This window comes from Dipodomys merriami, unplaced genomic scaffold, assembly GCF_024711535.1.
Source record: "Dipodomys merriami isolate MVZ:Mamm:240054 unplaced genomic scaffold, mDipMer1.0.p SCAF_11, whole genome shotgun sequence".
In the NCBI taxonomy this organism is placed as follows: Eukaryota; Metazoa; Chordata; class Mammalia; order Rodentia; family Heteromyidae; genus Dipodomys; species Dipodomys merriami.
Genome location: NW_027202382.1, coordinates 24,683,820 through 24,755,908, shown reverse-complemented (window position 1 = coordinate 24,755,908; position 72,089 = coordinate 24,683,820). Strand labels below are relative to the sequence as shown.

At 42.1% G+C, this 72,089-nt stretch overlaps 1 protein-coding gene across 1 annotated transcript; it reads right to left on the bottom strand.

Moving 5' to 3' along the window:
• Window positions 1-31,136: 31,136 nt before the first annotated feature.
• Window positions 31,137-67,261, bottom strand: Rad23b (RAD23 homolog B, nucleotide excision repair protein). Its single transcript, XM_070011165.1, has 10 exons — window positions 66,808-67,261; window positions 53,535-53,616; window positions 51,584-51,663; window positions 49,781-50,049; window positions 48,513-48,568; window positions 43,920-44,047; window positions 41,892-42,024; window positions 39,505-39,632; window positions 38,751-38,948; window positions 31,137-32,782 (listed from the first exon to the last, which is right to left on the bottom strand). The coding sequence occupies exons 1-10, from the start codon at window positions 66,871-66,873 to the stop codon at window positions 32,669-32,671; spliced, it is 1,254 nt and encodes a 417-aa protein (XP_069867266.1). The 5' UTR covers window positions 66,874-67,261; the 3' UTR covers window positions 31,137-32,668.
• Between the last annotated feature and the right edge of the window lie 4,828 nt (window positions 67,262-72,089).

Below are 72,089 nucleotides of genomic sequence, written 5' to 3'. Positions count from 1 at the left end.
TAAGGGACAGTGGCTGGGCCCTGAATTCAGGCTCCAGTACCGGTATAAAACAAAACAGAGAAACCTTATTGATGGACAGCCACATTTGAATAATGTATGTTTTCATGAGTCATTAAATTATTTTGATTATTGTTCTAAACATCAAAAAAACCTCTAAAAACCATTCTTGCAGACCATGTAAGCACTGGATGGAATTGGCTCATGGAGATGGGTTTTCCTAGTTCGACTTAGGCTATTGCTATTCATAGCATGAGTTTTTGCACTGACTGTGCAGCCTCATCTCCAAGCTCTGTGCAAATATAGTCTTAGACTCCCCGTGAGCCTACTGAATTACAGTCTGCATTCATTCATTCATTCATTCATTCACTTATTTATTTATTTAGTGCTGCTACTAGGGCTTGAACTCAGGGCCTTGTACTTTTGCTTAGCTTTTACCACTCAAGGCTGGTGCGCTATCACTTGAGCCACTTAGTTAATTGAAGTCTCTCAGATTTGTCTGCCTGGGCAGACTTTGAATTATGATCCTCTGATCTCAGCCTCCTCTGTTGCTAGGGTTACAGGTGTGAGCCAGTAGCCTGGCCTAGAATCTGCAGGTGTAGGTGTGTGTGTGTGTGTGTGTGTGTGTGTGTGTGTGTGTGTGTGTGTGTGTGTGTGTGTGTGTGTGTGTGTGTGTGTGTGTGTGTGTGTGTGTGTGTGTGTGTGTGTGTGTGTGTGTGTGTGTGTGTGTGTGTGTGTGTGTGTGTGTGTGTGTGCGCGCGCCCCTGTCCTGGGGCTTGAACTTAGGGGGCTTTTGCACTCAAGGCTAGTGCTCTACAACTTTGAGCCTCAGCTCCACTTCTGGCTTTTGAGTGGTTAATTGAGGATAAGAATCTCATGTGGACTTTTCTGCCCAGGCTAGCTTCAAACCCCAATCTTCAAATCTCAGCCTTCTGAGTAGCTAGGATTAAAGCACAAGCCACTGACACCTGGCCCATGATTTCTTATTAAACATCAGATTTCCAGCTTCCTCAAGAGAAAGCTTGTTAAAGCTCCCAGGAGGGCCTGAGGCTGCCAGTCCCAGTACTAGATTTTGAGTAGCCAGCCTCTGACATACTGGTTCTCCAACTTGGCTAAACACTGAGATTGTCTAGCCAGCTTTCATTTATACAATACCTTGGAAATTCTGATTTAATCAGTCTTGAGTAAAGGTTAGGCACCATTCTAAAACCTTCCCAGGTAGTTATCACGTGTAGTGAGGTGGTCCAGGGCAGAGGTTTACATATACAGGTAGGTGGCCAAAAGCAATCATCACATCTAGTTAGCCTGGCCCACCCAGTGTTTTAAATGTATCACTGCCAACATTTAAAACATAGAAATTTCATATGCATGCACATACATACCCCAGATTTCCATCTTCTCCTGACAAATCATAAAACTAGCATTTTCAGTGCCAGTTCCTATGTGGGCCACCATGGGCTGGTGCTGTGTAGCTGCTGCCTTTAGTAACTTACCTCACTCCCTTCCTTTGTCTTACCTTTTCTGTCTCACTCTTTGCCAACTCTGATTGGTTTTGGGAAGCACACATTGGACTCTCTCTGTTAGATTCTGCCTTTCTTTGGCTCTGCTGCTTGGCTAGAAGAGAAACTGTTCTTTCCAAAAATCTTCAGATTTTCAAGTTGCAAAACAACCAATATGTTGCAAATCTGGGTATCTTGCCCATACATTCTAATCTTCAATGTGTCACAACCTGCATGGTATTGTTTTACAGGAGTTTTGGGGCACCCCAAGACAAATTACGTATGATCTTTTACTAGAAAACCATATGCAACGGCTTGATGAAACCAACGCCTGGTCATTTTTGGCATTTCATACAAACACTTCAACCCCGTGGTTTACTTCCAGATGCCAATTGTTTGCATTTGCACATCGAATCATGGTGTTTTCTGGATTCAGTGTTCTTTACAGTTTAAACTACATGTTCCCAGGCATTCTTTCATGGGATCTTCACAGTACATTGAAGCCAAACAAATATATTATCTCTAGTTACTGACAAAAACAAAAACAACTATGGCTATTAAAAAAAAAATTGAGGCTCAACGAGGGTGGTGACTTTCTCAAGTCAACTTGACCTGCTCTTCAGGATTCTTATGTTTAATTGATGTGCCTCTTTGAAAAGACTGCTCCTTGGAGAAAATGCTCCTCCAATAAATCCCCCAGGGACTCTGGTCTCACTGTAGGGATGTCAATCTGGAAACCATAAGGCTTTGGAAAGTGCTCATGCCTGCACATCTGCTTTCTGACCTCATGTTGCTCAGATCCGATTGCTCTTGGAAAAGCTTTGGTTTATCAGGGAAATAAAAGTCTCAGAGAGGAAAGAGAATGCATGAATTTGGGAGTCTTATAGACTTGGGTCCCAAGAGTATTCCAATCCACCACCAGCAGCCTAGCAAATGCAACCAATTAGGTGCTCATAAGCCATAGCCTAAAGAAGGAATAGAGACCAAAAAAAGAAACCTCACAAACAAAGGAAACTGTGAGATGAAAGAAAACAGAGAGGAGACAACCTCTCTGGCTAGATTTGGTGAGCTCATAATGGGCAGAGGATTGCTGAGAGGAAAAGTAGAGGAATGGCTTGCAATCATCTGTGGGACTTAGCATGGAGGCACACTAGTTTACTAGAGATTCCTCTGGATCCAGGCTGTACTTTCTTATTCTGCCTTCCAAAAGAAGATTAGTTATAATACTTGTTTAGCCAAACAAGTTTGACGGTTATAACAAGTATAGCAACTCTTCCTTTGCTGGAAGAAATTGAAGCAAGGCCCTTGTACATTTATATCCATTAGCATTTTTGTTCATTATGCCTCTGGGCTTAAGCGAAGAGAGTGGGATTGTGTTTCCATAGTTTCGGCCCTCATTCTTGTCTCATCATCTTGCACCTTAGACCACTATGGCAGCCTTCCTGCCTCTTACTCTTCTCCACATACAGCCATCCTCCATACCATAGCTCTCTGTGCAGTGAGCTCATCTTTCTCTATACACTAGAATCTCTTGTAGAGGTAAAGCAATGGGCGAGGCCATGATCCAACTTGGAATGGCTGAGTATTGCTGGAGGTAGGTACTCATAGTAATTCCTCTAATAGTAAGGTGTACATCGTTATAAAAAAAAGATTTTTTTGGCACAGTAGCCTTTGATTTTACATTTGAACCTCTCTGGTAGCAATCAAGATTTCTACACTCAGATCTATTACATTAGAAACTCTGAGGATAAGAACCCAACATCTGGGCTGAAACTACCCAGATGACAACAATGTCCCACCCAGGATGAGACTCATGCTCTGAGCTCCAGTGTGGACAGTGCTTTGAACAAAGAGATACTACATAAGAAAGAGACAAAGGGCTTGGTGCAGTGGTGCAGGTGAAGATGCTAAGGCAGGAAATTAGGGCAAGATGGGTGGAAATGGGAAGGGAAGGCTGTGAGCTATGTTAAGAAAGGAGCTCCAACAAGATCGATTGGTTGACTGCTGAGTGTGACTCACAGAAAGAGCTGAGAGGTGAGGAACTGCTGGCTCAAATTGGAGGTAGCTATTCCACCTGAAATACTACTCAACTATTTCAAAGTTGACACCCTAGCATGACCCCCTCCATCTGAGTTAGGAATAATATCTAAGATAAGCAAATTTATCTAGTACATTATGCCCTTGCCCCATTGGCCTTAAAAATTCCAGTCAATTACATGGACCTGAAATCAGCAGGGATTCAGTCTCATTCTCCAGATTTAAATACTGAGATTTCAAAGAGGGCAGTGCAGGTCTTTCGGTAGCAGAATGGTGGGAATGGAACAAGGAGTTGAAATTTTGTTTTCCTGGGTTGGGAAGGTGGCTCAGTGGTAGAGCGCTTGCCTTGCATGCCTGAGGCCCTGGGTTCGATTCCCCAGCACCACATAAGCATAAAGAAAAAAAGTCAGAAGTGGCGCTGTGGCTCAAGTGGTAGAGTGCTAACCTTGAGCTGAAGAGCTGAGGGACAGCGCCCAGGCCCAGAGTTCAGGCCCCACGACTGGACCCAAAAATCAAAAAACAAAAAAAAATGAAATTTTGTTTTCCTACTCCACTACATCCTCCAGGGAGTTTCCAACCTTGTGTCTCCTGTGGCAGAGTCTAGCATAGCCCTCAGTATCTACTCAAGTACTCTGCTCATCAAAGGCAGTTCATGAATTTCCAGTTTTTAAAGAGATAAATATTGTTCCAAAAACTTCTGAGAAAAATGGAGATTATCAGGAGGAAGGCAAGAGAGAAACAAAAATCATCACTATTGCAGTGTTCATTGGGGCACAATATTGAACTGAGGGGAGACGAATGCTTGCCCTAAAGAATATTTCTCTGCATAATTAACTTTATTCTCATCTAACAGCTACTAATTGACTGATTAAACAAAATATCAGGGCAGTCTATGGAGACTAGGTCTGTGGGAGAAAGCGCTCAGTAAGGAAGTCAAGGAGTCATGCTCAATTCTGTCTCTCCCTTCCTCCCTCCCTTCCTTTTTCTCCTCCTCCTTCTCCTCCTCCTCCTCCTCCTCCTCCTCCTCCTCCTCCTCCCCCTCCTCCTCCCCCTCCTCCTCCTCCTCCTCCTCCTCCTCCTCTTCCTCCTCCTCTTGCTCCTCCTTGGTTTCTTCTTTTTCCTCTTCTTCTCACCTTCCCTCCTTTGCCTCCCTCTCCTTCTTCATTTCCTTCTTTCTCTTCTTTTTGTATCCCAGACTAGCTTGAAACTCATGATTCTTCTGCTTTAGTCTTCTAAGTGCTAGAATTACAGTCATATGCCACCATGCCTAGCTTCCAACTATGTATCTTGACCTGATAATGCCACTCTTCTGGGTTTCCAATAAAATAATTAACTCAGACTCAGGGATCCTTCAAAACCAGTGATTTGGGCTAGGTGCCAGTGGCTCATAACTGCAATCCTAGCTACTCATAAGACTGAGAACTGAGGATCATAGTATGAAGCCATCTCAGGCAGGAAAATCCATGAGACTCTTAGCTTTAATTAACCAGCAAGAAGACAGATGTGGACCTGTGGATTAAGTAGTAGAGAACTAGCCTTGAGCCCAAAAACTTAGAGACAATGCCTAGGCCCTGAGTTCAAGCCCCACAACCCGCACAAAACATACAAGCAACAATAACAAAAACAACAAATCTCCAACGATTTTATTTTATTTTATTTTTTTGCCATTCCTCAGACCCACATGGGAGAGCTACTGTAAATTCTTTCCCAAACATGGAAGCAGAACCCTTGCTTGCTCAATGTCTGGTTCTTTCTCCAGGTGGAATTAATTAGCTGTCAAGGCCATATGTGGGGGGAAAAAGGATGTCGTTCCCATGTTCTATTGGTTAAAAACACATTGCCATATAAGCACATACATCTGTCTTTGTGCTCGCTCTCAAAGATGTTTCTGTTGATAGTTTTCTGGCAAGTCCAACAAGCAGGAGACTTCCTTCTCCAATACTTCCCTCACCAAAAGGATTGGAGGATTTTGAGACCAGTAGGTCTAGTAGTCTTCTTGGTGTTGGGGTGTGTGCCTCACCCCTTTCAGCCTCTGAGATGCTTTCCCATACATGATGTCACTGGAGCCTCACGGAGATCCTATGAGGGAGGTGCCTTGGGTGCTGGCATTACCACTATGAGTGAGGCATCTGAGGACAGGGCATGGTAAGTGGGTTGGCCAAAATCACCCTGGAAGATCTTCATCAGACAGTCAACCCTCTTACTATTGTCATTCCTCTGACATACACTGACATGTACTAAGAACATCATACAAACGAAAGGCTATCATGGACTATGGCACAATGATCCATAAGATGTCCCTCCCTTGAGTCTGATTATTTGAGAGACACATCTGCAAGGTATTAATGGCAGTATTAAATGGCACACGTTGGCCAGGCTCACATTCACGCCTGTAAGCCTAGCTACTTAGGAGGATGAGATCTGAGGATCATGATTTGAAGCCGGCCAGGGCAGTAAAGTCAGTGAGACTCTTATCTCCAATTAACCACCAGAAAACCAGAAGTGGTTCTGTGGCTCAGCAAAAAGGCTCAAAGACAGCAGCCAGGCCCTGAGTTCAAGCCCCATGACTGACCCCCCCCCCCAAAAAAAAAAGGCTGAAGAGGACAAGACAGAACAAATAGCTCTGACTGGTGTGGGTTGGAGAACACTTCTTAGGAAAGCAGGTATCAGAGTAGAAGTTTCCATAGCAATGAAGGGAGAAATGCACATGGAAGTCCCAGAGGCGGGGGGTACTAGGTACACCCAGGGGATGCTGAAAAGCCTAGTGTGGCTGAAGATGGAGGTACATGGTGGAGGACAGAAAGATGTGGGGCTGAGGATTCTGCCGGACCTGATAGTGAAGCTCTAGTTTGTTGAATGGATGTGGGCTCACTCTGGGGAGTGCTGGACTGCAGCATGTGTGGATGGTCCAGATTTTCCTGTTTGGTTAAGAAAGTACTGGCTGTTGTTTGATACACAATCACCTCCACTGTCCAATTGTCTCTTCTTGACTGCACATGCTTGACCCGACCCAGTTATTCCAGAGCATTGCTCAATATCAGAAACATTTCCATAAGAAAAAAAAAGAGAGAAGGAAGAGAGAGGAGAGAGAGAAGAGAGATGCTGGAGCAATCCAGGAGACCCTGCCAGGCCCTAGCCTTTGAGAGGCCCATGTGGGGGTTTACATTCTCAGGATGATGTTTGCTGTCTTCTCCAGCAGAAAGACAGTAGAGACTCTTTATGTACTATCTGTAGGTGGAGGCCTACATAGGAATTAGACAGCAGTCACAGGGCTGGATTGGAAGGGAGCAAGTAGCCTGCAGAGACATGGCTTGAAGGGTCACAGGATGAGATTCCTCTTCTAGTTTGCAAGATTTTCTGGCCCTTCAGGCTCCCAGAGTCATGAAAAAAAAATCCTTAGGTTTCCGCTCAAGGCAAAGTCTCCAATGGCAAAGTCTGCTCAAGCAGTGGAAGTAAAGAGAAAAACCCTCCTTTCCCTGCCTTAGTTTGTAATGAGCCTCCATCACTTCGGGCCACTACATCAACTGCCAGCCCCTATTTGCACAGCCCTTGAAGTGTTATAAAGTTATACTTTTATCACTTTGATCTCCTGGAATTCTAGGAGATCAATGGAGATTCTTCTGAGAACATTATAATATGTGGCCAAATGCAGAGATTCACAAATCCCTCACAAGAGTCTGGAGTAGACCTTACTACTTCCATTTGCTCTTGAGGAGCTGCATGGGCTTCCGTTTAGCTGGCTCCAGCTGGGTGGTGTATTGCCAGGGGATGGGGGGGGGCCGAGGCTGCATGAGGTCAGCCTCTCTCTCCCAAAGCTTCTCATGGTCAGCACGAATGGCATTATTAGAGGCAAAGAAGAAGAAGAAGTCTGGAAGGCAGCCACCAGACACAACTGCCAGGGACAAGACAGACCTTGTCTGCAGCTTGTACATATGTCCATTGCCTCATTTCATTCTGACAGGAGCCCTATAGGGAGATACTGTTCTGCATATGAAGAAAGCATGGTTCAGGGAGAAGGCATAACCTGCCTAAGCCCACAGAGATCATGAGCAAACTCAGCACTTAACCTTTTCCGGAAGACTATGCTACTGCCACATGGACAGACCCCTGCATCAAGGGCATCATGGAGGCCTGAGTCTGGCCGGTGGGAGCTACTCTAACATTCTTTTTTTTGGTCAGTTGTGGGGCTTGAACTCTGGGTCTGAGCGCTGTCCCTGAGCTCTTCAGCTCGAGGAGAGCTCTCTACCACTGGTTCATTGGAGATAAGAGTCTCTCGGACTTTCCTGCCCGGGGCTGACTTTGAACTGCAATTCCTCAGATCTCAGTCTCCTGAGTAGCTAGGATTATAGGCGTGAGCCACTGGGTACCTGGCCATTCTTCTTTATTTTTATTTAAAAAATTCAATTCTGGGAATCAAGCCCAGGCTCTCTCACATGCTAAGCAAGTGCTATACTATATCCCAATCCTTCCTCTACACTCTTTAGTAATCAATGATAACTTCAGTCTTCAGGCATTTCTTTAAATACTCCTTTGAATCCAGATAGTCTTATCCAGTATGAAATAGATATATGGAAAGAGCCAAGAAACAAATCATCTTGTTTCTTCTCTCTGGCAAGATGTGCACTGCAGGTAACTAACATCCATTACAAGATGTGATATGTGGTTATTGTGCTTCTAAGATGACCTTCATGCTTGGAAATCCTGCAGCTACCACTGTAAAGGGTACAGTGCCTAGATTACTGTCCCCACTTTTTGGATACTACAGTTTCTTCCTTATCCAGTTTGCAAATCCCAGACAATTCCAAGAAGTCTTCCAGGAGCCCACTTGCTGTCTCTCTTCTCATACAACAATGCCCAGTAGCCAGCAGCCTTCCTTGCCCATAAACAATAACTTTCATACAAGGTAATGGGAATTGGGAGGGTGTATTTTCTTCAGTCGACTTAATGTATTTCACCACATGGGTCTGCATAGAGAGTTACCTCATCCCAGATTGCTTGTCCAGGTGGCTGCAGGATCTTGCCAAGTTTTCTCTAGAACACTGGGAGCCCTCTTAGACTCTTGTTTGCCTGAAATTTTTTTCTGCTCCTTCTCCCCAGTGAGTCAAGCCCAATATGATCCATCCCCTTGCTACTCTAGGTGGAAACAACAGTGTCACCTGAAAGCTTGTTGGCAATGCAGTCTCAAGTTCCCTGTGTAGTTTCTTGAGCCTATCCCATCAGATGCTTCATTTCCTAATACCACATGTGCAGTCATGATTGACAAGAACTACTCAGCCAGGAAAATGGTAGCTCACACATATAAATCCTAGCTACTCAGGAGGCTGAGATCTGAGGCTCACAGTTTGAAGCCAGACCAGGCAGGAAAGTCTGTGAGACTCTTACCTACAATTAAAATCACCAAAAAAGCTAGAAGTGGGACTGTGACTCAAGTGGTAGAGTGCTAGCCTTGAGAAAGAAAAGGAGCTCAGGGGCAGTACCCAGGCCCAAAGTTCATGCCTCAGGACTGGCAAACAGACAAACAAACAAACAAAAAACCCCTCTAGATGTCCAGGAAAGTTGAATTCTCAAATCCCATCATTTTCTAAAAGCAAGTTTTCTCTAATGAGGAACTAAAGCCTCACAGATCACTCCTCCACTCATCCTATAAAAAGTTAATTAAATGCCAGAGTTTAGTCAAACTATCCTAAGAGGATTTGCTAAGTCTGTGCTAGAAGCCAAGGCCAAATGTGTGGCTGCATGGAGTTTTTGTGTTGAAATGGGTCCAGGTTGGTGCTAGGATTAGGATTGGAGGTTGAGTTTAGGTTTAGTGGGAAGAAGTTGGGATGAATGAATAGCCTCTCTCATAGACCTGGGGGGCGGGGGACTGAAGAAGCCACAGGGAGGCTTATCCTGCTAGCCCCAGGTGCTTTTTACTTCCTAATACTTCAGCTCACTTGCATCTCTTGGTTTCCCTGTTCAGCCCTTTGCATTCCCCCTCAGCTCTTGAATCCAGACCTGATCCCTAGGATAAGGACTAACTCAACGTCAACTTACTGTTTTCTAGATTGTGGTCTCTTGTTTTGGCCTTCTGTGATTCCATAGTCCCAGCAACATTTGTACAAGAGGAGGGGCTAACTATGGCCCTGAAATGGTCACCCCAGGTGCTTTGGATCCGCCTTGTTCTATGGGAGGGCTGAATGGGAGCGTTGGGGGGGGGGACATAATCTTCTATCACATGGCCTATAACTTCTCATATAACTTCTCCTGGAAATTTGCCTAAGATGCAGGGCTATTACTGTAAATGTCAGTTTTACTCAGGAAACACTGTTGGAGGATTTGGCACAATGTCACACTCATTTTTTTTCTTTTTCTTTTTGGCCAGTCCTGGAGCTTGAACTCAGGGCCTGGGCACTGTCTCTGAGCTTCTTTTGTTCAAGGACAGCACTCTACCACTTGAGCCACAGTACCACTTCTGGCTTTTTCTGTGTATGTGGTACTAAGGAATTGAACCCAGGGCATCATGCATGCTAGGCGAGCACTCTACCACTAAGCCACCTTCCCAGCCCTGTCACACTTATTTTTAATCCATCCTGCTCAGCCCCAAACTAAGGAGCAGTGAATGTAGAGACTGGCTAGTGTAAAACCTTGTACCTAAACTGGCATTAGCAAGGTAGCATGAAGTCAAGCCGGGAGGTAAGAAGAGCTCATGTCTGCCCTCATTTCCCATATGTGTGTTGATTTGTTTCGGGGATTTACTATGTATCCCGGGTTGGGGTCATCCTGCCTCTGCCCCCATTTCTCTCCTTCTCTAAATAAATACCCTAATCTAACTCATGATAGCTCCTGCTTAGATCACTAAGATTACAGGCATATCCTTCTTTCCCATCTGGACAGAGTCTTTGAGCATGATCATCATTCTCCAGCAAATTCTTTCATAATCTGCTGAGGCTGGCACTTCCTTGTCGCAGCAGAAGCGGGAGAAACTTCTATTCTAAGGTAGCTTCACAGTCTGTCTCTCTTTGAATTCAATGCACAATGCTTATTGCTATCTATCTCTTTCTTGTATGTCGTTGGTTTGTGGTACAAGTTCATTATAAATCAGAACCCAGGGTCTTCATTCTCTTGTTCATTATTATCTATCCGGTACCTACAGTCTACCATGTCAGAAACGCCATAAATACCTACTGAACAAAAGATGGATGACCAAGGACACAGAGCAAAGGCATTTGTAATCTAGGGAGTCAGTCACCAGACAATCTTTGGAGAAAGGTCGCATGTGGATTAGCCCTCTGGTCAGGGAAAGGTCCATCATCTGAGTTTATTTCCTTTCCTTTCTCTCTTTTTTTTGTCAATTATAGAATCTCATAAAAACACTTAAGAAGCTACATTCTTCCCATTGCCCTAACAAAGAAATTCTACTCTTGACATTTGTTTTTACACAGATAGGCATAGTTAAAAAAAAAAAAACCTACAGTCATAAATATTGAGTGGACTTTTATATTATGCTTTACATCGAATGTACTTTTTCATTTTGTTATTGTAGTATATACATTTTCTAGAGCTGCATATTTTCTATAGCATTAATAATAGCTCTCAAGGGCAGAAAGGGAGAAAGGAAGGGTGAACAAATGCAACATGCAATTCAGAACATCCTATGTAGAAAATTACCTATGTACCTTGTGGGCAAGGATGCGAGAGGACCCTGGGGGAAAGCGAAGGAAATGTACTCATTACTCAACTTACCTAACCCCTCTGTATAACACCTTAATAATAACAATTATATTTTTAAGATAGCTCTCATGCATCTGCAATGTGTTCGCTACCATTCAATCATTATCACAGATTTTTCTCATTTTATTCTCACAGCAACTTTATAAAATGATAGTATTTGCATTTCCATTTTGCAAACCAGACCATGAATGCACAGAAGGATTAAAAAATATGTGTTAGTCTGGGTGTGGTAGGACATGCCTATAATCCCAGTGCTTACCTGCTCCACTACTGCCTAAGAAAGAACCTAGTTCTCTGTAGATTCCAAAATGTAGAAAGAGGTTATTTCACATTGCAAGGTAGATTCCTACTTTTAAAATAGTAAACATGTCATGAAAAAAGAATATCGAGCCAGGTGCTGGTGGTTCACACCTGTAGCCCTAGCTACTCAGGAAGCTGAGATCTGAGGATCATGGTTCAAAGCCAGCCTGGCAGGAAAGTCTGTGAGACTCTTATCTCCAATAAACCACTCAGAACACTGAGTGGTGCTGTGGTTCAAGGGGTAGAGTACTAGCCTTGAGCTGAAGAGCTGAGGGACAGCACCCAGGCCCAGAGTTCAAGACCTATGACTGCCAAAAAAAAAAAAAAAGAAGAATATTGAGTTTGAACTTGAATTAAAAAGCAAGTGGAGAAATGCGCTACGAAATGCTCTAGAAAGACCATCTTTGCCCTTCTGCTCATTCTGGGTCTTTCTCTGCCCACACTTTCATAGTGTAGAGAAGCTGAGGCATTCTAAGATCTTGCTGACACATAGTCACTAACAGTCGATGGTTGTTGATTGAATGATGGAGAAAAACTGAAAATGCCTGTTATGCCACGCACGCAAGAGGCTGAGGCAGAGGATCTTGATGCTGAAGCCAGTCTGAGTATGTAGTAAGACCATTCTGAGCTTTAGGGCGAGACCTTGTCTCAGAATACCTAGACAGATGATTGATAGATGGATGACAGATAAGTGATTGATAGATTGATAGATAATAGATAAGAAAATGAATTACCTGAGGGCAACTCCTCTCATCACTGCAGATCAGAACTTTCTTCCAAAGGAAATAGTCCACCTTCAGAGGTAATATGTATTTCTTTTATTAAGACAATGCTGAAGCCAGGTGCTGGTGGCTGGCACCTGCAAGCCTAACTATTCAGGAGGCTGAGATCTGAGGATTGCAGTTTGAAGCCAGCCCATTCAGAAATGTCCCCATGAGATTCTTAGCTCCAATTAACCACTCAAACACCAGAAGTGGCCTGTGGCTCAAAGTGATAGAGCACTAGCCTTGAGCAAAAGAGCTCAGGGACAGAGCCTAGGCTCTGAGTTCAATTCCCATAACCAACAAAAAGAAAGAAAGAAAGAAAGAAAGAAAGAAAGAAAGAAAGAAAGAAAGAAAGAAAGAAAGAAAGAAAGAAAGAAAGAAAGAAAGAAAGAAAGAAAGCATTGACTCTCTTCCTTGTAATAACCCTGGCATTATTGTGCTTCAAGATCTTTGGTCTGCTTTTAATCCAAGCATCCTCATATTAGCTCTTTTTCATTTTTCTCCCTAACAGAGGCTTCTGGAACTATTGGAAGAGTGCCTATCTGAGTCCTTAATTTTTTTTTTTGACAGAGGAGGAATTTCAGTTTTGTCATTCCCTACACATTTCTAGGACTACAGGTTTGTGTTTTATTTTGTTGTTTTGTTGTGGCTGCTTAGTGGTGGTACTGGGGTTGGATTTCAGAGCCTTGTACTTAAGAACTATAAACATGCTTCTAGGGACCCTCACTGAGTAATAGGTGAGAGATGCATTTATAATACTCCTTGACTAACCTAACTTTTGATTAATCCCCCTGGGGAATCCCATTACCTCCACCATACCTATCCAAATCCTTTCATGGGTTGAGAAGAGTCAGTAAGCCCTTGACATTATTCCACTATTGTGTGTGTGTGTGTGTGTGTGTGTGTGTGTGTGTGTTTGTGTGAATGTGTATGTGTTCTGGTACTGGGGTTTGAACTCAGGGTCTGGGCACTACCTTTAACTTTTTCATGTAAGGCTGGCACTCTACTACATAAGCCACAGCTCCACTTCTGGCTTTTTGGCAATTAACTGAAAATGAGTGTCACAGATTTTCCTGCCTAGGCTGCCTTCGAACCAGGATCCTTAGATCTCAGTCTCCGATTAGCTAGGATTGCAAGCATGAGCCACTGTCACCTGATTTATTCCATCATTCTTCAAACTAGCCATTGTTCCCCTCCTGCCCCAACTTTTCAAAGATATTTTGCCACCTCCCATACCCCAAGCCATTCTAGAACCCCACCTCCTACTTTGTCCCCTACTGTACCATGTGGTGCACTACCTCAACACCAGTATTTTACCATCATCATTATTTTTTGGGGGGGGTCTGGTCGTGGGGCCTGAACTCTGGGCCTGGGCGCTGTCCCTCAGCTCTTCAGCTCAAGGCTAGCGCTCTAACACTTGAGCCAGAGCCCCACTTCCGGCTTTTTTTCTCTTTGCTTATGTGGTGCTGAGGAATCGAACCCAGGGCCTCAGGCATGCAAGGCAAGCGCTCTACCACTGAGCCACCTTCCCAGCCCCCATCATCATTATTATTAAGACTATGTAACTCAGTTTGAACTCAGGGCCTGGGCACTGTCCCTGAGCCTCTCTGTGCTCAAGGCTAGGCTCTATCACTTGAGCCACAGAGCCATTTCTGGCTTTTTTCTGTGTATGTGGTACTGAGGAATCGAACCTAGGGCTTTATGCATGCTAGGCAAGCACTCTACCACTGAGCCACATTCCCAGCCCTCAACACGAGTATTTTAATACTCGTGTTCTGACTTTTTATTACGCTGGGGCTCTCAGACCTGCTCCTGCTGCAATACAGCTGATTATCCTCCATCCCTCCCTCCCTCCCTCCCTCCCTCCCTCCCTCCCTCCCTCCCTTCCTCCCTCCCTCCCTCCCTGCCTCCCTCCCTCCCTCACTCCCTCTCCCCCTCCCTCCCTCCCCCTTCCCCCCCTCTTCCTCCCATTCTCCCCTCTCTGTATAAACATCCCAAATGTCTCTCATTCTGAAATCCCTCTGGCTTCCCCTGACCTTGGCCTTGTCAATGCCTGTCCTTCCCCCACCTTGCAGCCAAATGAACAAAACAGGTCTTCCTTGCCCTTCGCACTTCCCCATCTCCCACACACTCTCAGCCCACAGAGATCGGATCCAGTCACTGAAACTGCTTTGACAAAGCCGCCTTTTGCCAGGCCCAGAGGGTGCTCTTCAGTCTTATCTCCCTCCACCTGCCCCGGTGAGGAGCATCTTAGTCACTCCATTCTTCATAAAGCCCACTGTCCTGGGTTTCCACACCTTTCTCTCCTGGCACTTCCTTCCACCTTTTTGGCAGCTTACTCTTCTGTGGTTATATTTAAATATGAAGGTAAATCCTCAGCCACAGTGAGAGTAGTAGTCACACTACTCCTTGGACTGGGGATCTGAAGCTTAGAGTCCCAGTGCTACTATGAAAGCAATCCTACTGTTGTTAACCAGCAAATGCAGCAGCTCAGGGTGCTATCTAGCTCTATGGCATTCAACACACAAGGGCTAGTCTAACCTCACTGCTCTAAGAATCAAGAGTGTGGAGTGACTGATCCAAGGTTTCTCTATATCCCCTATTGCCTATAAGAATACTGCTCAAGGGGCCAGCTCAGGGATAAAAAGTTAGAAAGATCTCATCTCAGTTAACAAACAGGGCATGTTAGCACAACTGAGAGTCGCAAGTGCTTGAGAGATCATAGGTAGAGGCAAAGTGTAAAGACCCTACCCAGAAAGCAACTAAAAGCAGGGTTGGAGGGATAGCTCAAGTGGTAGAATGCCTTCCTAGGAAGTACAAGGCCCAGAGTTCAAATTCCTATACCTAAAAAATATATATAAAAAGCCATTTCCCCACTCTCATGATTTGTTTTGTTGTTGTTCTCTGTTGGGTTACTGCCATAGCAAATAAGTATGCTGTTCTTCACATCTTTGAAAAAGAAATCCTCCTGTCCCTCTTCATCTTTGCTCCATTTATAAACAAAGCTTCTTGAAATCGGTGTGAACTGTTCTCAATTCTCTTAAACCAACTCTTACCAGCTTTCTTTCTAGGCCACCCACCCAAATCATTCTTACCACTCCTGTTAATCATTGTATCCGCAGGGTTTGGTGTACTTTATGCTTGGCTTTCAGGTCATTTTCAGGTCAGGTCGTGTTTTATCTCTCATTGGTCGGTCCTTCTTAGACCATGACTTGTCTTTCTCTTTCTCCTTCCTCCTCTTCCCTCTCCTCTATCTCTTTCTCCTCTTCCTATTCTCTCTTTCCTTGTACTTCTCCTGACCTCCTCTTCATCTTCTCCCTCCATCTCCTCCTCCTCTTCTTCTTCCTCTTCCTCCTTCCTTCCTTCCTTTTCTCTTCTTACTTTATCATCTTTCTCTTCAGGAATTATTTTTTCCTCCTTTCCTCTATCTACATTCACTTCCAGGTAATCTTACTTTTCATATTATTTCTAGCCTAAACTCTACCTCCAGCTTTTTGGTGGTTAATTGTAGGTAAGAGTTTTGAGCATATGTCTGCCTAGGCTGACTTTGAACAGAAAGTGTCAGGTCTCAGCCTCTTGAGTAGCTAGGATTATAAACCAGTAGTACCTAGATCCTCTATCTTGAGAGCCTCTATTTTGATACCTCCCTTTAGGCATTTAATCAGCATTTCAAGTTCAGCAAGTTCAGAATAGACTGCTTTTCTCTCAATTTTCTCTAACCATTGATTTCTTCTCTTGATAGGAATGCTGTTCTATTTGCTCTAGCTACAAGCCTCGATGCCCCTTTCCTCTCAAGCTCCACATTCAATTGGTCAGGAAGTGCCACTGGCTCCTTTGCAGAATCTTCCTGGAGGTAACTGGTCCTTCCCTTCTCTGCACTATGACCTTGGTCAAGGCCTCTGTCATCTCTCATTTAACTTGTTCATCAGCCTCTGATTCTACCTTTGCCTTTCCTTCGCCCTGCCTTAACCAATCTAGCCCAGAACAGAATCAGAATGATCCTCTACAAGCCTAAATTCCATAAGGTCACACTTGTCTTCAAAGCCCAGCAATGTCTCCATAATTCAGAGGAAAATTGTGGTCTCTATGACCTGTCTCCACCCATTTTTTTCTCCTTAACTTTTGGACTCATTTCCTACTGTTCCCTTTCACCCATTCTCCTCTGATTTGTCAGATCTACTCGCATTGTAGAAACCACGACTCTCATCAATATCCGCTCAGCTAGCCTGCTCACCTGCTGCCCTCTCCATCTGGAACAGCCTTACTCTAATTGCTTCATTTAATTTGCAACCTGTTCTTCTGTTTCCTTCTTTCACTTTCTTCTCTCTCTCTCTCTCTCTCTCTTTTTTTGCCATGGGCACTTTTTAAAAAGCCACATTTAATGCTTCTTTAAAAACTTTTAAATTGTTATTATAAAGGTGTTGTGCAGAGGTGTTCCAGTTCCCTAAGTCAGGTAACAAGTATACTTCTTTTTGGACATCACCCCTTCCTTCGCTCCCTCTCAGTTTTTCCCCTATTGTCCCACCCACAAGTTGTATAGTTCATTTGCAGCACAGCATCTAGTGAGTGTCACTGCTGCATTTACATTGGATATTTTTTAAGATACAAAATTACTTGTTTTAAAATTCCATTTATTAGTTACATTCTACTAGTTATTGAGAAGGTTGGATTTAAATTTACCATCTCGCAATTTATTTTCTTTATGTTTCATAATGAAAATATTTTCTCTTCTATACCTCCCTTTTTTTCCTGGTTTAACTGTGTTAGGTGAGCCTGAAATCCTAGCTACTCAGGAGGCTGAGATCTGAGGATGGTGGTTTGAAGCCAGGCAGAGCAGAAATAAAAGCCAATCAAAAGTCCTACATCAGGGTCAGCCATCTACCAACCTTCAATATCATTAGTTTAGCAAGCCTGGATTGTCTCTCCTCAAGTATCAAACTCAGGATTTTCCCTGCCTCCACCTCTTGAGTAGCTGGAATTACAGGTTGGTGTCACCAGGCTCAGCTTTTTACTTCATTACTGCAGAGCACACACACCTATCTTCTTCAGCTGTTGGATGTGTCCAAACCAAGCCTGTTCACTTTTTCTGACCTCCTTCCCTGCCCTTACCTCCCTGGTCATGTTCTTGCAGCATCTTGGAGTTGCTTCCTGAGAAAACCAGTACAGATATAGCTGGATTCCTTTTGTACTCCCTGCCCAGTATCTACCCCCAGAGCAGTCTGGTCCTACATCTATTTTGTACCTCTATTGAGAAGCCTACCCCAAAGACTTTGATGAGAACCCCCAGGTTTCATTGAGCAGGCCCAACTGGCTTTTATGGCCTTCATCCCCATGGAACCTCAGAAGCAGCTCAAGGGACAGCCGTGGGAAAGCTGAGGTTCAGGAGGCCAATTTCATGCTCAAGACTCCATAGCAAGCCACCTCCAGTAGCTCACACCTGTAATCCTAGCTATTCAGGAAGCTGAGGTCTGAGGATTAAGGCTCAAAGCCAGTCTGGGAAGAAGAGTCTGTGGGACTCCTATCTCTACTTAACCGCCAGAAAACTGGAAGTAGAGGTATGGAACCTGTGGTAGAGCACTAACCCTGAGTGGAAAAAGTCAAGTTGGGAGCATGAGGCCCTGAGTTCAAGTCCCAGTATTGGCTCTCACATACATGTACACATGTACAAACAAAGATTCCATGGCATTTACTGGAACTAAACTAAGACTTCTGATGCCAGCTCTGTTGCTTGGCCTATTGTACCAGGCCACTTGTATAGAAAACCCACACCCTTTGTTTCTGCAGGTGGTACATAGTGAGGTAACAGTCACGGACTTGGGGATCTGCAGGTTTCAAGATCTGGTTGGCACTTACTAGCTCCAAAATCGGAGACACTTTCCTAATCACTCTATTGCTTGGACAGCTGAGAAGTGCAGGCAATGATAGTATGGACTTCTGTGGTCCTCGTGAGACCACACACACCAAGAGAAAAGGAGACAGTGTTCTTGGCCCATTCATCAGGACTAGGCTGGAAGGGAGCATAAATGATAGATGATTGTCTTTCATACTAGCTGGCCTTATATGTTTAAACACCACTCAGTAAGTCTACTTCTCCCTTGCTTCTGGCACATAGACATCTAGAATCGCCCATCTCTGAGTATGGAGTAGTGCTTTGAACTGGACAGTTAACTTCTGAACCAAATTCTGAAAAATGGGCAGACAAACAAGGCAGAGACAGAGCAGCATGAGCAAAAGGCCCGTAGGTGTGTGGCTACATGGGCTTTTCCCAAAATGATGGTTTGTTTTTTTTTTTCCTTATGTGACTGGATTTTGCAGGTGGCTGAGCAGGTGTGGAACGAGATAAGCCAAGAGAGGTAATGAGGAATTGGATTCTTCCTTCCAGAGGCCAAATTGATAACAAGGTTGGCTTGTGGCTTGAAGCACAGAGTTCAGAGTTCCAAGATGGGGATCAAGCTAGACCTCCAAGCCTGAGGCAGAGTGGAAAGAAATAAAAGCTTCTCCGTCCCTCTAGCTCCAGCTCCCTCCTTCCCTTCTTGTCAGCAAGAACAGCATCATTGCTGTTACATGAACTCATCTGTTTCTCTTCCCTGTTGCAAATTTTGATTAAGGAAAATTCTGGCTTCTGTGGATTTATCCCACAGCTAGGATAATTTAAGATAAAGATGATCTTAGGGACATGGACATGGAAGCACTTAGGGATATTGGATTGTACAACCAGGAAAGGTTGGATAATTGGCATGGACTAAGGGGTCGGACAAGAGTAAGGCCCTAAGTTCAAACCTCATTACTAGCACCACCATCAACAACAACAAAGGATCAGTAACAAAACAACAATAAAACACCAGGAAGAAGCCAGACACTGTGGCTCATCCCTATAATTCTAGCTATGCAGGAGGCTGACACATAGGGATCTGGGTTCAAAGCCAGAACAGCAAATAAATCCATGAGATTCTTATCTCTAATTAGCCAGCAAAAATACAGAAGTGGAAGTATGGCTCAAATGGTAGATTGCCAGCTTTGAGTGAATAGGCCAAGAACGAGCAGGAGGCTCAACACCAGCATGCATGCAGGTATGAACAAACAAGAGTTATAAATTTCTTACAAAACTGTAGGGTACACACACATACGCGCTTGTACGTGCGCATACACACACACACACACACACACACAGATTTATGTTTCTTACTAAAACTGTGGTGTTCAAAGCTTATAAATAAGAGATGAGACTGAGAAAGTAACAATTTCTAAGTTCACACATAGGACATGTCACTGGCATTTGTTCATTGTTAGTTTCCTCACTTCTTGTCAACCAATGGAAAGCCTTGAAGTTATGTCAAACAACCTTAACTCAGTTTTCTTAGTCTATGCTTGTATGGACAGACAAATTAGTTCTAATGATTTTCACATTATAATCTCTGGAATTTATGAATGCGTTAGTTTACATGAGGGAGGGGACTTCAGGTGCTAATCAGCTGACTTTAAAATAGAGAGGTTGGGCTGGGAAGGTGGCTCAGTTGGTAGCGTGCTTGTCTCGCATGCATGAGGCCCTGGGTTCGATTCCTAGCACCACATAAACAAAAAAAGCTGGAAGTGGCACTGTGGCTCAAGTGGTAGAGTGCTAGTCTTGAGCTGAAGAGCACAAGGAGAGTGCCCAAGCCCAGAGTTCAAGCCCCATGACTGACAATAAAATACAATAAAGAGGTTATCCTGGTTTTCTAAGTAATCAACAATAACAGTTAAAAAAAGGGAACCAGGAGTGTTTGAGTTGGAGAAGTCAATCTGATGGTGAACACTGAGTGATGTAGCCACCAACCAAGGAATGTAGGAAGCTTCTGGAAACTGGAAGAAGTGGATTCCTTTCCAGATCTAGACAGGAACACAGCCCTGGTGGCACCTTTATTTTAGCCTAGTGAGACTCATGGAGGATCTCAGACCTTGACATCTGAGAGATGATAAATTTAAATGGGTTCAAGCCACTAAATTTGTGGTCATTTGTTACAGAATAAATAGGAAACTACAGGTTAGCATGGTGGTGCACACCTATAATCCTAGAATAGGGGAAGGCTGAGGCAGGGAGAGCATGAGGTTAAGGGCAGCTTGAGCACGAATGGGATGGTGGGGAGAGGGGAACAGATGGAGAGGTGAAGGGAGGGGAGAAAAGAAACTAATACAGTGCCTTAACTGGCTGGGCAGCGTGCTCCTTTCCACCACCTTCTCCGATATCTTCCCATTCCAGCCTCTTTGGTGATGGGTGAAGCCATGGTCACCGGCCTGCTGTGCCACTGCTGCCTGTGAGCACCCAGGCCCACCCCCAGGGACCTTCCTGCAGGATACACAGAGCGGCTAAGTTACCAAAGCAGCCCTTTGTCTGTGCTGCCTTCCAAAAACCTCATCATTATCCATGAAGGAGTGGAAAATGAGCCTTGGGCACCCCCCTTCGTGTCTCACCGGGGCATCTGGGTCTCAGGGGAGTGATGCTTGCATCGCTGCTCAGTGTCTTCAGTGTTGCCCTGCAGACTTGTCCCTCAGGGTGCAGAATCTGGGAAGAGTTAGAATCGTGATACTGGGCTGTCCACTGACAGCAATCATTTGTACCACATACACGTGTGCACGCACACACACACACAGAGGGCAAGCTGCCTGCACTTAGCCAAATATTCTGCTATAAATAAACACTGGAAAATGTGCTGCCCTTTTACCAGGAGTACCTTTGTTGAGCCTTTAATACGTGTGTGTGTGTGTGTGTGTGTGTGTGTGTGTGTGTGTGTGTACAGTTAAGTGGTTATACAAAGAGGTTACAATCTCTTAAGTCAGATTATGTGTTCAAGGCATGTTGATCAATGTCACTCCTTCTATTGTTTCCCCCACTATTCATCCTAAGTAGTTCAATTTTTCCATACTATAATTGATTATAATGATTGCATTTTCTCACCCTGGTTGATTTTTTATCCCTGGTATGGTTTCATGGATCACCTTCTACTACCACTAAAGAGCTTCCGAAGCTGGGCACCAGTAATCCTCCTAGCTATTTAGAAGGCTGAGATTGAGGATTGCAATTGAATCCAGCCTCTGCAGGAAGGCTGAGATTGAGGATTGCAATTGAATCCAGCCTCTGCAGGAAAATCCATGATATTATTATCTTCAATTAACAACACACACACATACACACATACACACAGAGAAGTGGAGCTATGGCTCAAGTGGTAGAGCACCAGCTTTGAAAGACAAAGCTGAGACACTGCCCAGGCATTGAGTTCAAGCCCCATTGCAGGCATAGGGGGGAAAAACACAAAAAGAAAAGAACTGCACTCTCCCCTACCCTCTTCCGTTCCTCTGAACCATAGGAGTTTTCCAGAGGGAAGAGCCTTGGAAATGCCTTTGGTTGGGGGGGTGGGGGGAAGGGAAGGTAGGAGGGAAAGTCCATCATCTCAGTTCACCTGGTAGGGCCACCCTCTGGGCAGTTATCAAAGAGATGCCATCAGCTTGGCCAAATTTATGCCATCAAAGCCTGGGTGCCAAGGCCACCTCTTTCTGAGGAAGATGAGGCTGTAGGAGGAACTGAATACCCAAAAGCAATTCACTCTTTCGTCCCAACAACAAGCTAGGGGGACCCATCCTCACTGTCCCCGGGTTGGCTGTGCTTCTTAGTCATCCCAGATGTCTGGCTTTGGGCTGACAAAGCTGGCAGGGGCGGGGTCTTCCTGCAAGCTGGGCCAGGGCCCACCAATCACACTGGGTCTCTGCAGCTGAGTCTCTTTTGTGAAGTCATTTGCATAATTTGGTTCAATATTTACTGAGCCAACCTCATTTTCTGGGTTGTCTCCGTGGCCGACAGCTGGGAAAGCTGCAATTATGGCATTACATGCTCGCAGGGAAGCCACTGGGAGTGCACACTAAGAGGCAGCTTCTAAACAAACCCAGCCCTGGGGAGCCCAGCCATGGTCTGCCCCAAATCTCTGCAGCTGGAAGTCTGCCTAAGCCACAACTGTAAGCCAGGCTGCTTCAGAAACAGCCAACAACAAAGATGGCAACCATAGCAATAATGGTTACTTCTGATTAAGTTAATGTGGGAACAGCTGACTTTTGTCCTGTGAAAGTACTAGGGTTAAATGCATGGAATTTCTCACTGAATCCCCACAGTAGGCCTTGGAAGAATCACTTAAGACTTGTTCGTGCAATTATTTTATGCAAAAGACAGAGAGAGAGAAAGAGAGAGAGAGATTGATTGAGGGAGAGAGAGACTCTGTTAGCCAAGAAAAAGGTAGGAGAGACCCTTAGATTGCTTTACTCACAGCGAGGATCAGGATGCAAATGATATCATCGTGACTTGTTTTCCTCCAGCTAACTTCTGCCTTTACCGCTCAGCTCTGGTCAATGGTCCTGGGGGCACCAACCCAGGCTCTGTACTGTCTGGTTCTAGAAAACGGGAAGTCTGAAGTTCCTGTTAAGTGCCGAGATTTGTTCTGATTGGACAGGTTTGAGTCATGTGATCACCCCAAACCCACCCAACCTTTAAGAGAAGGGGAACCATGCTCCTTCAAATAAAAATCAGGAATTGACTTGGATGAAACACAGGCAATTAAATGTGGTCAACAGATGAGGAGTTTTAATGTCCACATTATTCTGGTGAGAAAATAGACCTAGAGTTTTAGTTTTTTTCTTTCCTTTGACATTTTTTGTTTTGAATTTTTTCTCTATTCTTTACTATTATTTTTCATTAAGTTCGTTGTATGTTGTTTAATTTTTTTAAACTCTGCAGATGCTCAAAACTAAAAAGACAGGAAGAAAGAAATAAACAGCTTGTTTTCCAAACACACTGCCGTCAGATACCATCTGTCTTCTTTCCTTCTTTTCTTCCTTCCTTTCCTTCTTTCTTTCATTTTTGTAAACAAAGTAAGTTTATTTAAAAGTAAGCCATGGAAAGAAAATAGCAAGATTCTTCATCTTAAGAAGGGGCCCAATATACTGTCCTGTGGGTATCTTTGTTGCAACGGGTCATCCTGTGTCCTTGTTTTAGTGTTTTGTTATTCCCCTTCCCCTCCCCAGAGTAGAAAAATGTATATTCAAGATGCAGGGTACCAAAATCAAGTACAGTGACAACAGGGGATATTCCATAGGGGGAAGAACATACAAAGGAAACAACAACACAAAAAGCACATAGCACAATATATTGGAAACAAACTTTACAACTTCGGTGGGTTGGGAAGGAGTGAGGGGGAGGGAAGGGATAATGGGACGACAAGGGAAGGGGTAACAATGATCAAGAAGTAATGTCCTCATTGTCTGACTCATATAACTGCCTCCCCTCTGTACAGCATCTTTACAAGAAAATAAAATTAAAAAATAAAAGAAGGGACCCAAAGAGAAGTCAGAAAGTGGTGGGGTTTTTTTTCCCCTCATCTTTTCTGAATAAGCATTTCCATGTTCATTCAGATAGAAAGTGCAGGAGCTGTGAACTCAGATGTGCAAAGACTCCCGAGAGCCCTGTATCTGGCAAGGGTGTAATTCTTCTTAAGAGTGAAAAGATGGCCAGGTGCCGGTGGCTCATGCCTGTAATCCTAACTACTCAGGAGGCTGAGATCCGAGAATTGTGGTTCAAAGCCAGCTGGGGCAGAAAAGTCCATGAGACTCTTATCTCCAATAAACCACCAGAAAACCAGAAGTGGCACTGTGGTTCAAGTGGTAGAGCATTCTCCTTGAGCTGAAGAACTTAGGCACAGTGCCCCGGCCCAGAGTTCAAGCCCCACGACTGGCAAAAAAAAAAAAAAAAAAGAATTAAGAAACACTAGGGCTGGGTACCAGGGGCTCATGCCTGTAATCCTAGTTAATTGGGAGGCTGAGATATGAGGATTGCGGTTCAAAGCCACTCCATGCAGACAGAAAGAAAGAGAAGGAAGGAAGGAAGGAAGGAAGGAAAGAAAGAAAGAAAAAAGAAAGGAAAAAGGAAGGAAAAAAGAAAAGAGAAAGGAAGGAAAAAAGAGAAAGTAAGGAAAGAAAGAATGAAAGGAAAAAGAATGAAAGAAAGAAAAAGGAAGGAAGGAAGACACTAGGTCCAAGTGGAAGGAATAGGTTTTGAGCATGATTTACTAACAATTTATTGTCCTTCCAAGTCCTCTGGTCTCACACTTGGTGCTTTGACTTTAATTATTGTTCCTGACATATGTTAAAATCATATCACCCGGTACCTATGAAAGTAATCTTAGTTGGAAATAAACTAGTTGCAGATGATCAAGACAAAGTCATTGACCTGACTTGTGTAATTGTAACCTCTCTGTATAACACCTTTATAATAGCAATAATTTTTTTTAAAAAAGATAAAGTCATGAGCCAGCCATGTGGTTCACACCTATGATATAACCTGGGAAGGCTGAAGCAGGAGGATGGTCAGTTCCTAGGTTTACACAGAAAGAATTTGTCCCACACAAACAAAAGTCACTCAGGTAAGGCTGACTCAATATGCTTGTGACCTTATAAAAGAGGAAACACGGGGGAACCCACATGACAACGATGAAGGTGATCTTCCACAAGCCAAGGAACCCCAAGAGGGGCCAGCAAGCTGTCAGGAGCTGAGGTGAGGCATAGAATAGATTCTCCCCGCCCCCACCCCCGGCCCCCAGCCTTCAGCCTGTCCATACCTGCTTCTCAACCATCTTGCTTCCAGAACCGTGAGAATACAGTTCTATTACTTCTACCACCCACTTTGATAACAACTCTAGGAAATAATATGACTACTTCAGAGAGAGAAATGTGTGCAGCAAACATTTAAAAACTGTGTGCCAGCCACCTGCGTGACAGCTCAGTATGTATTACCTCTGAGAATGCCTTCCACATAGATACCCTGCCTTGGCATTAGCAAGAATGTCTTGGAAAAAGACACCAATAGGCATTGGCACTGTCCGGGATGTCAGCAGCCAGCTGAGTCTTGCTGTTCTGTCAACAAAAGGAGAATTCATTCATGCTAGAGAGCCAAGTGGCAGGTGCTGTCCTTTCTGATTACAGAAAGGAGAAGCCTGGGCTCTTAAAGCCTGAACCACTTGCTCACAAAGTTGCCCTGTGCACCTGGCTCTTCTCAGACTGGCCAGACCTGCCTCTCTAGACTTGTCTCCTACTCTGACTCACATCTTCCCCCCTCAGATATGCTCACCCCTGCTTCTCCTTGCACCTGCCTCTTCTCTCACCTCTTGAGGTGTGCCTTTGGACTTTTTGTGGCATTGGGTTCTCTATCCTGCTAAATGACTTTTTTCTTTTGCTGGTTGTGGGCCTGGCCACTGTCCCTGAGCTTTTTCACTCAAGTTGCTCTACCACTGTGAGCCACAGTTCCACTTCTGTTTTCTGGTGGTTAATTGGAGATAGGAGTCTTAGAAACTTTCCTGCCTGGGCTGGTTTCAAACCACAATTCTCAGATCTCAGTCTCTTGAGACATGCCTGTGCCACTGGCTTTAAATGCTTTTTTTTTTTTTTTCAATAGTATTAAAGAATTTTGGTATGAGAATTGTTTAGGTATGCATTTTCTTGGCTAGTTGGCAGTGTTGGGGATACAATCCAGGACCTGCGGCATGTGTTATACAACCTTACTCTTACCTTCCCATATCGCACTCCTTTTTTCGGGGGGGGGGTCTGGTTGTGGGCCTGAACTCTGGGCCTGGGCGCTGTCCCTCAGCTCTTCAGCTCAAGGCTAGCGCTCTACCACTTGACCCACAGCGTCACTTCCGGCTTTTTTCTTTTTGCTTATGTGGTGCTGAGGAATCGAACCCAGGGCCTCATGCATGCAAGACAAGCGCTCTACCACTGAGCCACCTTCCCAGCCCTCACTCCTAATACAGTTTTAGTGCTGGTCCTGGAGCTTGGACTCAAGGCCTGTGTGCTTTTGCTGAGCTTTTGTGCTCAAGGCTAGAACTCTACCACTTGAGCTGCAGCTCAACGTCTGGCTTTTTTGGTGGCTAACTGGAGATGAGTTTCATGGACCTTCTGGCCCTGGCTGGCTTTGAACCTCAGTCCTCAGATCTCAGCCTCCTGAGTAGCTAGGATTATAGGCGTAAACCACTGGCAACCACTACATGGCTTTTTGTTTTTATTTTTGGCAATACTGGGGCTTGAACCCAGGGCCCAAGATTTGTCCCTTAGCTTTTGTTTTTTGCTCAAGGCTGGCACACTACCACTTGAGTCACATCTCCATCTCTGACTTTTTGGTTAATTGGAGGTAAGTGTCTTATGGGCTGGGTATCAGTGGTTCATGCTTGTAATCTTCACTACTTAGGAGGCTGAGATCTGAAGATTGTTGTTCAAAGCCAGCCAGGGCAGGAAAGTCCATAAGACTCTCATCTCCAGTAAACTACTGAAAAAAAAAGCTGGAATTGGCACTATAGCTCAAGTGGTAAGCTTTGGGCAAAAGAGCTCAGGGACAGCCCCAGGATCAGCATACATATGAGTCTCATGAACTTTCCTACTGTCTGGCTTTGAACCATAATCCTCAGATTTCAGCCTACTGAATACCTAGGATTATAGAATCAACTATCAGGGCCTGGCTTCATCTAACGTATTGTAAGCCAAAATCTGCTTTCCAGAAAAGAAACCCTTTTCTGTTAATCCTAATTAAAGAAGTCCCATTCATTCATTGTGTGATCTTCAAAGAGCTTGTCATCACTTAAGGTTATCTGATCCATTGTGGTCTCACTTGGACCCAGCAGGACAATAAAGCCCAACCCAGGTAATTCAATAGGAAGAATTTGATATAGATGATCACTGGACCTGGAACTATGTAAGGTACAAGTGGAGTCTGTGTCCTGACAAAGAAATTGTGGTCTCTGCCTTCTAAAGCATACAGCAGTGTGCTTTGGTAAATCCTCAGAATATCAAAGTTTAGAAAGCAGCACCCAAAGCCGGGTGCTGGTGGCTCACATCTATAACTCTCGCTAAGTAGACTGAGATCTAGATTGAGATTTGAAGTTAATTTGGGCAGAAAAGTCTGTGAAACTCTTATCTCCAATTCACCACCAAAAAGCTAGAAATGAAGGCATGGATCAAGTGGTAGTGCAACAGCACTAAGTGAAAAAGTTAAGGAATTTGAGTGTGAATTCAAGTCCCAGTACTGACATGCATGTGTGCGTGCACACACACACACACACACACACAGCAGCAGCAGCAGCAGTAGCAGCATGCACACACACACACACACACACACACACACACACACACACACAGCAGCAGCAGCAGCAGCAGCAGCAGTAGCAGCATGAACAGCCAGGACTCAGATCTGAGTGGAGGCTGGGGTGTGTGGGATAATGGGGACCCCTACTTCACTTTCTTTTTGCTTCAAGTTGAAACAGGGCTGTGAGTGAAGATGGATAGGTAGAAGAGGCTGTTGGCTGGCAAGCTCCTGGAGAGCTCAGGCGGCGAAGATCTGTCCCACTGTCCCCAGGTACACAGTAGAAGCCCCACAGGGCACACAAACACAAGTACACTCCTGGCTCAGGCTGGAGTCCTCTCAGTCACTCTCAGCTTCAACAGTGACCTAGTCAGCAGGCTGCCCACACACACCTGGGACAGTGGATGGGCAAGCCCTTGTGAGAACAGTGGAACCAAAGAAGAGAGGTCAACAGTTTGCACCCAAGAGTCAAAAACTCCGGATGCCAAATGGGAACCTGGATCTCACATTTGGCTTTCAAAGAGTAAAAGATGGTTTAATGAAGTGATGTATCATATGGTGAATAATGGTAAGGGTGATATTGACCAAGGTTCACTGTACTTTTAAACTAATTTGTTGAATTGAGTCCCTTTTGTGTAACTTAAAGATAAAAAAAATAGTAACGTACCAATGTTAGCTTCGTAGTTGTGATAAATGGTCAAGGTTATCGAAGGTGTTGCCTTTAGGAGAAACTGAGTGAGTGCACAAGAAGTCTATATTATTCTCTGTGCAACTTTCTGAAAATCTCTAATGGTCCTAAAAATGTTAAATTGATTGTTGGGCACTAGTGGCTCACACCTGCAGGAGGCTGGAATCTGAAGATCAAGATTCCAAGCCAGGCCAAGTTCAAGAGACTCATCTCCAATTAACTATCAAAACCTAGAAATAGAGGTATGGCTCAAGTGGTAGGCACTAGCTATGGTGTAAGCTCAAGGCCCCAAGTTCAAGCCTCAGTACCAAAAAAACAGAAAAAAAATGATTGCATCCGATTGAAAAGTTTCTGCCCAGCATAAGAAGCAATCTGAAGGAGAAAAGCAACTCAACTGACCACAAATCCTATCAGCCCTTTGGGGGAACTCTCTCCCTTCCAGACTTGTCTTAGGACAAAGGTCCAAGAATACCCCTGGGACCTGAAGAGAATTGTACTCCTTAACAACTTAAAGAGATCCTGGGGGGGGGGGGGGGGGCCAGGAGCCAGGCGTGAGCTTCCATCCTCTCCCAGCCGTGGTCAGTTATGAGAAGTGAGGCTCACAGCTCATCTGTTTCTTGCTCTGCCAATCAGCTCTTAGGGTTTAAACGTGAAATTCGATGTAGGCAAAGTGATCTGCAGCTCTCAAGGACCAGTGCCTTCTTTTCTTCTTCTCCTCTGTGGAGTCAGGATCAAAAGGCTGCTTTGGGCTGGGTCTGTAGACCACCAACTCTCCTTCCCCTCAGTAAGCTAGTACCTCAGTTCAGTGTCCTAAGAACCTTCCCCAATTTCCTGCACTGGAAGCTCGGCTTGGCTTCCTACTTGCCACAAGGGGGCGTTATCAAGGTACACAGCTCCTTCCACCCCGTGGTTTTCTCTCACTTTACTTAGGTTTGTAATTTTTTTTTTTTTTTTACTTTTAGATGTGCCCTCCCTCTTCCCAAGCCTTGTGGCCAGGACCAGGCTGAAGATGTGCATTGGAGCCAGTTTATAAGGAATGAAAGCTTAAGTGTTTTCTGCCGATAAGCAGGAAGATTCTCACAATTGTCTTCCAACTAGGTCTCCAACATGACCCTCCCAAGCAGTTTTCCAGGTAAATGATCAAGTCCAAAAGGGAACATATAACCACTACCACAGCAACTCTTCAACTTTCCCCCCTCTAGGACCTTCTTTTAAAAGTTGTTGGGCACCAGTGGCTCAAACCCTGTAATCCTAGCTACTCAGGAGGCTGAGATCTGAGGATCACAGTTCAAAGCTAACCTGGGCAGGTAAGTCTGTTACTCTTATCTTCAATTGACCACCAGAAAACCAGAAGTGGATCTGTGATAGAGCTTTAGTGGCAAAAACTCACGGTCGCAACCCAGGCTGAGCTCCACTGACAAGAGGGGGAGAACGCGTGGGGGGGGGGGAAGGGGAGGAAAGAAACAGAAAATTGGGCACTAATGGCTCATGTTGTAATCCTAGCACCTCAGAAGGATGAGATCTGAGGACTGTGGTTTGAAGCCAGTGGGGGCATAAGTCTGTTCAACCAACCAGTAAAAAGCTGCAAGTTTTTGAATTGACTGCTTCTTAACTTGTGCTCCTGAAAGCAATTGCCCATGGATCATACTATTAAAGGACCCATTACTATTAAAATGGCCTCAGTTACAGCATTTCACTGCTCTATAGCAGTCCTCACAAGGAGCAAATGTCTTCTCAGCCCCTTCTCCCTGGCAAATCCTACTTAAGACCACTGCTATGCAAATTTTGCTACACCTTGATAGGCAAGGCTCTTTCCAATCACTTGTCATACACTCACTCCTCAGTTGCCCAAGTATAGAATGAAATGAACAAAGGACAGGGGAGGACACTGAAAGGACATGTACTCAAACCTCAAGTAAGGACAGCCATCACTGTAGATGTGGCCAAGTACTCTTTGAAATGTTTTCTAGCAGTGGGCTAGGTGCTGCAAGACAAATACAAGAAAATAAGGATTCTACTTCAATCTAACAACCTTCATGATCCATGACTCACATCCCACCAAGAATCCAACTCATCTTTGTGTTGACTGAAAACACAGGAGACCCAATAGAATCAATTTAATGCCTGGCCTTTGAAATGTTATATTCACCAATTACTGAAGAAGTATCAGTGAGAGGCATTGCCATCTTTTAATCTAAGAGTCTACGTGAGAGAATATAAAAAATGAGAAATGCAATGTTGGATGTATTGAAAATATTTTATAATCAATTCTCTAGAATCCTAACCATCTAGTACATGAAAAAAGTATATGGTGGAACACGTCAATTATTTTTAAACAATGAAAGGAAATATTTAACTAGAGGTGGTAAAGAATTATACAAATATAAATTCAGGCTTCCTCATTTTCTAGAGCAGCTAAACAAAAATATTCAAGATATAGACGACAGTATAGCTCAAATGCAAAATTTCAAAGTCAAATAGCCACTTACATTAAGAGATGTACCAGAACTATTTGTAACTTAAACAATAACAGCAAAAGGCACAGAAGCCCATTCCATTTATGGTGTCTCAAATCCTTTAAGCAGATAACAAGGTAAGATGAAAGAATGGTCAAAACTTGGCCTGAGCTGTCTTCTGATAATTATCCATCCTACTACTGCAGTTTTGCTGTCCAAGAATAAAAGCTCCATGCCATCAACTTGTGTTGCCACTTTCCAGAAAAAAGGAGCAATGTTTCTACTTTTCCCCTCCATTTCCAGTTTTCACTATGTTCTGAGCAGTAAGGTAGCAAGTAGGATGTCATAAATGAGAATATTCCATTATCAGACCTGAAATGTCACTCCCTCTTCCCAACTCCTTGCTCTGCCTTCAAAGATATACTTAACAATCCTCATTTTATTCTCCTGAGACATTATGCATGATCCATTATAAAACATACAGGTAATACAAAGTCTGAACATCTATCAATTGGTGGAACACATGGAAATTAGACATGGTACATTGTGAAGGAAAAATCACGGTTTCATTTATTTTTATGAGACAGATTATGAGTGCATGATGAAAAAGCTTAGGAGTTCATCATCAAACTGTGCCAAGGACATTGCAAGAGATTACACAGAGAAATCTGTACAAATTCATATTCTTAGTACCAGATGGTAGAAAAAAATATTGTTTCTTTAAATAGTCTCGATTACATCCAGGAAAACTGATTTGGTAAATGGAACAGGTAGATATCCACCCCTTCTCTTTATGATCAAATAATTCCAATGAAGGAGGCTCTAACAACAAAAAAAACTCTGAAAAAAATCCAAATAAAGGTCAACACTGTTAAGATATTCCTTTTTAATATGCCATGAAATATCTTGATTATATATTTTCCAAAGAACCTTTCCAGCCACATTTCCCAACTCTTCTAGAAGTCTCAATGCATTAAGATACCTTATATCGTTTTGAAAGCAATGTAATACTAATGACTTTTAACGGTAACATATTCTTATTTAAGAGAGGAAAAAAAAACTTTTACAAATATTGGAGACCCAGTTTTGGAACATTTGCTTTAATTTTGTAATCAGTGTTTTGTGAATTTTTTCTTTAAAGGCAGCAGTTTGACTCACAGCTTGCTAATACATTTCTGCTGAGGAAAGGCAGAGAGAAAGAGTGAACGCTGCATTTCTTCATTGGCCCCAAAAGTGCTAATTTCACAAAGGGTTACATCAAAAGCAAACATGCAATGGTTGTTTCAAATCTTTTACTGCAATATAACAATGAAGTAAACAGTCATTAGACACCTACCAATTTTCCCCCAAACAAACAAAAAAAAATGTAAACAGGAAAATAACTTGCCTATACTTGTACAGCTTCTCAAATCATGTTAAAAGGGTCTCACATTCAATCATCAGGAAATTTTAAAATAGCAGTAATTATTTTCATTTTAAGAAAAAGTTCCCTTTCTCCCCTCCCCCACCTTAAGTATTTAACATGAAAGAATGGGCTTCCTTATGCATTAATTTTATACCTATATGAAGCAGCAACAATAACCATCAATAATTTGGCATTTCTGTTTACAGTTGCTCCAAAATTTTTTTTTCAATTTCAAAAAGCCATTATCCAGTGTTGCCATGAAATATACTGTAAATTCTAGGTAGCAAAGATTCTTCTGGAAACCAACAGTAAGCCAAAGAAATTAAAGCAGAGCATTACACTAAATTTCTGATCTAGTACACTAAAAAGATTGAAACCTAGGAAAAGTTACCTACTGTTTAGAAGAAATAAAGACCTGCAAAAGCTGATTTTTTTTCTTTTGGTTGTATATTTTACACACTGTGTGGATTTGCGGCATCTGCTAATTGAAGCAGACATGCACTGTATTTATCCCTGACCTATGTCCTAGCCCTCCCTCCCCACCCCCAACAACCTACTACCATATACCAAGCATTGTGGATATGAACCCAAGTCATCCCAGACAATCCAGTGAACAAAGTTAGTGTAATGCACTGGTGTGAAGGTGTGAGATACAAAAAAGTCCCTTTTAATCTTCATCAAAGTTCTGTTGTAGAAGAAAATTGGCAGCCAAATTCTCATTCTTCTCACAAGCAAAATAAGCTTGTATCACAAGTCCTTCAGGAAATCCTAATGCCTTTAACTGCAAAAGACAACAATAAAATTAAAAAACACATCAGTAACAGGACATTCAACATTCTCACAAATCAGAAACTCCAGTGTACCACTACTGAAATCATCACTTGAAATATACAGCACATAAAAATATGCTCCTGAAATTCTATGCCTCCATCAGAAAGAATGACATTGCTCCATTTGTTAGGAAATGGAAAGACTCAGAAAAAATTATTTTAAGTGAAATAAGCCAGGCCCAAAGAAACATAAATCCCATGGTTTCCCTTATTTGTAATACTAGTATATATCTGAGTCAAGCAGAAAAGGTCAGATAAGTTGATGTTAGGGAAATGAACCCTAAGATATGTATTCAAATGTGTTTTTCTTTCATGTGATTGTTTCTAGCACATTTATAAGATGATTTCTTTGTTGCTTTGTACGTCCCTCCCCCATGGTATAACCCCTGCTTTCACTGTATTTGATGTTGGTATTTGTGGAAGGGAAGGGGAAAAAACCAAATCGTTTAAATAGGGATACAGGTGGACCCATTGCAACAATGAGATGTACAAGTCATTATGTCGAAAACAAACTTTACAACTTTGGTGGGGGTGGGGGAGAGGAGGATTTGGTGAGGGGTGGGGGGTGGATGGGAAGGGGAAACAAAGGAGGAGGCTACAATGCTTGATAAGCAATATACTCATTATCTTGCCCATGTAATTGTAACCCCTCTGTATAGTATTTTCACAATTTGAAAAAAAATATGCTCCTGAAAATGCTACAATGAATGCAGTCCTTACATGAATTTGGATTTACTGTCCTATGCTAGGAGGGAGATGGAATCTTTTTGTGACTGTTAAAGCTATTGGTTTAATAGGTAATCTGCAATAACTTTGTGGTATCCACACTATGAATTAGTAGCTGCTGCTCTGGTTTAAAAAGCCCTATAGAAGCTGGGTGCTGGTGGCTCACGCCTGTAATCCTAGCTAATCAGGAAGCTGAGATCTGAGGATCCCGGTTTGAACCCCGATCAGGAAAGTCCACAAGGCTCATTTCCAATCAATCACCAAAAAGCTGGATGTGGAGCTGTGGCTCAAGGGTTGAAGTGTTAGCCTAGAACAAAAAGGCTCAAGGACAGTGCCCAGGCTGAGTTCAAACACCAAGACTGGCACAAACAACAATGATAAGGATATAAGGAATCTAGAAAAGGGTTGAGATTCCATACTGGTGATTATGGTTAAACCACATCTTACATTTGGATTAAATATTCTCAATTTATTCTAAACAATACTAAAAATCTAATAAGTGATCATCAGAATCATGCTATCTTTTGAAATCAAGACACATGGTATCTCGTTTTAGACATTTATTTTTAAATGGAGTTATCAGCTAATTTATCTCATAAGCCTATTCTGTACTGCATTTGTGAACATCTTCCTCAACTGTCTCAATCACCTTGTAGTAAGAGTAGATTAAAAATTACTAGGAGGGGCTGGGAAGGTGGCTCAGTGGTACAGCGCTTGGCTTGCATGCATGAGGCACTGGGTTCGATTCCTCAGCACTACATAAGCAAAAAGAAAAAAGCCGGAAGTGGCGCTGTGGCTCAAATGTTAGAGCACTAGCCTTGAGTTGAAGGGCTGAGGGACAGCGCCCAGGCCTAGAGTTCAGGCCCCACAACCAGACCCCTTCCCACCCCCCAAAAAATTACTAGGAGATCAGGAATGTGGCTTAGTGGTAGAGTGCTTGCCTTGTATGCATGAGGCCCTGGGTTTGATTCCTCAGTACCACATAAACAGAAAAAGCCAGAAATGGTGTTGTGGTTCAAGTGGTAGAGTGCTAGACTCGAGCAAAAAGCAGCTCAGGGACAGTGCCTGGGCTCTGAGTTCAAGACCCAGGACTGGCAAAAAAAATTTACTAGGGTTGATTCTTGGCTCATATGGTACAGCACCAGCCAATAACAAGTGTCAGATTCTGAGTGAGTCCTAATCTTGGGGGAAAAATCTAACTAGAAAAAAATTCCAATGTAGCATGAGATTAAGTCTAAGGCACAAATCTTGCCCATATTGAAGTTGGGATAGCTGAAGCAAAAGACCAACAGATGGGGCACAATTCACTTATATGCTTTTATGAGACATATATTTGAGATTCAAAAAAATAGATATGTAAGGAAAAAGGTATTTATCACACAAATATAATAACCAACAGAAAGTAGCTACATCAGGCAAAATATTTTTAAAATTACTACTACAAAGGATATGTTATGAGTAAAAAGGAGAATACAGTAGATACAATTATAAACACATGTAACAACAGAATCCCCAAACACATGAAACAAAAATGCTAGCATAATTCAATAGTAATTGAGGACTTAAATACCTTCAGTTTCAATAAACAAAATTAGCAAGGGGACCAAAATGGAAATTAAATATTTGAATAACACTAATAAACAAATATACCTAGCAGATATTGGCAGACAGGTTACATTCTTCTCAAATACTTCTAGAACATGTTTCAGAAAAAGACCATGTTAGGCTATAGAATAAAACTCAGGAACTTCAAAAGGACAGATTAATGCTTTATGATCACAATGGAATAAACTGAGTAATCAACAGAGGAAAATATGGGCAATTCATAAATAGATAAAAATTAATACCAATGGGCTGGGAAGGTGGCTCAGTGGTGGAGCGCTTGCCTTGCATGCCTGAGGCCCTGGGTTCGATTCCTCAGCACCACATAAGCAAAAAGAAAAAAGTCAGAAGTGGTGGTGTGGCTCAAGTGGTAGAGCGCTAGCCTTGAGCCGAAGAGCTGAGGGACAGCGCCCAGGCCCAGAGTTCAGGCCCCACGACTGGACCCCCCCCCCCAAAAAAAAATTAATACCAGCTTAAATAATGGCATCAAAAAAGAAACCACAAGGGAAATTAGTGCTTAGAGATGAATGAAAATAAAATTATAACACACTAGAACTCATGAGATGTGTTTGTAACAGTGCTTAAGAGACAAGTTTAGAGTTGTAAAATTTTTAGTAACACAGATCTTTAATACAAAACTTATTTTAAACTAACAAAGACAGCAAACCAAGACAAGAGGAAGGAGGTAATAAAGGTTGTAGAGAAGGGTGGGTGCTCAGGTAGTAGAGGACATTAGTCTAGCAGAAAGCCCTTGGGTTTATTCTCTAGTGGGGACAAATGAATTTAGTGATGCAAAGCAAGAGAAATTCTCTCCTACTTGCTTTGAAGAAGGTAAAAACAAAATGATTTCTAAAGCTCCAAGGGGCTGAATTTTGTTAGACTTGAAGAATATGTATGAAAATCCAGAGCTTAGATTATATCCCAGTAAACGCCTTGACTGCAGCCTTGAGGCTTAGAATGCCTCACCTAAAGTTTTGCAGCTATGAAGCTATGAGATAAGTGTTGTTTCAAACCACCATAAAATTTGTTGTTACATATATACGATGTTACAATAGAAAATACATTCAAGGAAGAAAAATATGATAAACTTCGTTAAAGAAACTACTCATGAACATGAAAAAAAACAAAAAAAATTAACAAGAAATATGAGACTTAAAAAAAAAACCATTAAAAATTCAAGTTATTTTTGAGCTGGGCGCTGGTGGCTCACGCCTATAATCCTAGCTACTCCAGAGGCTGAGATCTGAGGATTGCGGTTCAAAGCCAGCTCGGGCAGGAAAAGTTGTGTAATTCTATCTCCAATAAACCACCAGAAAACTGGAAGTGGCGCTGTGGCCCAAGAGTGCTAGCCTTGAGTTGAAGAATGAGGGACAGTGCGCAGGCCCAGAGTTCAAGCCCCATGACGGACCAATAATAAAAATAAAAAAATAAATAAAAAATAAAATAAAATCAGTCAATAATAAAACATTTTTGGTATTGTTCTTAGGGTTTGAACTCAGGACCTGGGTACCATCCTTGAGCTCTACCGCTCTACCACTTGAACCACAGCCCCACTTCTGGCTTTTTTGGTAATTGGAGATAAAGAGTCTTATGGCTTTTCCTACAGAGAATGGCTTTGAACCCCAATCCAAAAATCTGATACTCTTGAGTCGCTAGAATTACAGGCCTGAACCACTGGTGCCTAACTAACACTATTTTATCTTGCTAGTAAAGGGGCTTGAACTTAGGGCTTGGACACTGTCTGTGAGTTCTTTTGCTCAAGGCTACCACTTTGAGTCTCAGCTCACTTACTTTTTCTGGTGGTTAATTGGAGATAAGAGTCTTATGGACCTTCCTGCCCAGGCTGGTTTTGACCGCGATCCTCAGATCACTCACAGGCATGAACCACCAGCGCCTAGCCCCTAACATGTCATGTAAAACATGTCATGTACTGGTGGCTCATGCCTGTAACCCTAGTTACTCAGGAGGCTCAGATCTGAGGCAGCCTGGGCAGACAAATCTAAGAGAGTGTTAGCTTCAATTAACCAGCAAAAAGCTAGAAGTGGAAGTATTACATAAGTGGGAAAACAACCTCTTGAATGGAAAAAGTTAAGCAAGAGCAAGAGGCCGAGTTCAAGCTTTAGTACAGGCACACATACAAATAAAATCTCAAATGTGACAGTGCCTCCCTAAGTAACACAGCTGGTCTCAAGCCTCTTGAATCCTGAGATTACATTCATTATGTGGTGTAGCATGCCCACACCCAGGCATGGTGGCACATGCCTGTTATCCCAGCTCTCTGGAGGGTGAGGCAGGAGAATCTCCCATGTGAAACCAGCCTGGGCCACATAAAAAATTGTAAGATGGCAATACTCTCCCAATTCATCTCCAAGATAATAAGCACAATTCCCATCTACACTACAACCTCGCCGTCCTCCATGAAATTGTCAAGCTGACCTTAAATTTAATCGGAAATGCAAGGATTCTGAATAACCAATACAACTGAAATCCTTCTAATTTTAAGATTTACTAGAAAGCCACAGTAATCAAGACAGTGAGGTATTAGAATAAAAATAAGCATACATATAAGACCAATGGGTTAGAACTGAGAATTAAAAAACCCTTCATATATATGGTCAATTGACTTTGACAAAAACCAATATAATTGATTAACAAGTCTTTTCAAACAAAAGGTGCTGCGTTAAATGGAAAAGCAAAGAACAGATTCCCACAATTCATACCATACACTGAAAGAAACAAAATTGACCAGACCTATACATATATATGAAAGCTATATATTCTGTAGAGAAAACACAGATCTCAGACTTCTGAATAGCTAGGATTTCAGGTGTGAGCTACTGGCATCCAGTTTTAAAATGTATTATCGGATTTCCATCTAAAAATATTTTGTAAGGCGAAATACTTTAATTCCCTGTTTACAAATGTTTAAAAGTAGAGAGAAATTGAACGACACATTGCAGTAGAACAATTAGGTTGCTTTGGTGCCTCAGCCTGCATTAGTTAACCAACTAATAAGGATAAAAAAAGAGAACCAGGAGCTGGGAATGTGGCTCAGTGGTAGAGTGCTTGCCTCGCATGCATCAATTCCTCAGTACCACATAAACAGAAAAGGCCTGAAGTGGCGCTGTGGCTCAAGTTGTAGAGCACTAGCCTTAAGCCAAAGCAGCTCAGAGACAGTGGCCAGGGCCGAGTTCAAGCCCCATGACAGGCAAAAAAAAAAAAAAAAAAAAGAACCAGGACGGTGAAAATCTGATTTTTATTGTACACAATTCTTATCAACTGGAGTAAAATGAAGTAAAATTTCAAATATATGTAATTCAGAATTAGGTATAGATCTTAAGATTCTTTTCTTGAAACTTTGTGTTTGCTTTATGTAAGGAAGGGATTTCATTGTATTGGGGGGGAGGGTGGGCAGAGATAAGAGGGTACAATTCCTAAGGTAAGGGTTCTATTTGGCTCTGTGTAAAGAACTCCCTCCAGTGAATGGAAGTACTCCAATCTGTTCTACCAATAGTAGCACACGTCAACTGAGCATGTGAAATGTTACTATTGTGATAAAATAACTGAATTTTTAGTTTTACTTAAACTTACCCGTTCTATTGCTTCTTTTTCCTGAGGTGTTACTTGTATGTAGTTCATGTGCCCACTTCCAGATTCTGTAATTCCTGCAGTGCCTCCTCCAGTGACACCTCCACTACCTCCACTGCTACCTCCTCCTCCTTGACCACCAGCTTCTTGAACTGGCTCATTCAGCATCTGAATAAAATGCTCCTGGTGTTGGCTAATTTGCTGTGGTGATTTGAAAAACAAAGGAAAACAAATATACTGATACTGCCATCAAGCAAACAGCAATTCTAAATACAAGAGAAAAAGCTGTAACTTTGCAACTGTAATATTTTAGTTATTTTCTGTAATATTAGTAAAGAATTTCAGTTGTTTTGAGAGAAGTAAACAGTGAAAATACAAATTCTTTCATAAATTTCTAACCCCTCAAGTTAATGTTAAAAAACACTCAGGGACTATACATAGAAATAAGAACTTAACCTTGAACTCGTTTAAACAAACCCAACTTTTATACTCAGTACAACTATCTAGAGCCTAATATTCTTGTACTACTCTCAAACAGGAAGAGGGATGTTATTTTTTTCCAAATGTAATACATTTTGTGCTAAGCAGTAACACATATGAATGCCACACATGAAGCCCAGAGTACCTAGCATACATAAAGCCAGCACTTGACTACCAAGCATGAGGCCTCAGAACTTGGGGAGATGCAGAGGAGGGAATAACGATATATTCCAACCCCATTTTCCAAATACAACATTTTCCCAAATTAATTGGTCACCTGAAGTAATTGAGGATTCTCTCGACCTATCTGTTGTAGCAATGCTGGAAGCAAGGAAGGATTCTGTTGAATAATTTGTCGCATCTGCTGAAACTGAGGTTGATTCCGTAAAAATTCAAGAGGATGTCCTGAAATGCAGACAAACATTTTAAAATAAAAACAGCAAATATACATAATAAAGAGCTGGCTAAATCATACCTTTAGACAATAAATATCAAGTAGAAAACTAGCTGAGTTCTTTGATGCAATAAAATGGTGTAAATGATACACCTCCAGATTGTACCATATTGCAAATCTTATACTGCAGAAAAAGTAACTCATTTCTTTTAGCAAAAGCATAGAGAAGCCTAGAACTTAAAACCAAGCTTTCCTATGACTGGCCTGGGTATATTACCAAAAAGTACTTTTTGTAAAAACTTGTGCCCTGAATATATTCTATCAAAATAAAAGGTATTCCAAGTTATTCTAGTTGTTCCAAAGTTCCTCTGAATACATTTAAAAAGAAAAACAAACCAATTCATTTTGTAATCTGGTGATGTGTTGAGGACAGGGATACATCCTGTCAGGCTGCGAATACATCCTGTGCTGTGATTATCATAGGAACTACTTTTGCAAATTAAGATGGCTATTATATCAACAGGCAATATAATGAGATAGGGCCGCTGCTGACCAATACGTGATTAGGTTACACATTACCATAAAACCAATATTCTTCAAAGAGCAGAGTATGAACATCATTTCTTGTGACATAGTAAAACAAAACAATGTGAAAGAAAAGACATAATGGGGGGTGGGGGGAGGCTGGGAAGGGTTGTGAAGGGTAAACAAAGGAGGAGGCTGCAATGCTTGGTAAGAAATGTACTCATTATCTTGCCCATGTAATTGTAACCCCTCTGTACAGTATGTTCACAAAAAATAAAAATTAAAATTAAAAAAAAAAAGAAAGACATAGTTAGGGCTTGAGAGAATAGGTTTTAATATAACCTGAAAATAAAAATGATTCTTGGATATTACCACTATACTTCAGTCTTAGTATATTTAACTCTTTAGTCTAAGATTAATTTACAATCAAATAATGCAAAATAAGAAATAGACTTTGAGTGCTGTTACTTGAACATACTGTACAAAACTATTATGTTTAACAGGGAATACTTTTTAGTTCACTTATGGTTAATGAGAATTCTTAGCCAGGCACCAGTGGCTTATGTTTATAATCCTAAACTACTCAGAGGCTGAGATCTGAGGATAGCAGTTGAAAGCCAGCCCAAAATGGAAAGTCTGTGAGACTTGTATCTCCAATGAAACATCAGAAAACTGGGAAGTGATGCTGTGGCTCTAAGTTGCAGTGTGAGCTCTGAGCAAAAAAGCTTAGGGACAGTGCCCAGGCCTTGAGTTCAAGCCTTACAACCCATTAAAAAAAAAAAAAAAAAAAAGCCAACTGTGCCCTGGCTTAACAATTGTTTTGTAGATGAAGAAAATGACACATAGAAACTAAGTTGCTTAGAAAGTGATGTATGTATAAGAAGGAAAATAACCCAAAGGAATCACAGCTGTGGTCTCCTTTCCACTATCATGCAAAATTCTAACAAACGGTCTGTTCTTTTGTGAAACTGTACACTTAGGGATTTTTAACACAGAACTGATTCAAACAATAAGTTAGGAAATAATGCAATGAAAGACACCATTCCTGGGCCTCTCCTGAGTCCAGGCATTGGTCTATAGTCATACCTATAGCAATGGAAGTACGAACACTGACCAATAAGGAGACTTGAATTCAAACTATGCTTTCTTCTTTAGATAGACAATTTTAAACCTCTCAGGGTTTCATTTCTTTGAGTATAAAGCAACTGCTACTATCCTGCTGGTTCTGAAATTGCACATAACAGTCTTTTTGAATAGTTTCAGAATGTAATACTACATGAAAATTGAGAAACAATATTCTCTTATAACTTGGCAGAACTGATGCTTATAAGCATAGATACTTTTACATATACTTGGTAGCATTTTTTTAAGGCTGTTTTCTAATAGAAAATGTATTTTAAGGGGTATCCAGATGATCTGGTAATAATTTTTTTTTTTTTTGGGTCCGGTCCTGGAGCCTGAACTCTGGGCCTGGATGCTGTCCCTCAGCTCTTCAACTCAAGGCTAGTGCTCTAACACTTGAGCCACAGCACCACTTCTGGCCTTTTCTAAGTAGTTTATTGAAGGTAAGAGTCTCATGGACTTTCCTGTCTGGGCTGGTTTTGAACTGCAATCCTCAGATCTCAACTTCCTGAGTAGCTAGGATTATAGGCATGAGCTACTGGTGCCTAGCTGCTGAATTATTCTGGATTACACTAAAAATCCAGGACTATTCTCCCCATCCAGAAGACACCACTCCACTTTACCTCCAGAACTTGTTGTAGTTGTTGCTGTTGTCGTTGCTGCAGCTGCAGCCACAGCTGAAGACTGCGGAGTCCCAGTACTAGCTGCCTGGGGAGGGTCAACCACAGCTTGATTTTCTCTATCTCCAGGAATTCCCTACAACACAATTTCACGGCTTTAAGACATCTTAACATTAAGACAAAATTAACAAAAAAAACCTGTCTAGTTAATATGCCTTCCTAATTTCTAAAAGGATGAAAACAGCTGTCTACTTCAAAGGAAAGTAAAGAATTCTGCATGGATTCAAGTTAAAAGTCGCCCAGCTGTGGTGTAGAATTCAATACTACAGTATAAGGCAGCACACTGTCCAATAAACTCTTCATAATGATAGAAATCTTCTCTAACTGTGCTGTTTAATAAAGACACTTGCTAGCATCATCTTAATTATTTACATTGTGTCTTAATACATACTTAACTTACCAAGGTTTTTTTTTTTTTTTTTTGGTCCGGTGGTGGGGCCTGGGCGCTGTCCCTCAGCTCTTCAGCTCCAGGCTAGCGCTCTACCACTAGTGAGCCACAGCGCCACTTCCGGCTTTTTTTTCCTGCTTATGTGGTGCTGAGGAATCGAACTCAGGGCCTCATGCATGCAAGGCAAGCGCTCTACCACTGAGCCACCTTCCCAGCCCTTCCCAAGGTTTTTATACATGTAGTTAGAGGTGATTTTTGTTAACTTGGAAACTTTCACCAGTTGTTGCTTAGTGACACAAAGGTTTGCATTTGTAACCTTACACTTAAGACCAATTTAAGACAATTTAGAAATACTTCCAGAAAGAAAAAGCAAATGGACAGAGACCACAAGAGGACCTCCTCTACTGATCCAGTTTCTGAGAAGTGTCATCCAGAAAACACTACTTATAAACAAAATTACTTTTCCAAAACTCATAAAACATGCAAAAGAAACTTGAATGATTTAACTGTAAGAAATGCTTTCTGTACATTATGACATGTCTCTTCCAAGTTTTTACAGACTAAAACTCTACTAAGAGTTTGGTACACCCTTTTTTTGATGTACATTTTGTTAAACAAATCTAAAGAATGGATTACAATACTAAGCATTAAACTTAGGCAGAATTCTAATCAGATATAAATTAAAACTATAACTCCAATTAGCTAATCAATTTATATTTTTGTGCAGTTACTGGGGCCTGAGCTCAGGGCTTGCAGCTCTACCCTTCCAAGGCTGGCAACTCTACCACTTGAGCCAATTTTCACTTCTGCTTTTTGCTGGGTGGTGGGACTTAATAGTCTAATGGGCTAATAGTCTCAAGAGAGCCACCATGGGCTGGGAAGGTGGCTCAGTGGTAGAGCGCTTGCCTTGCATGCCTGAGGCCCTGGGTTCGATTCCTCAGCACCACATAAGCAGAAAAAGCCAGAAGTGGCGCAGTGGCTCAAGTGGCAAAGAGCTCGCCTTGTGCTGAAGAGCTGAGGGACAGCATCCAGGACCAGAGTTCAGGCCCCACAACTGGACCCCCCCACCAAAAAAAAAAAGAGAGCCACCATGCTCAGACCTCAGACTCCTTAATAGCTAGTATTACAGGGGTGAGCCACTTGAGTGCAACTGGATAATCAATCCTGTAACTGTAATTATAACTGTGTAGTCATGATGTTTTCTAACTAAAGCCCTATCAGAATACTTAAGAAAGGGTTGCCTTTTATCAACAAAAATGCTAACATTCATGCTGGGCACTACTCAAGAGGCTGAGATCTAAGGATTGCAGTTCAAAGCCAGCCCAGGCAAGAAAGTCCGTGAGACTCCAATCTTCAATTAACCATCAGAAAACTGAAGTGGAGCTTTGGTTCAAGTAGTAAAAGCACTAGTCTTAAGCACAAAAAGATTGCGATCAATGCCCAGGCCCTGAGAGTTCAAGTAACATTCTAGAGGGAAAATTATTTTGTAATAGGTGGCATACATTATTATTCTCCACTGAATTAACTCTTCCTTTAAAATCTTAGTTTCTTAAACAGTAAAAAACAAGAAAAATGTTTCTCACCATTAAAAGATACTCCACTGCTCTGTCAGGGTTGTTGAAACTGGCTCTCAGGGCTGCAATTACTTGTTCTCTTTCATAGCCCATTGACATGATCTCAGTTACCATATTTTCATAAGACTGACCTGTCACTGAAGGGGAGAAGGGAAGAATATTTAATGAACACTTTACACATTTCTTGGCTATATACATGTACAAGATGTTTCACCTACTACTAGACAAGTAACAGTGTAAGTGGCAACATATTTAGTTAGCAGAATACTGGGCCTTCTGCAAAGATGTCCATGTTTTAATCATTGAAACCTGAAACTAAAGTTACAATTACACAACCAAGAGGAAGTAAGGCAGTTCAAGGGTAGGAAATCACCAGCTAATGAAATCATTTTGTACACAAAGGGAGTCACAAATGCTTCTTTTTGGCTGACTACCTGTAATGATAATTTTACATGGTCCTTCAATATTATAAATATCCAAATGACACTTGCAGTACACAAAGTCCCCCACTCCTGCATGAAATTGAGACTAGCTAATTATTAGCTAGCTTTACAATGCTTGGCTAAAACTTTTTGGATAGACTCAATCTCATCACAAGAGTCCTTAGAGGGGGCTGGGAATGTGGTTTTGTGTTAAGAGTGCTTGCCTAGCATGCACGAAGCCCTGGGTTCCATTCCTCAATACTACATAAACAGAAAAAGCTGGAAGTGATGCTGTGGCTCAAGTGGTAGAGTGCCAGCCTTGAGCAAAAGAAGTTCAGAGATAGTGCCCAGGCCCTGAATTCAAGCCTCAAGACTGGCAAAAAAAAAAAGTCTTAGGGACTTTGCTGCTTATACTAGCTTCAGATCTAGATCTCAGCCTCCTGAGTAGCTAGAATCACAGGCATGAGTCACAGATGCCCAACCCTTCTGACCCCTTTGTATTAGCTAGTGAGACAAGTATCAGACTACTAACCTATATAATACTGTAAGATAACAAATCAGTGTTGGTCTTACTACTATATTGTGGTAATTTATTACAGTATAAACAGAAAAGTAATGTTTCATAAGAAAACAGAAAAGTCAGGTAACAGAAATATAGCAAGTCAGGAAAGGAAACCATTAGGACGAGACAAATGAGCTCAATATTGAAAATTGGTACAAAGCGTACTGTAAGCAATCAATTCCAATAGAATAAATTTGCCATTTTCTTATGATACCTTTTACTAACAAAATGATGGGGAAAAGATGAGGAATCAACAAGTTAGGAACTCACAGCCACACAAGGTGGATGATATTAGTGTTCTAATAAGCCACTGCCAAGAAGCTCTTCTCAGTTTTCTCATCTGGACTTAACTTTCTCTTGATAAAAACAGCAGACAACACTAACTGAAAGCTTTCTCCCCTACATACTTTTCCATGTGTTCTGGAACCTATCTTTCTTGCTACCTCAAAAAAGTAGTCTTGGTTATCCTATCCCATCTCTACTCACTCTGCTTGTCCTTAGTCTGCTCTCTTCTCTCTAGACACAGTTATCCATGAATACTATGCCCACTTACCCACATCCCACCAATTTCTCAACAAATTCTAAAAGATTCCCCCCCAAATTTGTCCCCCGTTCTGTCTTTTCCCTTTCAATAAATGGCGTGTCTACCTACCCAAGTGTTGGGACCAGAAACGTTGGTTATTAATTTCTTTTTCCCTCCTACCATACCAAATCTAGCTGTGTATATGGTAGTCGTACCTCTAAATTATGCCCCAATCCCATCTTCTTTCTTCACTAAAATCATGCAAAACCAGCCTACAGCAATCTCTACAATCCATACTTTAAGTGGAGTTTAAAAAAGAACACACTGGGGCTGGGAATGTGGCTTAGTGATACAGTGCTTCTCTACCATGCATAAAGCCCTAGGTTCAGAATCACCTAAACAGAAAAAGCTGGAAGTGGCACTGTGGCTCAAGTGGTAGAGTGCTAGCCTTGAGCAAAAGAAGCTAAGGGACAGTGCCCAGGCCCTGAGTTCAAGCCCCAGGAATGGCAAAAAGAAAAAGAAAAAAGAAAAAAAGAACTCATGACATTTCAGGCTTCCAACCCTAAATGAGCTTCCAATCACCACATTCATCTTCTCTGAGTTGCTTAGTAAACTATTCCTTTTCCTGCACTAGTCCCTTTCACATACTAGCCCCTTAGAGGTACTTTTCCTTCACACCCTTTAGTTCTAAATTAAAAAGTTATGGCAAGAAAGGTAATGTCTAGATGTCCTAAAAAGTGCTGCTTCTCTTTATGTTTCTCTCTGTATTTTCAATGTTGTTTATTATGACCTACAGCTTAGAAAGACGCAATGTCATTTTGCAGTTTTAATGGCACTATCAGTTGAGTACTTTTTCTCTACAGACTTTGCAAAAGAGAAAAGTATTGAATAGCTTACAAACCTAAATGTGGATGTAGTTTGTTCCCCTAAGTGTCCAAGTTGTAAACAGGCTTGATGTGTTAGTATGAGAATGGAAGAGGTAAGGCCTACTTGGGAACTAATAAAGTAGATTTTATTTTAGTTTCTTGTCTCACCATGTGAATGCTTCCCTGGAAACATTTCTGTCAATGTGATGCCATTCTCCACAAGGTCTTCACAAGCTGAGAAGATGCCAGTGTCACACTCCAAAATTGTGGGCCAAATATACTACCTTTTCTTTATAAAATGCTCAACCATAGGCACTACATTATATGTAACAAAAAATAAGCTGATATATAACTTTTCTTTTCCATTCTATGAGACACTTTTTAGTAATACTTCCTTATCCACTGATGCAATTCTAGCATAAAGCCACTCAAGTTGCCAAAACATTCTATTACCTAGTTATCAAAGATATCAACAGAAACAAATTTAAGACCTTAAGACTATCATTAAGTATACTGTTTAAGCAAAGTAAGTCTTAAGGTTATCATAACAACCTTAAAGGAAAGGTTTGCTTTATCTCTGAAAGATGATGAAGTTGAGACTTAAGAGATTTAGTAATGTGATCAATGTATCTTAGTAATCCATCAATGGCTGGCAAACCATAGTACACATGGCTCTACCTCTTGATGCACAGCACCATTTGTCTTTTTGCTGGTTAACTGGAGATAAAGAGATTCACAAGCCAGGTGCTGGTGGCTCATGTCTGTAATCCTACCTACTCAGGAGGCTGAGTTCTGAGGATCATGTTTTGAAGCCAGCCAGGGCAGTCACCATAAGACTCTTATTTCCAATTATCCACTCAAAAGCTAGAAGTAGTGCTGAAGCTCAAGTGGTAAAGCGCTAGTCTTGAGCACAAAGAGGTTCTGGGACAGTGCCCAGGTTCTGAGTTCAAGCCCCATAACCACCACCACCATTACCACCAACAGAGTTTCAGGGACTTTTCTGCCATGGCTGGCTTCAAACTGAGATCCTCAGATCTGTGGAGGTCACAGGATTTTCTACTTGGCATTGTAAACAAATGGAACTTAGAGCTTAGAGAGATTTGTAATGTTTCAACTAGAAATCACCACAACATACTATATAAGTAGTCATTCCCAAAGTCTTACCTGAATTATGGCCTAGAGCAAAACCACAGAACACCCAAACGTAGGGTCAGGAAAAATTATAAGAACTATAGAAAGCCTCAGGTACAGATTGGAAGAAGAATGATGTCACAGAAGCCAAAAAAGAGAACAGTTTCAAGAAGAGACCCCCTCCTGCCTCCCCCTCCACCATGTAAACTAAAGAACAAAGGGACCCAAGGATCACAAAGTTGAGGAGGAACAGGTGACAAAAGATGTAAAAAGAGCTGGGCACTGGTGGCTCAGGGAGCTCGGGGGCAGCACCCAAGGCCCAGAGTTCAAGCCCTATGACCGACTCCCTCCCCCTCCCCAAAGAAAGATGTAAAAAAAAAACAGTAGTAGTAGTAGTAGCAGTAGCAACAAGACATATAGAGAGACCTGTGCTTTTGCTCAGCAGCACTGACACATTCTAATTCTGGCAGCAGAACCTTCAGTAGCAATAGAGATAATTTCCAGTTGGGTCTGTCTTTGAGGTTACAGAACGTAAGTCTCTAGGCAAGCTTCTTCTCCTACCTTTCTAAAACCTTCATACAATTTCCCAAGATGAAACATGGCTCTCTGTGTCTGAAGTAGAGTGATTTCATGGCAAATGGGTTCTAGGAAAGTCTCTCAACAGCAAAAATTAAGTCTGAGTGTTGGAATACTGGAAATCTTATTTAAACATTTTATCAGTATGTATTATTGTTATAAAAATTCAGTAAGAGTTCAAGCTAAACTAAGCATGAGAAACAACCCCAAACTACTACTTCTGGGTGAACACATATTCCAGTGAACTTGTTTCCAGCCTTCTATCCAGTATGTCAAAGAACAAGAATGGGCTTACCACTCAACACATCAAGTCAGCAGGAGCTGTATCAGAGATGTCACAATGAGTGAAAAAAATGCTGAGTAATTTTGACAGAGGTGAGAAGAAAAGCACTATTTTTTTAAGTTAGCCTTTTTGCTAGAAACCAATAAGGAACAAGATGAAAATAGGAACCTAGGCCAAGACACTGTGACAAAAACTAGAGGGGAATTAATATAATTCTGAAGCATATTCATGTTTCTTACCAAGTGCACTTGTTGCATCTTCAAAAAGGTTTGACCGAGACGAATCTCCTGTTGTACTATGAAAGGAATTGAGAAAAATTACATTTCAAAAGAGTAAACAAAATTCAATTTACATTTGTCTAGGAATTATCTACAATTTTCTGACTTTAAGCATAAAGTCTGGCTATAGTGTTTATTTTTTGGTGGTACTGGGGTTTACCCTTAAGGACTTGTTCTTGTTAGGCAGACACTTTACAACTTGAGCTATGCACCTAGCCAAAATTTTCTATCTTAACACTCCTAGTCTGAAAATCTATCCTCAAAATGTCCAAAGATATAAATAATGGCCTTAGGGACAGTTTACTCTAATTTAAAAAAGAAAACAAGCAACTAAAATAATCTAGCCAAATATGGGTGGGTGGCTCATACCTATAAATCTAGCTACTCAGGAGGTTTTAATTCTTGTTTTATTCATTTGTATTTCCTAAAGTTTGTACTCAAAATAATGACTTCAATTGTGGTTTCTCTCAAATCAATAGTTGCTTGGAAAGTAACTATCAAAATAGATACAAGTATATGGCTGAGCTAAAGCTCAATGTTTAGTTGCTTTATTTTTGTTTTTTTTTAATATTTTTAGGTTTTTTTTTTTGGTGGTTGTGGGGCTTGAACTCTGGGCCTGAGCACTGTCCCTCAGCTCTTCAGCTCAAGGTGAGTGTACCACTTCCAGTTTTCTGCTCGTTAATTGGAGAAGAGTCTCATGGACTTTCCTGCCTGGACTGGCTTTGAACGGCAATCCTCAGATCTCAGCCTCCTGAGTAGCTAGGATTACAGGTGTGAGCCACCAGCGCCAGGCTAGTTTTTTTTGTTTTTTGTTTTTTGCAGAGGCAAGCTAAAAAAAAAAACAAAAAAAAACAAAAAACCACCAAAAGACCTTATTATAGACAGTTTGATTTAAAAAAATAAAATAAAATCAAGTTGGGTGCCAGTGGCTCATGCCTTTAACCCTAGCTATTTCAGGAGGCTGAGATCTGAGGATCGCAGTTGAAAGCCAGTCCAGGCAGGAAAGTCCATGAGACTCTTCTCCAATTAACGAGCAGAAAACTGGAAGTGGCACTGTGCTCAATGGTAGAGCATTAGCCTTGAGCTGAAGAGCTTAGGGATAGTGCCCTGGCCCAGAGTTCAAGCCCCATGACCAACCAAAAAAAAAAAAAAAAAAATCAAACTTAACACATGAAAGTTTTTATTGTATACATATTTTGAGATATAATCTCCTATAGCCCTTGTTTTACCTGTCAGTTGATGTTGGGCTAGTCGCCACTGGTGTCTCCACTGGCTTTTCTGCAGGTGTTTCTTGCTGAGTTGCACTAGCAGGTGCAGGTTCAGAAGATGCTGTGGTGGGTGCTGGAGCAATAGATGCAGGTGTGGAAGTTGGAACCAAAGCAGGAACAGGGGTTGGAGCCTGAGCCACAACTGTTGTGGTTGAGGAACTAACTGCAGTAGTAGTGGTAGGACTGGATTGTTGAGTTGTAGCTGGTGCTGATGTTGTCACTGCCTTAGGCTAACCACAAGAAGCAAAACAATTATGATAAAATATATTATTAAAGAATTTCTAGTTAAGAGTGTTATTATAGGGTGCCTCAAACACTAATACAAATTTGTAACATGAACATAATTTTGTAAAATAACAATGATCAATAGCAAAATGAACCACTTTATTACTCAAAATTTCTAAGAGATTTCATGTTATCAAGCTTAATTAGCTTAAGCCAATAAGTTAAGCCTTTCTATCAATTTAGTATTGATACAAAGTCAGTATTTTAAAGTAAACAGAAATATAATCTGAAAAGTATCCACATAATTTTCACAAAAATCTTCATGTGCCTTCGCTACAATTTTAACTTATCAGGTTGAAAAGTGATTAAACTAGATCATTAGGGTACAGGCTCCATGACTGAATTTTTGTGGCTTGATCAAGAGGATGTCTGCACACTGACTGATGCACCATGATGTGATGCAGCCAAGAGAGCTCTTGCCAGAGTGTGTGGCTTCCAAAGCTGAGCTACTGATATAAATACTTTTTCATATAAAGCAACTGCCTCAGGCACTTCACTATAGTAACAACAAGCTGACTGGCGCCATTTATCAGATGAAAAGTCAATCTTGAAAATCAAACACAACTTCCCTAACTAGGCTTAACTTTCCCATTACATTATTATCTATCGATCAAGATCCATACTCAGATGGGGCACAAGTAGCAGAATCTAGGCCTTGAGCAAAAAAAAAAGCCAAGCAAGAATGAGTTCAAGCCCCATTTTACTGGCACAAAAATACATATTTCCCATTTTATAGTGAAATATTTCATTTTCATAAATCACAACTTCATTAATCATACCAAAATTTTTTAGTTTCTAAAATTCTCTCTTCACTAAGAATTACCAGAATAACAAGCTTACAGTATGTCTTTACTGCTATAAAGTGTTTTTCAGTTCTAGTACAAAACCCATTAAGATACCCTTATTAGAAGCTGCAGAATAAAAGAAATTAATTTGATCGCTAAGTTTAAATTACATAGTGACTTTAGCAAAACTAATCTGAAAATGTTCTGTACTTATATTGCTTCATTTTACATAAAAATGACATTAAAACTACAAACGAGCAAAAGTATTATGAATGAGCCTACAAATGACCTAATTTTAAAATTATTAACAGCAGCTAAATATACAATTCCAAAGATAAGTCCACTTTGTGGACTTACTATATTTTTAAACATTTATGGGTGCTAAAGGCCTGTAGAGCTGAGATGGTAGTGTATCAGGCTAGCAGGCCTGAGTTCTAAGCCAGTACTGTAGCCTGGCACCAGTGGCTCATGCCTGTAACATAGCTCCTCAGGAGGCTGAGATCTGAGGATCATAGTTTGCAATCAGCTCAGGCAGGTAAAAGTCTGTGACACATGTGGTAGAGAAATAGCCTTGCCTTGAAAAAGCTAAGGGATAGCACCCAGGCTGAGTTCAAGCCCTAGTTTTGAAACAAAACCAGTATTGCATGTACTTGTACACATTCATCAAGATATACAGAATGAGGCTGAAACTTACTTTTGTCACCATAACCACCACAAAGTTTTTTTCATCAATCTTATATTCTTTGAGTGCAGTATCATCATTGAGGATTTTGCCTAATCAGGGAAAAAAAGTTAAAGAACAGTAAGCTTTCTCTTACAAAAAAGTGAAACCAACTCTGTATTAATCACCAATGTTACATACTGAGACCTTGTAGCAAAACAACCAAAAATGTGTAAGCATACGACTAAACAATGTCAAACAAATTTACTGTATACAAAATGCTAAGCAATTAAAAAAATCAAATGCTTAATTATATAAGACTTGGTGTACAAGGAAACATGAAGTATGTCCTAAGAGGAGATCTTAAAGAAAAACAACATTGTGATTGTCCTATCCCCTGTAAAATAACCCGTATTTTTTTGATAGGAGGAAGGGCAATCTAACTACCAGTCCCAAATACCAGATACTTGACAGATCAGAAATATTTCAATGTTGGGAACTGTGTTGAATCTATATATATGCACAAAGGGAAGATGGTATAAAACTCAGTAATGAACAAAGCAGATAAGTCTGTGGTTATACTGAAGATCAGAAACTGGTCAGGACTCCATTCTTCCTTTTCCTTAAATTTATTTTCCATTTTTAAGTATTGTATTAAAAATAATGAGCAGGCAAGGCAGGTACTGTTGGGCAGAGGCCTGTAATCCAAGCTACTTAGGAGGCTGACATTTGAGGATCACAGTTTGAAGCCAGCAGTGGCAAGAAAGTCAGTGAGATCTCATCTCCAATTAACTAGCTGTATGTGACTCAAGGGGTAGAGCACCAACCTTGAGTAGCACCAAGGTGAGCACCAAGGACCAAGATCAAGCGCCAGTACTGAGCAATGAACACTAAAAAAGACGGGACCATATTCTCTATTTTGTATAGGAATGAGATACAGGTTATATATGAAAATCTGTAGTTTTACACTTTTTTTTTTACACTTGTTTTTTGAGACTTCTAGTCTTTGACCCATAAAAAATAATAGTGATGGGCCAGGCCCTGGTGGCTCACACCTATAATCCTCGATACTCAGGAGGCTGAGATCTGAAGATCGGTATTCAAAGCCAGCCCGGGCAGGAAAGTCCAGTGAGACTCCTCTCTACAATTAACTATCAGAAAACTGGAAGTGGTGCTGTGGCTCAAGTGGTAGAGCGCTAGGCTTGAGCTGAAGAGCCCAGGGGTAGAGCCCAGGGCCAGAGTTCAAGCCCCATGACCGACAAAAAAATAAAATAAAAATAAATTTATAGTGATGAATCACTGGGCTAGCATTTCCTCTACACTGCCTCATAAAAGGAAATAATTTGGATGAAGTCTATTTTAACATATATTTTCCTGGTTACTAGTGAGGCTAAATCTGAAATTTCCCATATATATATGTGTGTATATATACATATATATATATATGTATGTATATATATATGTGTGTATATATACATATATATATATGTATATATACACACATATATATATCTATATCCTTAGTTGTTTGCTTCCTAAAATTGGATCATCCTTTTGTTGCTGGTTTCTTATCTGAATATTAATGTTTTACAATCCTGTCACTGGTTTGTTTTTAGTTTCCTTCCTTCTGCCTTCCCACCCTGCCCCCTACCTTTTACTTTTACAGGATTTCAAATATATTCATGAACAATCAGTATATGCTCTAATACAATATTAAAAGTCCAAGATTCTCATTTTGATGAAAACTACAAGAGCAGTTAAAAATGAAATAAAATTACATTCCATGAAAAAAATTATGGAGCAAATGTGAATAAAGAGAAGATTGAATACTAATGCCATTTTCAAATAACTGTTCACTGTTTTTATTTATACAATCATGTTTCTGAATCTATCTGAATTAGTGTAATTTATAATATAGTTCTTCTAAAATGAAAAGAATGTCACCATAAGCTATACAGGGCATATTATTTTCACTATTTCATACCTGCATAAATTAACTTTTGACCCGCCACCGGAAAGGCATCTTTCCCCTTTTCAGATTCAATCTTCTCTTTCAGTGCTTTCACCTATAGGAAAAATAAAAAGTAAAATAAAAATTTTTATAGCCTAAACAACAACAAAAAAATCACAATCCAAACTGAAAAAAATCTGACTCAAGACAAAATTACAATTTTAATTATTGCTTCTAGATATTCAAAAGTTCACATCTTTCCAATAGGTATCAAAAGAAATCCCACTATCAACCTTCATTACATATACACAGATTAAAGCCCTGGATCCAACCCCCTAGCACCAAAAAACAAAGACCATGAAAACTTTACTGATTTGGTAAATTAATTTTAAAAAATATTTTAAGACAAAAAAAACTGTCCCTATTCCCCCCGCCCCCCAGGAAATTTTTGCATGGGCTTACTTCCACAAGAAAAACTTTCCCCTAAGAAAAACCTTGTCTAAGAAATATACTTCACAGTTAAGGGCTAAATTTGAATGTTAAAGGCAAAAGTTCATATTGAAAGTATAGTAATGCTTCATTACCATCTCTCAAATGATTTTATGAAGACCAATTAAAATATAATGTGAGTTGAGTACAGTGTTTTGTGTGTCCATATTGGGGCTTAAACTTAAGGCCTTATGCAAGGAAGCTAAGGGAGTACTTACACTCTACCACTTGGACTACACTCCCAGTCTGTCATTTTGATGGTTAATTGGAGACAGAACCTTCTAGACTTTTCTGCCCAGGTTAGTTCTGACCCATGATGCTCAGATCTCAAGTCTTCTGAGTAGCTAGGATCATAGACTTGAGTCTACTAGCACCCATCTTGAATACAGTGTTTTTAAAACAGCTTTACAGGTGGTTCCAAAGTTTAGCCAAGGCTGATAACTACTAAGTTATTTTAAATGAAAAGTGGAATGAATGCCCTTTACGGCCTCTTAAGGTAGGGTGTGTGTGTTGGTTCTAGAGGGCTTCAACTCAGGGCCTGGGCCCAGTCCCTAAGCTTTTTAAAAAAATTTTTATGCTTAAGGCTAGTGCTCTGCCACTTGAGCCACAGCTCCACTTCAGTATGGCTTCTTTAATTCCTAAAATTATTATGATAGCCTCATTTTAAATGAGTTAGAAAATGAATCTAATTAACTTGTGCAAATGATAAGTAGGATGGCACAGGAGTAAGAAGATAAACTAACGCAGCTTTCTCATACATGTTAATAAAAGTGCATTACTCTGAAGCACAACAATCAAGGGATAATTTGATTTCCTTTAAATCCCCAGAATAGTTCTGAAAATTGTCTAAGTTGGCTTTTGTAAATTATCTGAGAAAAAGGGATAGTTTCTTTGTAAAATTAAGGAGTGATACTAGTGGAGGCTATCGGATATGGCTAGAAGCCAGCTTAGGCACAAGGGCCCATCTCACTCAATGGCTGAGAGGAGTGGCACAAAACTCTTATCCATTGCAAGGGACATACAATGGGTAGGCACAGTGGCCACAAGGAGGTTGACAGCCCAGGGTCAACCTGACAGCACAAGGAGGTTGAAGCCCAGGTCAGTATAGGCATAAAGGGAAATCTTACCTTGAAAAAAAAAATTAATGTAGAAAGGGGTGGGAGGCAGGTGACTCAAGTGCTAAAACCCTTAAGGTATCTTAGAAGCTGAGGCCCTGAGTTCAATTTCCAATACTAACAAAAACAAAACAAAACCATTTTTTGTTGGGGGGGGGGGGGTCCGGTCATGGGGCCTGAAGTCTGGGCCTGGACGCTGTCCCTCAGCTCTTCAGCTCAAGGCTAGCACTCTCCTACTTGAGCCACAGCGCCACTTCTGACTTTTTTTCTTTTTGCTTATGTGGTGCTGAGGAATCGAACCCAGGGCCTCATGCATGCAAGGCAAGCACTCTACCACTGAGCCACCTTCCCAGCCCCAACAAAACCAATTTTTAAGTGATGGGGGTTGGGAAGTTGGCTCAGTGGTAGAGTGCTTGCCGCGCATGCATAAGGTCCTAGGTTCAATTCCTCAACACACATAGGTAGAAAAAAGCCAGAAGTGGGGCTGTGGCTCAAGTGGTAGGGCGCTAGCCTTGAGCTGAGGGACAACGCCCAGGCCCAGAGTTCACAACCGACCAAAAAAAAAAAAAAAAAAAAAAAAAAAGTGATGGTAGAAAGCCAGATGTGGTGGTACACAACTATAATCCAGAACTAAGCAGGGTAAGGTAAGAGGATCCCCAGATTGGATGGACTATACAGAGAGATCTCTCAGAAAGAGATGGTATGCATCTCCAACATAAAGACAGGTGTTTATTTAGACTCAAATACATTAGGGTAGAAAAATCACTATATAATCTTTAAAATTCTTAAGACCAAGCCAGGTACTGGTGGCTCACGCCTGTAATCCTCGCTACTCAGGAGGCTGAGATCTGAGGATCATGGTTCAAATCTAGCCCAGGTAGGAAAGTCCATGAGACTCTTATCCCCAATTAACCACCAGAAAACTGCAAGTGGCACTGTGGATCAAGTGGTAGAGCACTAGCCTTGAGCTGAAGAGCTCAGGGACAGTGCCCAGGCTGATTTCAAGCCCCCATGACCTCCCAAAAAAAAAAAGTATCTTGGGCAGGCACCAATGGCTCACATCTGTAATTCTAGGTATTCAGGAAGCCAAGATCTGAGGGTTTTGGTTCAAAGCTAGCCTGGGAAGACAAATATGAAAAAGATACTCTAATCTAAACACCTAAAAAGCCACAAGTGGAGCTGTGGCTCAAATGGTAGAGTGTCAGCCTTGAGTGAATAAACTAAGGGGCAGCATCCAAGCTGAGTTCAAGACCAAGTACTGGCATGCAAGCATGCATGTGCCCGTGTACACACACACACACGTACGCACACACACACGTACACACACACACACGTACACACACACACACGTACACACACGTACACACGTACACACGTACACACACACACACACACACACACACACAGACTGGAAAGCAATATGGTTTCATCTGAAACACCAGCACAACATACAAGTTCAGGGCACTGCTGGCCTAGTATCATATTAGAGATGTGAAAGGTGGGAAGGAAAAGGGGAAGGGAAGGAAAGGAAGGAGCACTAAGGAGTATTTCATGAAATGAGTTCTGCTGATTCAGTGCAAAGGGGAAAAATTTAGTAGTACAGGAAAAGAAAACTTCATTTTTTGAAATAACTGAATATAGCAGGCAAACTTCAAATTTTTATGATCCAAAAGGCTATTATTTTATACTCACAATCCATTTTTTCAAAACTGTTAAATGGTTTAGACTCCTAAGCCAACTTAAACCCAGCAATTTAATCACTTCTAAAAGACATCGCAGATTATTATGATTTCAACAAGACCAAAACAGATACAAAGACAGAAGAATGAATAGGCTCAACTTTAAGATACCTATAGATTTCAAAGTTCCTATGTAGGCAAGTAATAAATCATTCTAGTACAATACAGAAATGAATAGAGGGAAAGAGGAAGGGGGAAAACAGGTATGTGAGAAAAGCAATTCCATCTACCTGTGGAAGTATCTAGGACTTAGGTCTATCAGTCATTTGTAGCTAATCTACCTACACTGCTGAAACAGATTTACACAATGCTTACAGAGTCATTAAGTTCATTTAGTTGTAAAACTGGCTTTCAGAGATACTAAAGATTTATCTAAACTTAATGAGGAATAGATGGTATAATGTTCTTCAGCAAGACTCACTCTATCACAGGGATTTTCGTTTTTGTTTTGTCAGTCATAGAGCCTGGGCACTGTCTCTAAGTTTTCTCGCTTAAGGCTAGTGCTGCTCTGCCACATTGGGCCAGTGCTATTTCCAGTTTTTTGGTGGTAAATTGGAGGTAAGAGTCTCATGGACTTTCCTGCCTTGGCTGGCTTTGAACAGTGATCCTCAGACCTCAGCTTCTGGAGCAGCTAGGATTATAGACGTGAGCACATGGCTGGTTTCTTCTTTTTTAATAGCACATTTCTTCCAAAGATTTAATGAATTTACACATTACATATCAAACCAGTTCTTAATTTTCACGCCAAAATGGCAAGACGTTTAGTGTTTATGTATTGTTCAAAACTGATTATGTCAAGGTAAAAGAAAATATTCATACAAATTTTTTACAGACAGAATAAAAATGGAAATGTAAAGGAAAAAACAAATAAGGGAAAACTGTCAAAACAAGATTTATATTTTTAAAAATTACTACAACTGCCCAGGTGCCAATGGCTCACATTTGTAATCTTAACTACTCAGGAGGCTGAGATCTAAGGATCACAGTTCAAAGCCAGCCTGGGCAGGAAAGTCTATGAGACTTGACTTACCATTTTATCTTAGGCCCTGAATTCAAGCTCCAGGACCGGCACGAAAGAAGGAAAGAAGGAAAGAAAGAAAGAAGGAAAGAAAGAAAGAAAGAAAGAAAGAAAGAAAGAAAGAAAGAAAGAAAGAAAGAAGGAAAGAAAGACAGAAAGAAAGACAGAAAGACAGAAAGAAAGAAAGAAAGAAGAAAAGTGCATATTCTAGAAATGTAAAAATCAATGTTGTTATGGTTTGAAATGATCAAATTTCCTCCTCAGGATTGTGCACATTTGATGCTTTGTCCTTAGCTGGTAGCCCTATTTTGGGAGGTTCTGGAAGCTTTAGGAGGTGGGACCTAGTTATAGGAAGTAGGTTATTGGTAGTTTTCGAAACTGTCATCTCAATAAGGAAAAAATAATCATAGCAAAACTAGAGTCCATCCAGGGAAAAGGGAGGAAAAACAAATCTTCCTATGGCAATAGGAAACCAAATACACTACTATGATTATCAGGTAGGAACATCATGTGTTAAAAATTTATGCTCATGGACTTAAGCAAAACAAATCCATGATGCTATAGGCATTTACCTCTGGACACACAGTGGTAAGCACAAACACTAAGTTGAATTTAATTATACCTGGAGTTTTCAAGAAAGAACAATGACTTAAGAATAGGTCCATATTGCCAAGCACTCTTGTCTTTGAACAATGTATATGTATTATCTCAAACCCAATAAACCTTTAAAATTCCAGTATCGTTATCCTCATTTTAGAGAAGTGAACAGCCCCTAACTGGGTAACTTGCTCAAGGTTAGAAAGCAAGTGGTACAGGCAGGACTGAAAGCAGACAGCCTGACTTAAGTCATATTATCCTGAGTATACTCATGGGCTCTGCTTTAGCTGCACAAATTGGAAGTGAAAGCATGAGAGAATGAGAGCCAATGAAAAGAAATGGGATTAAATGTATATAATATTCCTTACAGCTGGAATCAGAGGAAATGAATACACAGCAGAATGCTAACAACAGACTGTGGTAAGAAAAGCTAGTTACTAGAGCTAATAACAGATACCAATACTTGGTTAATATTAAAAAAAAAAAAAAACAATACCTAACACATGCCATGAGGCTCAGAATTGCATCCAACTTCATAAATACACATTTGTGTTGGTCCTGGAAACTGCCCCTGACCTTTTTTGCTCAAGGCTAGCACTCTACCACTTGAGCCACAGCTCTACATCTGGCTTTTTGGTGATTAATTGGAAATAAGCCCCAAAGGCTTTCCTGCCTGGGCTGGCTTGGAACTTCAATCCTCAGATCTAAGCCTCGTAAGTGGCTAGGATTACAGGCAAGAGCCACTGGTGCCTGGTTCCTCCCCCTCCTCACTGTTACATTATTAGCGCTGGTCCTGGCAGGGCTTTGAACTCATAGTCTGGGTACTGTCCCACCTGGGTGGTATCCTACTGGGGTCCAGCTCAACTTGGTATTTTAGAATTCACAAAAGCAACTACATCAAGGAAAAGGATAATGTGAAGAATAAGTAAACTAGTAGGTGCCAGGGACTCACAAAATTCAAAACTCTTACCTCTCAAACATATCCCAGTTCCACTGCCACTCTAACTACCCTGGTCCAAGGGCAACTGCTGTGAACTACTGCATAAATCTCCTAACTGGTGCCCCTGTTTCCCCTCTTAACTACCCTACTATCCAGTTTTCACAAAGCATCAAGGTAGCTCATACCTGTAATCCTGTCACAGAGCAAGCCATCAAGCGTAAGGTTCTGAGTTCATACCCAGCACTAGCTTCCCAAAATGTGTATGTGTGTGAGCATGACAGAGAGAGGGAGGGAGGGTTAAGAGCAAGAGAGAGACAGAGACAGTAACCTTGAAAAACCCCAGCGTTCAACACCCTACAAGATGAGGCCCCTGGCACAATTCTCCCTTTACCTAAGCAAAGTAAGTCTTTTTGAGTCTCAAAATACACTCTTAAACTCTCAAGGTCTTTGTCCTAAGAGTTCCCCAACAGAAAACACTCTCAAAGTGTTCATTATTATTCAGATCTGAGATTAAATGTCACTTTCTTTAAGGCCTGTAGGGACTACTCAATTAAAAGTAGCCTTAAGCAATAAAATCTCATCCTATTTCAGTTTTCCACAATGCAAATTTTTATGTTTAGTAGGTTCTTCAAATTATTTTTTAAACATTTTATCCAACTAGAATGAATACAACCTGAATACAGTGAATAAGTAATCACAATATTTGTTAAATGAATCAACAGGTAAACGTGTTACACTGAGAGATCACTGATTTGATAGTGATTCAATTCATTCAAAAGATATTTATTAAATGACTATTATGTGTTAGACACAGAAAGTGCAATAATTTGTCAGGAATCAAACAAGTTTTTCTTAATTTCTCCCTGTATTCACTCTTCTAATAGGCCAAGACCTATAATTTTATCTCATGATATAGTTTTTTTTTTTTGGTCAGTTGTGAGACTTAAACTGTGGGCCTAGGCCCTGTCCCTCAGCTTTTCAGCTTAAGGCGAGCGCTCTACCACTTGACCCACAGCGACACTTCTGGTTTTCTGGTGGTTTATTAGAGATAAGAGTCCCATGGACAGTCGGGCGCTGGTGGCTCATGCCTGTAATCCTAGCTACTCAGGAGGCTGAGATCTGAGGATCGAGGTTCAAAGCCAGCCCGGGCAGGAGAGACCGTGAGACTCCTATCTCCAATAAACCACCAGAAAACCGGAAGTGGCGCTGTAGCTCAAGTGGTAGAGCGCTCGCCTTGAGCTGAAGAGCTGAGGGACAGCGCCCAGGCCCGGAGTTCAAGCCCTATGACCGACAAAAAAAAAAAAAAAAGAGTCCCATGGACTTTCCTGCCTGGATTGGCTTTGAACCATGATCCTCAGATCTCAGCCTCCTGAGTAGCTAGGATTACACAATGTGAGCCACCAGCATCAGGCATGATATATTAATGTCAATACTAAGTGCTTTTAATAAACAAGAAAACTGGTATAATAAGGCACATATCTAGCATGATTGTATTTTAAGAATACAATAAATTACCAAAGGAACAAATTACTAACAAATACTGCATTACATAACAAGCAGTATTTTATAACAATCGCCAACATTAGGTGGTAAACCACAAAGTGAAGTGGTTCTTTGCATATTTTTTTTATTGTGAAAATGCCGTACAGAGGAGTTACAATTACATGGGCAAGATAACGAGTTCTTTGCATATTACTGTGGGAATTTTTGTTTGTTTGTTTTTGTTTTTGGTCAGTGGTGGGGTCTGAACTCTGGGCCTGGGTACTATCCTGTAGCTCTTCAGCTGAAAGCTCGCTCTCACTCTACCACTTGAGCCACAGAGCCACTTCTGGCTTTTTTTTTCTGCTTATGCATTGCTCATGCATGCAAGGCAAGCACTCTACCACTGAGCCACCTTCCCAGCCCCGATTCTGTGCAAATTATTATCTAGAACTCTAAATGCTATTTATTACCTTCATAATTCTTTTATCAAATATAGTAAATGTATAGTCAGTCAGTGTCATGTATTTAACCTTCATGTCAAATTTAACAAGCCATCTCTCCCCCTTTCCAGGTTATCCAAAGCACATAATCAGCATCAAGGATTTGGCAGACTTGAAGATTAATCTTTGATGTACTCTTTGATATTATTTCAGTGGTATAATAAACTACTACACTAAGTCAAGCCCTAGGAGCTCAGTCCCTGCCTTCTTGGGTATCTTGATCCCAGTGCCCCATCCTAGCTACTCAGGAGTTGAGATCTAAGCCAGATCAGGTAGTAAAGTCTGTGAGATTCTTTTCAGTTAACTACCAAAAGCTGGGAATGAAGCTGTGGCTCAAGTGGCATAGCTCCAGAAAAAAAAAAAAAATGCTAAGAGACAATGCTCAGGCCCTGAGTTTAAGACCCAATATTAACACATAAATATATCTGAGATTAAAAATCACCTCAGTTAGAATGGTCATCATCAAGAAAACAAACAACAAATGCTGATGAGGTCATGTGGCCAAAAGGGAATTCCATTACACTGTTGGTGGGAATGTAAGCTAGTTCAACCACTTTGGAAAGAAGTATGGAAGTTCCTCAAAAAACTAAATAGCTCTATACTACAACCCAGCAGTTCCACTCCTGGGCATTTATCCAATAAAACACAATCAAGGTTACAGTAAAGCAAGCTAGCAGCACACCCATGTTCATTGCAGCACAATTCACCATAGTCAAGGTACAGATGCCTCGGGCTGGGAAGTTGGCTCAGTGGTAGAGCGCTTGCCTTGCATGCCTGAGGCCCTGGGTTCGATTCCCAGCACCACATAAACAAAAAGAAAAAAGCCGGAAGTGGCACTGTGGCTCAAGTGGTAGAGCACTAGCCTTGAGCTGAAGAGCTGAGGGACAGCGCCCAGGCCCAGAGTTCAGGCCCCACGACTGGAAAAAAAAAAAAAAAAAAAAAAGGTACAGATGCCTCTCAACAGATAAATGGATCAAGAAAACATGATATACACAACAAAGGAATTTTACTCATCCATTAGAAAGAACAATATTGTACTATTTATAAGGAAACAGATGTGCAAAAATGTTATTAAGGGAAGTCAGGCCCAGAGGAAAAGAGCTTGCATGTTTTCCCTCATTTGAGACAGATAGACTATCTATAAATCCACAATAAATACTTTGGGTGGTGTGGTTACAAATGAATTAAGTGAAGTATTAACAGATGACATGGAGAGGTCAAATAGTATAATCCTTTAGAGCCCAACAAGATCAGCGCTAAGAAATGGGTACATGACAGAGGAAGAGTGGAACCAAGGGGAGGTGTAGACAAATGGAGTGGGAAGAGGGGTTAGAATGCAGTAAAAAAAAATTCATTGTATATACCACAATTAAGAAAAGGGAAGGGGTGGGTAAGAATGTTCAAGGGGGTAACATGGATCAAGATGCACTGTAATCATAAACTGCTTTGTTAAATGGTATCTCCTTTGCACAACTATTTAAAAAGAAAAAAACCCTAAGTTTGGAATAGGAAAAACAAACAAACAAAAAAATCATGTGCATTAGCCAGGTGCCAGTGGCTCATACCGTAATCCTAGCTACTTTGGAGGCTGAGATCTGAGGACTGTCATCAGAGGCCAACCAAGGCAAAAGTCCACAATAAATTAACCACCAAAATAGCTCAAGTGGGGCTGGGAATGTGGCTTAGTGGTAGAGTGCTTGCCTAGCATGCATGAAGCCCTGGATTTGATTCCTCAGTACCACATCAACAGAAAAAGCCAGAATGGCACTGTGGCTCAAAGTGACAGAATGCTAGCTTTGAGCAAAAAGAAGCTCAGGGACGGTGCCCAGACACTGAGTTCAAGCTCCAGGACTAGCAAAAAATAAATAAATAAAATAAAATAAAAATAAAAGCCCAAGAGGAGCTGTTGCTCAAGTGGTAGAGCACTAGCCTTGAGCAAAAAGGCTCAGGAACAGTGCCTAGGCTCTGAATTCAACTCTAGAACAGGTCTGCGCGCGTACACACCCCCCCCCCCAAAACTATCCTCATGCCTCTAATCTTAGCTACTCAGGTGTCTGAGATCTGAAGATCATGGTTCAAAGCCAGTCTGGGCAGAAAAGTCCAAGAGCTTCTTACCTCCAATAAACTACTCAGAAAAAGCTGGAAGTGGCCCTGTGGCTCAAGTGGTAGAGCCCTAGCCTTAAGCACAAAAAGGCTCAAGGACAGCACCCAAGTCCTGAGTTCAAGCCCCAGGAGCCACAAAACAAACAAAAAAGTCCCCACAACTATGTGAATGCCATCTCTCCCTCTATATTTCTACCACACTATCAAAATGCAGAATCTTGAGGAATTTTATAAACTAGGGGTCTATCTGGCATCTCGTATTTTACCTGACTTATGAAATGGTAACTCCTAGGTACATCACCTACATCACCTTTACAGTTAACAACAACAGAAAGAGTGGGGAAGGTGCTAGTGGCTCAAGCCTATAATTCTAGCTCCTTAGGAGGATTTTGATTCAAAGACAGCCCAAGGAGGAAAGTCCTCCAGAGTTCCATTTTAAAAACCCAGAAAAACCAAGGCTGGAGATGTGGTTCAAGTGGTAGGGTGCCAGCCATGTAATCAAATTACCTCTATCAGTGCCAAGGTCAAAACCCCAGTATCACCCCAACAAAAGATTAATAGAAGAACATCTATTTTATCAAAAAAATCTCCTTATTTCATAGACAGGTCACTTTTACAGAGGAATGTAATACTGTAGTTGAAAAGCAAAACAAAAACTTTTGTAAAGGTTAACACTAAAGACAATGCACAGTTAAGGAAGTGGTACAAAATAGTTACTATAATCAAAGTCCATGAAAGGGGAGAACTTTCCAAGTTTCAGAAACTACATCAATAAAAACCTTAAAAATTGTCTTGCTTTTCCTGCTTTCTATATACCCTTGCTGTTGGGCCTCAACTGGGTGAATGAAAACTCCCAGAAGATCTATCCTTGTATTCCTCCAGTCCTGCTCCCTGAACATTTACTTACTCAACAAACACATCACTTCATGATTCTCTTGATCTCTCAATCCTTTCTTTTACTTTGGCTAATGTACACCTCAAATTCACAAGTTTCTATACAACCTACTATATGTAAGTTAATTTCCTTAGTTGCTTCTAGGTAAAAACTGAACAAGGTCAAACCTGAAAGAACCAAAACATTAAGTCTCGGTCAAAAGCTGTAAAGTGTAGATAGGTATTCCTATAGGCCTCACAAAAATTCCTTCTTTTAGATCTATTTCTAGTGTCTCTGGTTACATAGTTGCACAGCAGATTAGAAACAGGACATTAGTGTCATTATTAAGGTAATTTTTACTTTTAAATTGGAATTCTAAAACATTGCATCAAAAGCAATGAAAAGTCTCGAGGTTTTTATTAAAAGGTGGGGCCAGTGGTAAAGTTCTTTTTTAGTTCACAGGAGGCCCAGCTTGGCTCCCTAGTAAGGGGAGGGGGAGAAGGGGAAGGAGGAGAGAGATATTACCTGATTTGGAAAACCCCACTCATCAGTTTTTAAACAGTAATAAGAGCAACTTATAACAAAAAGTTGAAGAAACAACTATTTACAACTAACTTCATTAGCTTTGTTAGTATATGTTCACATACATAAAGCCTGAAAACCTATGCAAATTTTGCAGGGCATAAATATTTCAGTGTAGGGTGGAGTCACTGAACAGCTTCATTAAAGCCATTTTAAAAAAGACTTTCAATAATTCTGGAATACTGAATACTGTAAGCTTATCGTTTTCCAGGGCACCAACATTATCCCAAGAGTCAAAGCCAAAGATACATTTTACACAATTTTACCTAAAATCATTAAACAGACAAACTACATTATAACTTTCATCCTTCAACTTACTAAAACACACCAGGGAAAATTCAAAATAATTCGGTTCGATTAGCAATTAGTTCAAAGAGTGTTGGTAATTACTTTTGAAGACATTTAAAACTTTCTCAATGTAAGTAATATTTTCTGTACCTTTTAAAAGTTACTAGACAGCTTTATATCTACAAATAATGACAGAACTTATCAAATCATTTTGTGTCATAATCTTCCAAACAGTTGGGAACTTTTTCAAGCAATTAAAGATGCTTAGAAATGAAATAATAGGTAAAACACCATAATTATTTTGATTAAGTCTCATTTATGGACCACCAACTAAATACCATTTAATTTTCTTATCTCTCCAACTGTTATTTCTACTCTAGAATAGAAAAATTCGTTCCAGATCACAGCCAAGTAAGTTAAAAAGCCACAAATGGAACTCCAGTGTATTTAATTAACACAACGATCTCCACCCAAATCAGCTTTTAAAAAGTATACATGTAGATGGGCAGTAAGTTGCTGCTTTGAACTTAGCATTACGACCGTATTAGTGGTGTGCGACATCACCATTTCAGAATGTATAAATAAACCTACACCCATGGTAGTTTTTGACTCTTGGTATGAAGTTGTACTATCTTCAACACCGTGTCTTTCCGTATGATTATTTATCATGTAGACTTGAAAGAGTTTCAAGGCTTTCACTCCGAATTGCTTCGAAGTTTTCTTCTTCTCCTCCCCACCCCCTTGGGAACTATTCAGAGTGTCAGGGGACCTTCGAAAAATCTGGAGGTGAAGCTGAGCCTGGCTTTGCAATACAAAAAAATAATAATAACAATAATTCACCAACGGAAAGGGCTGAGAGTGTGAGTGATCCACGTGTGCCAATGAGTTCGGTGGCTAGATAACCATTGCAAAAGAAAAAGAGAGGAAAAAAAAAACCCATCTGAGATACAGGGCTAACATCTTTCACGAAAGGGCACCGAATTCATTTTCACCACCCTTCGCACGTACCTCCTTCGCGGCTGCAGACGCAATCTGGGTTGTTCTTTAAAAAAAAAAAGTTGATGATCTCCAGTTCACCTGGACCGCCCAGGCCTCACCAGGTCCTCCGGGGCAGTGACAACGCCTCGGGCTCCCTTCCCCCTCCGGTGCACCGCGGCCGGCCACCAGGTTCCGCCGCCCAGGCGGCTCGGCCTCCCCTCCCCCCTCCCGCCCCACGACCACGCGCTCCCGGCCCAGGCCTCGAGCGCCCCGCGGGTCGGGGCTCCTCCACGCCATCTGCCTCCAGGCCTCGGGCTCTGGGCTTATGGCTCCCTCCCCCCCCCCACCTTCTCCGGCCACAAAGGCCGCGGAGACTCTGAAGGGGGGGGGAGAGTCGACCGCCCCTGGACCCCCGCACGGGACCGCGGCCCAACCGCGCCCAGGCCCGCGCCCGGAACCCCGTGGCCCCCGCCGCGTCCCCAGCTCTCCGGGCCGCGGGTCGCGCGACGCCCCCCCCCCCCCGCCCCGGCCAGGCTCCCCGGCGCGGCCGCCCTCGGCCGGCCGCTGCCCGCACGCGGCCGCCGCCCCCCGCCGCGCGTACCGTCTCCTCCGGGTCGATGTCGATCTTGAAGGTCTGCTGCTGGAGGGTCTTGAGGGTGACCTGCATGGTGGCCGCCGTGGCTCCGCTGCCGGGCCCCGAGCCGGGTGCTGGCCGCTGGGCGGGGTCTGGCCGGGCCGCCCCGGGGTCGCCGCGCCGCTCGCGCTCTCGGGAGGGAGGAAGACGGTGGGGGTGGGGGCTTGTCACATTCGCCCCGCCGAGTCTCCTTCCCCCCGGCCCAGCCCGCGCCCCAGGCCGCGCCGCAGCTCCCGCGACCGCGGCCTCGCCGGCGAGCTGGGGGCCGCGGTGCTTCCTCAGGCGCTCAGCCGCGGAGTCCTCCCTCGGCGCGAGGGAGCTCCTCGAGATCGGCGGAGAATCCGCTACCTCACCACAGGATGGTGGCCGCCATCACCGTGACTCGCCGAGACGTGCCCCCTCCCCCACTAAGAAAAAAAACCCGGGGGTGGGGTAAGGGGGGGTAAGTGAGGAGAAGGGGGGGGAAAAAATGGGGCGGGCGGGCCGAGGTGCGCAGGCGCAGGGTGCGGCGAAGTTCTACGCAGGCGCAGATAGGAACTCCTCCCCGGAATTGGGGGCGGGGCGGCTGGACGCTGTGGAATGTCGGCTGCCCGGTTCGGGCGTGCGCAGGCGCACACCGCGGGCGTCGGCGGCGCTAGGGACTACCTCGTTGCGCCGTCTGCCGCCGGCGTGATCCCGCCCACGGCCTCTCCGCCTACGTTGAGTCTCCGCCCCTCAGCGCGCGTTGCGCAATCGGTCGCCGGGGAAGAGCAGCGACGTGGAGAAGCCGATGGAGTGGATGCTGAGCCGGGAGCTGGGGGGCCTAGAGGGCGGTAGATCGGGCGGAGCGAGTGTAAGTGAGAAGACGGCGGTCACCGGCGTGGTGGCCGGGCGGCCGGCCGGCCATGACGGGGCGCTTACTGTGAGGCGAGCGTTTGTGGTGTCGACTGCTTCTTTAATCCTGGAGAGTACCGACTCCCGCCATGGAGGGCCCGGGTTCAGATTTTCCTAGTTCTTCACGCGCCTCGGAACCTCGGGAGTAAACAGAAAGACGGATTTAAAACGGAAGCTGGGGGCCGGGCGCCGGTGGCGCACGCCTGGAATCCTGGGGAGGCCGGAGTCTGAGGGTCGGGGTTTGAGGCCAGCCCAGCCAGGGAAGCCCCGGGGCCTCGGATTAACCCGCTGGCGTTGGAGGTGTGGCTCGGGTGGTCGAGCGCCAGCCCCGAGGGGAAAACGCCGGTAAACGGCATCCTCACCGCTGGGCGCGGGTGGCACACGCCGGTAACCCGGAGCCAATCCGGAGGCTGCTGCGAGCGGAGGAGCGCGGTTCGAAGCCAGCCTGAGCAGAAAAGCCCAGGAGACTCTCACCTCCAGTAAGCTACGCAGAAAATGCTGGAAGTGGGGCTGCGGCTCAAGAGCCCTGGCCTTGAGCACAGAGAGGCTCAGGGACAGCACCCAGGCCCTGAGTTCAAGCCCTACAACTGACTTTAAAAAAAAAAAAAACACTTCCCTGCCCTGTTCTCTTGATCCAGAGGAAAAGCTCTCCCCAACCCAGTGGGATAGTAAGTAGGTAGTTGTAACCCCCTTAGCTCTCCGTTTCCCCTTTCCCCAAGAGCCTTCTCAAACGGGGCCTTCTGGGTGAAGACTACCCTCCCCCCAAATTCTCCGAGTCCTTTAGTTTTCTCTGTAGCAATCATAAGCCGATTGCCATATAACCTGCAAATGTATTTGCTACACTTATGATCATTAAACCCCAGACGAGCTGCGCAAAGGCATGAATTTTGTTAGTGCTCCTAAGAAAACATGCCTAATACATGGTAAACATGCAGTAAAAGAATACTAATGAATGTGCTTAGGGTTGATAAGAAGTAAAATGGAAACGGTAATGTCATTCTGGAATGATGCAGGTAAAGTCTTAATACTGGGAACCTATGGACAGCCCATTATGTTAGTTGGCTGTTAGTACAGGAAACTCATCTTTTTAGTGAGTTTCTTATAAATGAATTCACTGAGTGTGGTAATAATAAAATTTCAAAAACAAAAATTCTGAATTGCTACATATGCATTAGCTCAGTTGATGTGGAGAAACTGTCATCTCATGCTACTATCAGTTATATTTAAACTACCTGATCTATTTCACAGCCCTTGGTTTTATGAAAAATCAGCCTCCCAACAAACAAGCAAAAAAAAAAAAAGCAAAGTAAAAGTTAACATGATTACTTTAAGTAATGTGAGACTTTTAGATTTGTTGAAAGGTGCCTCACTTTCAGCAGAATTTGGGTCAGTTTTGTAGATAAAAAATGAATCAAGCGTCCTCAGTATTTAACTCCATGTATCCTGAATACTGACAATTTTCCTTCCCTCAGCACCGTCTCTTTGGGGCCATGGGGCTATAGATCTGCAGATGCAAAGGTCTAATGCATGTCCTTTACAGATGAGATAATGGAGGTTGAGTATTGTGCCAGCAGTCACACAACTAGTAAGGGGCAGATGTCAAGTTTGAACTCACAATAAGCTTCGAAGCTAGATACCTGGTTGTGTTGCTCCTAATAAGGTGCCACTCCCAATCTCATATTTGATTTAAAGTGGTAATGTACAAAAGTTTTAAAGTTAGGCAGGTCACTCTGTGACCAGTTGCAAATCACCTCTCTGGCCTGTATCTTCATGTATACAATATCCTACTTGGTTTTGCATGGACAAAACAAACAAAAAACCAACAAAAACAAAAATCAAGAAGTTGTAATTCAAGTGGTAGAGCACCAACCTTGAGTGAATAAACTAAGGGACTGTGCCCAAAAGAAACTTAAAAAAGATCCAAAGCATAGCAATAATATAATTACATATTCAAACGACTTTCAGATGTTTGCCAGCTTTGAGAGCCCACATGATCTAATACTTCTTCTGTACCCCTTACTCTCATCCTTCCATACCACCTTTCTTTCATTCTTCAAGCTGACTGAGCTGGTTCTATCTTCTGGGCCTTTGTACTTGAGGTTCCTTTACCTTGAAACACCAACTAGGTGAGTGAGTGACTAACACTTTTTCATCTTTACGTTCTTCTCTGTGATAATTCGTTGCTTATTTTTGTTTCAGATAGGATCTTATTATGTAGCTCAGTCTGGACTCAAACTTAGGATCCTCTTGCATTCCTGTTTCAAGTGCTGGGATTACTCATACCTTGCCTAGTGCCTTTATGATTTGACTGTCCTCTTTCAAATTCATGGTATTGCTATATGAAGTTCTTCCTGATATATCAATAGATTAGTAACATTCTCGTAGGAATGGTTTAGTTATCTCAGGAATGGCTTCCTGATAAAAGTGAGCTGGCTGTCTGGCATATGCTTGCTTCCCTTCTACCATGTTATGATGCCACCATTTTTTCTCTCTGGTGTGTGTGTGTGTGTGTGTGTGTGTGTGTGTGTGTGTGTGTGTGTGTGTGTGTGTGTGTGTGTGTGTGTGTGTGTGTTGATGATACTGGGGCTTGAACTCAGGGCCTCCCACTCTTGCTTAGCTCTTTGATTCAAGCTTGATGCTCTACCACTTGATCCACATGTCTACTTCCAGCTTTTTGCTGATCCTCATCTTTCTGAGTAGTTAGGATTACAGGAATGAGCCACCAGCACCTTGTTTATAAGGACATCAATCTTATGTTAGACTAAGGGCTCACACTCTGTAATGTTAGTGTGTCTTTATTTAATTCTATCTATAACGATCTCATTTCCAAGTACGAACACATGCTACAGATTTTACAGTACTGGAGTTTAGGTCTTCAACATAGCTTGTGTGTGTGTGTGTGTGTGTGTGTGTGTGTGTGTGTGTGTGTGTGTGTGCGCGCGCACATGCATGTGTAAATTAGGACACAGTTCAGCCCACAAAAATCCCTAAGTTGTGACATATGTTATTTCTGCTGATGTCCAGGTTGATATACAAGTTAATCAAGAAAAGTCTCTTTGAAGGGATGGCACTAGAGTAGAGAGGAATAGACAGGGGCAAAACAACACTAGCCATAAATGTTCATAGTCATTCTGTGTCTTTCCTGCAGATGTGAGACTGTAGATAGAAACATCCTTGCCATATCAGAGGAATACCTAGGAAGTCAGATGGTAGAGCAGGGTAAACACACAAGAGGGCAGTGGGTAAGGTTACACATGAAAGGGCAATGTTACAAATGGGCAGAATGCCATAGCAAAGACTGACTTAATTCTAAGTAACCTGGGCAATCATTGAGGGCAGTGGATAAGGTTACACATGGAGGGACAATGTTGCAAATGGGCAGAAAGCCATAGCAAAGACTGGCTTAATTATAAGTAACCTGGGCAGTTACTGGCCATTTAGAGCAGAGAAGTGATGTGCAGTGACTTTTTTTTTTTTAAAGTAGTATTGGAGTTTGATCTCAGGGCTTATGTGTGCAGGCAATCTACCACTTGAACCATTACTACCAGCCCTTTCTTGCTCTTTTTTTTTTTTGTCGTGGGGCGTGAACTCTGTGACTGGGCTCTGTCCCTCAGTTCTTCACCTCAAGGCAAGCATGCTACCACTTGAGCCACAGCGCCACTTCTGGTTTTCTGGTGGTTAATTGGAGATGCGTCTCATGGACTTTCCTTGCCTGAGCTTGCTTTGAACCATGATCCTCACATCTCAGCCTCCTAAGTAGCTAGGATTGCAGACATGAGCCACTGGCACCCCCGTTCTCTATTTGTTTTTGATATAGGTTTCGCTTTTTTTTTTCTTTTTTGGCTTGGGGTCAGCCTGGACTGCAATAATTCCATTTATGATCTACCTAAGGTGACAGACATGCCACCGTGCCCAAGTTTTTCTCAAAGCTTTTATTGTCTGGACTATTCTGTAACTACGATCTTCGCAATCTCCAGCTCCTATGGAGCTGGCATAACAGACACGTGCTATTGCACCTAGGGATTGGTTAAGATGGGGAACTTTTTGCCTGGGCTGACCTCAATCTGTGATCTTCCTGATCTTCCTCCAGAGTAACTAGCATTATAGGCATATGCCACAATGCCCAGTGACACACAGGTGTTTTGAAAAGATTGCTCTGGCGAGAGAGAAGCAGGGATGCAGAGACCAGTCAAGAAGTTATTAGCACAATCTAGGCAAGAGTTATGACGTGTAAAATCTGCCTATCTTTCGTAAGGAGTAGTTGTTATCTGGGTGTATTAAAGATAGAGCAGAAAGGCTTCACTGGTAGAATTAATGTGTGATGTGACAGATCACTAGATCTAAGTTTGATATCAAGCTTGATCTCATCTAGTCCT

Bases quoted from the DNA above. Each gene is read 5' to 3' on its own strand.
- Rad23b (XM_070011165.1), bottom strand. From the start codon at position 66,873: ATGCAGGTCACCCTCAAGACCCTCCAGCAGCAGACCTTCAAGATCGAC. The intron at 44,048-48,512 runs GTAAGAAACATG...TCTCCCCTTCAG, and splicing joins AGATGCAACAAGTGCACTTG to TGACAGGTCAGTCTTATGAA. The intron at 38,949-39,504 runs GTGACCAATTAA...AAATCACCACAG, and splicing joins AGAATCCTCAATTACTTCAG to CAAATTAGCCAACACCAGGA.